The following is a 70,162-nucleotide window of genomic DNA, read 5'->3' as shown; positions in this document are numbered from 1 at the left end:
ATTACATCCATCAAGCATACAAATAAAAATCTCTATCTTGTCTGGAATGCAGCCTGCCTGGAAAATTACCCTAAGTCTGCTATTTTGAGTTGAGTGCTTTATTAGCAACAGTCTAGGCACATATCCATTTCTGTGAAATCAGATTTCCATAGCTGGACTCACACCTTATTTAGGGAAGTGGTCCCTTAAATTAGGAAGGTCATAGGCGTGGTGCCCTACCCCTCCGGGTTCATCAGCTCACCTAATCTCCCAAGTACTTGGGCCGAGTAGGGCAGACATAACTCTCCCATTTAAAAGCTGGGAAATTTTTGAGTAAAAGAACCGTAAAATAACAGGGCTCCCTAGTTTGTCCTCTGCCAGTGGGAGTGTGCAGAGCTCAAGGCAGCAGGGATTCCATCCCTTCTGGGTCCTGGGGAAGTGCAGCCCTTTGCCTCAGCTCCCATTGGCTGCCCCTCCCAGCTGGGTTATAAAGCTGGACGGGGCTGGGCGCCTGCAGCTCTGTCTGACCTGCTGCTGCTCTTCCTGGTCCTGGGTTGGCAATGGGTTCGCATCTTCACCTGCTGCTGGGCCTCTCCTTGTTTTGGGGCTTCCTGCAAGGTGAGCCCCCACAGGGCATCTGGGAGGTCCATGGGTACTGCCTCTTGGTGAGCAGACTCTCTGGGGGGCTACGGAAGTGAGATGAAGGACCATGAGGAAGTGAGTAAAAAGGTACAAGGACCGACCCATAACCTTAGGGGTGACCACAGCCTTCACCTCACCCCACTCTTTCTCGCTCCTCTGCCTCCTCTCCCCTTTGCTTCTTCCAATTTTGGCCTCACTCTGCCCCTGTTCCCTTTCTTCCTTTCCCTCTGCCCCCATTTTACTTAAGCCTTCACCTAACGCCCAGCTCACTTCTAACCCCTAGTACTCCCCAATTTCTCAATTTTTCTTGCTGAGAGCCCTAAACTGGAGTTGAAAGGGAGCAAAGAAAGTCTTTTGCCTGTGGGCAGTGAATGTGGGCTACTCCTGAGAGGCCCGGGAGGAATGCTCCCCGGCCTTACCAGTGGGGTCAGATCGACTACTGGGTAGGACTTGACCTTCCTCCAGCAGCACACTCCATCCCTGGGAGTGGAGGGAGAGCCCGTCCGCACTTGGGCACAAACCCTGCGCCCAGAGGCACGCACGCCTCCTCCCAGGTCCCCCTGAAATCACCTGCTCTCTGAATTCCTCAGGGGTGAGGACCTGTCATTGTCCAGACTGTGTCTGGGCCACTGGTCAAGCTCCCTGTCCTTACCGCCATCCCCAACTGGGTGGGAAGAGCCTTATTATGCCGGTCTTGGCTTTCACCTCTAAAATGTTTCAAATGCAATCTAGTCAACTCCACTGGGGTTTGCTTGAGCGAGGAAAGCTTCTGCCAGATGCAAGGCAGCCAGCAGTGCATTGTGAAGAAGGTCTGTAGGGGTGAGTGGGGCCTGAAGAGTCTCTGGGGTGGGGGGTGAACTTGCTGAATCCTGAGGGAGGTGGCTGTTTCAGGAGCCCTGGGGGCAGAAGGCAAGTGTGAATTTTTTTTTTAAGAACCTGGGAAAGGGCGTGGATCTGGTGATTAATATCCCTTTGTACCTTGGCAATCCATCTCCTCAAAAACAACGTGCAATGTCTCCACATTCACTGAACCACTTTTTTATAAAACAAATATTTATTTTTTTACCTCTTATGTGGAAAACACCTGAACTTGGAGGCTACAAATCAGGGTCCTCTTCTTTGGTCTTTCTTCCTCTCCAAGTGACAGGTTCCTGTATGGCTCCAGGTGCTGTAGGGACCCGTGCATCCCCATGCCTCTCTTCAGACAAGATACTCGAGTGGATTTTGTATGCTGCTGTGAGAAATCTTCTGTAACAGGCTTTAGAAACCTGGCCCTTCCTTGCCCTGGTCTGTTATTCCCTAGCCTCGGCCTCCCATTCAGCACCCCCCTTTTCTTTATTCATACTCCTGCAGCCTTTCGAAGTCCTGAAACCCACTCCTATGCAGCTATAGGTATTGACGTTTCAACAGCTTCACCCACCAGGTAGATGATTTCTCCTTCCCAACACCTTCCGTGCGCCCTCTCTCTCCCTCCCTCCCTTTCTTTCCCCACCTTTGGAACATAGCAATACCCATCCCCCTCTCTTCCACAGATATTTTCTGATTGCTAAACCCTGAATTCGGAGCTGATAGTACAGTAATGAATACGATCTGGTCCCTTCCCTCCACATGCCTTCAGTTTAGTGGCTCTTGTTCTACCAGGTTAAACCAGGATAATGGCTTCAGCATCTTGCCTCTCTCTTACTCATAGATCTTAGGGCTGAAGTTTTAAACACACACACACTATCGGACTCAGTCTTTCCTGCTTTCCACTGTTTAGCTTTTTTCCTAATAAATCCCATATATTATTTTGGTTGGTGTGGTTTGGAATTTTTGTTTTTATGTTTTAATTCTGTGAATAAATACATCATTAAGAAAAAGTTAAAAATATTGGCAAAAGTATGTTAGTGTAGGTACTGAATATTGATAAAGGAAGGAAGCAAAGGGAATCAGATATTACAAAGCCTAATCTACCAGAAAGCTACAGCTTCATGCACTCCCCAGAGGATGGCAGCAGTGCCCTGCCAAGGGCATTGCCATCATTGCCTCCCCTACAGAGATGAAGGACCAGCTTTTCCATCTCCCCAGTCTACTCACCCAGGCTGTGCAGGGAGGTAAGCACATGCAAAAAAGGAGCCAATGTGGCAATCATTAGGGCCTGTCGGTGTAGCCTGAGAAAAGGATTGTTGTGGACCTTTCTGCCTGGTTCCAGGAATTGTAACTACCTCCCATGGCTAAGAATGAGCAAGTGACCTCCTGAATGCGAGCCACAGGAGACAAAGCTTGTCTCTGGTAGCAATTGCTGCCTCAGTTTCCTCTCCCTGCCCCCAAAGCATGGTCTATGTTGTTGATGGGTAAGTCTCCTCAGAGGAGGGGCAACCTAAGCCCACATGATCACTTGGGAGGCCATCATGGAAGGACTGGGGCGGGGGGCTGCAACAAAGAACAAGCAATGGACTCGTGGCCCCGGCTATGTGACAAGCCTGAGTCCCCATGTCCTCTGGGAGAAGCACTTCCTGGCTCTAATCCACTTAAACCTGAAAACCTGATGGGGAGGGGTGCAGCTCCTTGCCTTGCTGGAGCAGATGTGGCGGGGGCACAGAAATTTGGCATCACAAAAAATTCCTGAAAAACCTGTGAAATCTGCTCTGCTAAGAGGGGTTCATTCATATGTTAAGGGTTTGAGCAGGAAATCCTAAAAGTTTCTGCAAAACCCTCTTCCTGACAGACTCTGACTCAGACTAAGCCCTCAGATTTCTTTGAAATGTTATCTACTGTTTGATCCTTGCTGCCCTGTATTCCTGTGCATTACAACCCGATAAAAGGCCCTGGAAGAAGGGGCTCAATGCCTTTTTCCCCTGAGAAACTGGCCACTGCTCACGGCCCTCCCCTTTTGGGGGATTGGCCACCTCTCCTCCCCAAGCAGATCATGTCATGTCTTGTTTACTTTCATCCGTGGTGGATGGGGGCACTTGTGGGAAAAGTTGCCCCCACAAAGGATCAGATTGGATAAGCGGCACAGAACCCCAAAAGATCTAGAAAATAGATTGATCAGGGGGAAGATCCAATGCAAGCCCACAGAAGATTGGGATGTTGCTTGGTTGTTTCAAAAAAGCATCTGGTCCTTCCCCAGCCCCAAACTATTTAATCCCTCTCCATTCTGGTAACACTCGCCCTGTTTGTGGGAGCCTTCTCTTTGTAGCAGCCCCGTGGCCCCAGGAGATACCTGTGACTCATGGCAGTCTGTGCCAGCCTGAGCACAGGGCCAGTGGGCACAGACTATGCTGGACCTGGACACAGGCATGCGTTGAACTAACGGCTCCAAGTGTCTGGACACTGGCCCTGTTCTGGACCTGATGAAGATGAGATTGGACTTCTTCCACAGTGGAGCGGATGGAGATGAGACACTGGGGCCTGGGGGCAGCCTTTCACTGCCACCCGAATAAATCTTACTAACAGACCTCATGCTCCCTTGTGGGCCCCTGAAAATGCTTTTCTCGTGACACCACAAGGGCCCCACTTCCACTGGCAACAAGCAGGCATCGAGAGCAATCCCATCCCATCGAGCAAGAGCTTCCCTTGTTTACATCTTCAGGTCTCTCTCCAAGGCCTTTTAAAGGGATGTGGGTTGTTGCCCTCTTAGACTGCGGGAACCTACAGAGAACATTCTGAATCTTGGTTATGCCTGAGCTGTGTCTTGCAAGGTTATCTTAAGCAAATCACACAATTGTCACTGGAATTTTGTCTCTCAACCCTTATTGTGATTGCAAAGTGTTTACCTGGTATTTAATGAGGTGCTACAGGTGTAAAGAAATACCGCGTAATTCAAAACCACTATTGATGTTGGGTAACAGATTGTACTGGTACCAGTAAGTCCCTTAGAATAATCTTAACTGTAGGTCTTCTGATTCTCGTTGCTGGAGGTCTTAAATCTTGGCAGGTGTCACAGATATTAAATGCCCAACATCCATTTACAGTTTCTTTAAAGTTGGAGCAGTTGTCTTTGTTGGAGCAGATGAAGTAAAAATAATAACCAAGGACAAAGCTGTGAGTGCCCAGAAGGGAAAACAGAACCAGCAGCCAGTCCGCCTTGTTGTAGGGGCCAGTGTTAAGAATCAGGGTCCTGAGATTACATGTGGCCATTTGGGTAAGCTCGTGAGACTGCAGTTCTGAATTTTTGGTTAAAAGTTTGGGCTGCTGTAAAAATGTCATTTTGAATATATTTTAAATTGTAAGAATAAAAGAATTTTCCGTTTTTTTTTCCCACTTAATTGGAGTGATTTTTCAAGAATCTGAAAGATTTTCAAGTTTCCAAAAATAGGGTAATTGTACATTTAAAGCATTAAGCATTTACTGGTGAAAAATGTATATATTCCCGTTCTAAGAGATATAGTGAGTGAGTTGAAATAAATGCTTTAAAGTTTACCGTTTTGCCAGTGGTTTCACAACCATTCTCTTGTATTTATTCATCCGTTAAGTCAAATAAAAGTGATTAAGACTAAAAAAAGTGAAGTAGGTTAGGATGTGTATCTGTGTGTATTCAGATATAAATATATATACATTCATATATATTAAAAATTACAACCCACTTTTTAATATAATGTGTCATGGCTATCTTTCCAACATACTTCTATAGATTTTATTGGTTGCTTTATATTGCATTATATGATCTACAAACTTCATTTAACACCTTCTGTTTAATCAGATTATTTTCAGTAATATCATGCTAAGTAAAATGTGTCAGTTACAAAAAACTAAGAGCCATAAGACTCCACTCATACGTGAGAATAAAACTGAACCTCATGGACACAGACAACAGTATGGCGGTTACTAGAAGAAGGGCGTAGCCGGGGGAGGTAAAGGGAACCCAGTACGTGGCGACAGCAGATGATTTGACTTTGAATGGTGGACCCGCAGTGCAATACATAGGTCCTATACCATAGGACTGCATAGTTGAAGCCTATGTAATCTTATCAACCAGGGTCACCTCAGTAAATTTAATTAAAATCCTATTAGGTCATCATTGACACACAGTGAGATTCATGCTTTTAACTGTACAGCTCCCTCAGATGTGGTCTCTCCCCTACAGGTCTGGGTTGTTGTCTGCATATGGATGTCCATTCATCCTCGCACCATTGGTTGAGAACACTAGCCTTTCTTCATCAATTAGCCTGGCACCTTCGTCTCCGATCAATTGACTGTCCTGGTGTAGGTTTATTTCAGGACTCTCCTTATTCTTCCTGGACCTACATGTCTATCCTTGTGACCGACAATACCGTGTTGCCTTGGTAACAAACAGTCTATTTATAGCGAACCTTGAAAAGAGGGAGTATGACTCCTCCTACTTTTTCTGTCTCCTAGTTGTTCTGAAGATGCTAGGTTTTTTGCAGTTCCATAAGGATTTTCAAATTGCTTTTAATGATTTCTAAAACAATGCTTGATGATATTTTGATTGGGATTAATGCTATAAATGTCCTCTAAGCACTGCTTTAGCTGTGCCTCACGGATTTTGATATATTGTAGTAGGGCAAAAGCTGCTTTCTCAGGCCCTCTTTTCCAGAGCTGGCTGGACCCCATAAAGCGTGACTGACCCTAACGGTTTTACCAGGTTATGTTATAATCTTTCAGTTAAGCTTGTTTGACAGCCTTCCCAAAGTTTAAATTTTAAAACCTGAGAAATGACTTTGGCCTACTCCAATGGGCACCTGGAATGCTTCAAGAATTTATATTCTCTCCTTATGAAAGAGAAGTTTTTTTAAAAAATACACCTATTTAATATGCTTGAAATTACATGGGAAGCTTTGCCAAACAGAATAATATTAGCTATTCTGTTTATTTTGTCATTCTGTAACTATTTTATCAAAATAGATGCTCTAGAAATTTCAACCTGCCTGGGAAGAAACTGGCACAAAGTTAAATCCAAGTTCAAACAGGAAATGTTCAAGGGTAACAGGTGTCCTGTCAGTGATATGACAGGGGACAAGCCAAGGGTGCTGGTTCCCTCTGGGGACATGAAGCAGTGGTACTCTGGGTATCTGTAATCCACACGTTGGGAATTTATGAATCATTTCCAATGTTCAACGCACACTTCTGGTAAGTACTGTACAGTGTTTTAAAATCTTACATAGTGTTGGGTCTTCACATAGTTTGAAATCATGTGATGAATCTAAAAATATGGGCTTTATATTATTCTTTTTCGTAGTATCATAGTAATTATTACTTACCCAGAAATTGTCATCTTGGAAGTTATATCTTACAAAGAAGCAAAGTTCTTTAACAATTGCATTATACTCAAATCTATAACCAGACCATTTGAAATGTTGTCACTGTTTTGACATTGTTTTATAAACAGTCATTGTGTTACTTGAATGTGCTTGCCAATGTGTCTTCGGAAAGGTTCATGAAAAGAACTCTGACTTACTTTAAGTTACAGGTATCTAAGCAGGTCTTACCTTTAATGTCAATGAAGGTTTATGGAACCCTAAGGACGAACTGGATGCATGGAAATACAGGCAAGTAATCAAGACAAACAAAAATTGATTCAAAATATTGCTAGTTATAATTCATTTTGTTTTCCAGATATGTTTTGTTTTTTTGTTTTTTCTCTCTAAAGCAATTTGTAAAGCATACTTTCATAAGCAAGCAATGTTGGAAGATTTATATTTTTCTCCCCACCTAATCCCTCCAGAGTTCAGCAACTCTTAATGAGTGGGAATTATTTTCATGGTAATACGTTTGTTTGCATAAAAAGAGTCTGTTCTCTTTGTAATAGCGCCAGTATTCAAATGTGGTTTTATTAACCAACTCTTTGTCTGGAATGTCATGATTGAAGAGTTATGCCTGGACTCTGCATGTCACCTGAAAGCCTGAAGGAATTAAGATGGATTTTTGAAGCCAATGAGAGCCTCTTGGAGAAATGGCCTGGTACCTTGCTTGGTCGCATGATTCATGACAGTCTTTCCAGGTGAGTAATAAAGGTTGCTTTCCCGAAGGATGGCAAGGAAGGATCCTGAAGACATTTCGGGGACCTCAAGAACTTGAGGAATCCACCCAAACTGATGGGTGTTTCAGGAAAAACCAGATAGCATCTGTGTGGCTTGCCTTCTTTGCCCTGAGAGTCTGACTAAAGCTCAGTCTGAAGGTTCCTTGTAAAATTCCAGCCAAGCAGATTTGAAAGAGCCTATCTGGTCAATCACTGTTCTTGCTGTGTTCAAGCAAATCATCAGGCCAAATCAAAACTGGACTTAATACACTTTATTTGATAAAGTGAGGGTGATTTTAGGGAAAGGAGTTGGTTTCAATGGAAATCACAATGTTGACCTACAAACTGAATTAAATCCTAATTTTTCTAGTTTTCTTCCAAGCTAATGTTTCATTTTTTCTCTTTCATCCCTTGACTTAGGATTCCTGGGAACTACTGATGCAGTGTCAACCATACAGAATTTATTTACTACTCTGCCTTTCCCTTCTGGGAATTTTAAGGCCAATATCTAGTCTTGGCTTTTCCTGGCTGACTCTTTTCCTAGGTCCTATTGCAGCTCTTCTCTTTATTAATGCTTTTGGGCCATGTCTCCTGAAATTTGTTATGTCTTTTATTCAACAAAGTAAGTGCCCAAGCTCTAGGAGACTCCTTTCGCAAATGACCCCCAACCAGGAACCCCCCAGTTCCATCCTCTCTGTCTTAATGACCTGTACCTAGATCCACAGGCAGGGCCAACTCTATGTTTATAATCAGCAGGAAGTAGTGCCAGGAGAAGAGATGCTTGTCCCTACTCCCCAGAACCAGAACAGGTCCAGGTCATTAAGAATAAATTTATCTCAAAAACCAGAGGGGAGAATAATAGGACAAAAACTACTTTCTCAAGCCCCTTTTCCCAGAGCTGGCTGGACCCCATAAAGCATAATTGACCCTAATTATTTTATGAGCCTCTATCCTCAGGGCTAGAAAATTACTGGAAGTGCCCCGAAGGCTCAGAGGCTCCAGGAATTCACGGAACAGGATATACCAGACCCTGTCCCCAAAGATAACATTGAAATAAGCTGTGGTCCACGCAAGACCAACTGAAACTTCCTGCCCTACAGCTGGCCCGTTACCCAGTAAAAAAAGTCCCAACCCCTCAGGGCAGGTGCTGGTGCACAGCTCAGCACCCAGCCCTTTCCCTCCCTTAGGAAAGTAAAATAAAACCTTTACTCTCGCACTTTCTTCTCTTTGTGAATTCTTTTCCAGCCCGTCTCACTCACCACCCTAATATTTAAAAAAAAAATTCTTGGTGATATTTTGATTGGGATTAATGTTATAAATGTCCTGTAAGCATTGCTTTTGCCGTGCCCCATAAATTTTGATATATTATGTTTTCATTTTCATTCCATTAAAAATATTAATTTTTTTTTTACCTTTGACTTTCTTCTTTCAGCTAGAACCATGTCCTTTAATTTATTTAATTTGGAGGTTTTCCAGTTATTTTTCTATTACTAGTTTAATTTTATTATAGTCAGGAAACATACTTTGTATTATTGATTTGAAATTTCTTGAGGTTTTGTGGTCCAAGGTATCCTATGTCTTTATGAATGTTCTTGAAAGCACTATAGAGTACTGTTGTGTATTCTACAGATGCAAATCAACAGAACAAGTGGTTTTCTGCCCACCTATTATATCCATTACTGACAGAAGGGTTTCAAAATTTGGAGCTATTATTATGAATCTATTTCTCCTTTCAATTCTATTAGTATTTGCTTTGTGCATTTTGAAATTCTGTTGTTAGTGCAGAAAACATTTAGTATTATTAAGTTTTCTTGGTGGATCGACCTTTTTAATAATTAACTAATGCCCCCGTTTGCCTATGATAATATTCATTTTCCTGGAATCCACTTTAATTGATAATAACACAGACACTTCAGCTTCCTTTGGATTAGTGTTTGCATGTATATCTTCTTCCATCCTTTTATTTTTAACTCATCCATGTGTCTGTTTTCTCAGCAAAATATCTATTTTTTCCTTGGGTTTTAATAAAAACTGACAACCTGGGCCATTAATTGAAAGGTGTTATACTGTTTGTGTTTAATATAATTATTAATGTGGTTGGATTAAAACAAAGGGAGCAGCAACATAAAATGGAGTAAAAATAGCCTCTTCAACAAATGGTGTTGGGAGAACTGGATGGCTATGTGCAAAAAAATGAAACTTGAGCACCAACTTACACCATACATGAAATAAATTCAAGGTTGATGAAAGACTTAAATATAAGCTATGACACCATTAAAGTCCTAGAGGAGAACATTGGCAGGAAAATCTCAGATATTTCACACAGCAACATTTTTACTGATATGTCCCCTAGAGCAAGGGACATAAAGGAAAGAATAAATAAATGGGATCTCAACAAAATAAAAAGCTTCTGCATGGCTAAAGAAAACAGTATTAAAATAAAAAGTGAACCAACTGTATGGGAAAACATATTTGCCAATGATAACTCAGATAAGGGTTTAGTTTCGAAAATATACAAAGAACTTACATGACTCCACTCTAAGAAGACAAGCAGCCCAATTAAAAAGTGGGCAAAGGACTTGAACAGACATTTCTCCAAGGAGGACATACAGAGGATCCAGAGACACATGAAAAGATGCTCAATATCATTAGCTATCAGAGAAATGCAAATTAAAACCCCAATGAGATACCACTTTATACCAGTCAGAATGACCATCATAAACAAAGCAACAAACAACAAATGTTGGAGAGGTTGTGGAGAAAAGGGGACCCTAGTTCGCTGTTGGTGGTATTGCAGACTGGTACAACTACTATGGAAAACAGCATGGAATTTTCTAAGAAAACTAAAAATGGATCTGTCTTTTGACCCAGCAATTTCACTGCTAGGATTATATCCTAAGAACCTTGAAACACCAATCTGAAAGAACCTGTGCACCACAATGTTCATAGCAGCACAATTTACAATAGCGAAGTGTTGGAAGCAACCTAGGTGCCCGTCAGTAAATGAATGGATCAAAAAACTATGGTACATTTACACAATGGAATTCTATGTAGCAGAAAAAAAGAAGGAGCTCCTATGCTTTGTGGCAGCATGGATGGAACTGGAAAGCATTATGCTAAGCGAAATAAGCCAGGTGGTAAAAGACAAATACCGTATAATCTCACCTTTAACAGGAACCTAAACAACAAAACAATCAAACAAGCAAAATATAACCAAGGACACTGAAATAGAGAACAGGCTGATAGTGTCTAGAAGGAAGAGAGAAGGGAATTTCAGGGGGAAAGAGGAAGGGTTTACACGAACAAGTATAAAAGACACGTGGACAAAAACTAGGGGGTGTGGAAATGGGAGGGGGGATGGGTGAGTGGGCTGGGATGGGAGTAAAAGACAGAAAACTGTACTAGAACAACAATTAAAATTTTTTAAAAACCTAACCTAATTGTAGTTTCAGCCTCTCACAGTATTAGTGTATGTAGCTAGATATTAATACAGGAAGGGAGCAAAGGGAATCAGACATCAAGAATAATAAACTAGGGAGTTGAATCAGGCAATAAGCCACACTCACTAGGAAGTTATGGCATTCACAGTCACCCCAGGGGATCCCTGCATGCTCTGCCCTCAGACCTAATCCCAAAGTGGGCAGGAAGGAGATTTACAGGTTATTATCCAGGATTACCAGGGGAGTGATAAAACGATAAAGGGGAAATTCCTCTGAAGTGAAGATGGTGCAGGGAGAGGTGCTTCTACTATGGGGCACGTGCAGTAGGAGCCAAATGGTAACCACAAGGGGCAGAGCCCAGCCTGGGGAAAGGATCAGATTGAACAAGGGACACAGAGCCCTAGGAAATCTAGGAAACGGATTGGTTAGGGCAGGGGCGTCAAACTCATTTTCACTGGAGGCCACATCAGCCTTGTGGTTGCCTTCAAAGGGCCAAAATAATTCTAGGACTGTATAAATGTGATTACACCTTGAGAGTTAAGAAATTGAAATTACATTCAGCCCTTTGAAGGCAACCAGGAGGCTGATGTGGCCCCTGGTGAAAATGATTTTGATGCCCCTGGGTTAGGAGATGAACTCCGTACAAACCCACAAAGGATTGAGTTGATTGGTTATTTTGAAAAAGCACCTGGTCCTTCCCAAGCCTGGGATAATATAATCCAAGCTTAACAGAGTGCCACCCCACTCTCTCTCTCTCTGTAACATGAGCTCTCCCCATTCATTCATGTCTTCTCTCTCCATTATAGCCATGCTGGCCCAGCAGCCGCCATGGGCTCATGGCAGACTCCGTGGAATCCTGGCATGGGCCTGGGCACAGTGCCAGCTGAAGCACAGCTGCAAACAAATTAAACTAGCTGGATGGGGACAAAGACTAAACTGAATTGAGCCTCGGCATGGCACAGAGTGTTTGGACACTGGCTTTGGTTCTGGGCCTGGTGCAGACAAAGTTGGATTTTTCTACAGCAGGACAGATGAAGATGAGACACAGAGGACCTGGGCATAGCCATTTATTTCAACCCCAATACATCTTACCACTAAACCTCACTCATGGGTCCCTGGAAACGCTTTTCTCACCATCCATGAAAGGGACCCCATTTCCACTGGCAGAAACAGGAGTGGAATTTTCAAATAATCAGTCTGGAGTTTCTGGTCAGCACTAGTGAGGTGATCTGCCTGGCAAGATCCCCTCCCTCAAACAATCCACTCTTACCTTTCTTGTTTCACCCTCATTTTGCCTATCGAAACCTTCTATGTTGTACACCGCTTCTAGTTGCTGGATGGGGTGCCGCCCGATTCATGAATCACTTAATAAAACCAATTAGATCTTCGAATTCACTCAGTTGAAGTTTATTTGTTAATAGTTATTTTCATGTCCCTGGTTGATAGTTTCAACATCTGGGCCATTGCTCAGTTTTTGGTATAATGACTTTATTTCTTGATAATACATTGTTTTCCCTTGCCTTTCTGTGTTTGTAATTTTTTTTTATCAAATGCTTGGCATGGTGGGTAGAAGAGTAGAGAATGAAACAAACAGTACTGATGCCTGGAAATGGACATGCCTCGTTTTATGTCAGGCTGTTAGAGTCAGGAGTCGTGATAGGTCACTTTTCATACTTGCTATCATTACTTTCCATGTGCCATGGGCTTCTAATTTCCTTAGCAACGGGCTGCTATTTTCTTGTGATTAGGGTCTTAGGGATGCTGGAAGGTTCTTCTGTGTGTTCATGCTCCCCACTCAGGGTTTACACATCCCTGCACCTCAGACAGCAGTAGAGGTCTCCAAGCGCATGCTCCTGCGGGGGAGGAAATACAATTTCCCTCTATCCCCCCAGGTTCTTGGCTGAGATAACCGCCTGCTCCCATAATAAAAGACAGGTTAACATCAGAAAAACTAACAAAAGTTTAATAACATGGATATTTCTTGTTTAAATGGTAGATACACAGGAAAACTGGGTTATATCCTGAACCACTTTAAATGCTATCTTCAGGGAAAGACAAAAGATATGGGAGCCATGAGGACAGAGGAAGCAGTTATAAAAGGTTACCAGGAAAAGCAGTAAGGTTGTTATACAGTGGGTTTTTTTTTTTTTTATCCTTAACCCAGGACATTTCTTCATTGCTTTTAGAGAGGGAAGAAGGGAGAGAAGAAGGGAGAGAGAGAGAAACATCAATGTGAGAGAGAAACACTGACCAGCTGCCTCCTGTGTGTGACTGGACCAGGGATCGTACTGTTAGGTAAGACAGGCAGTGAACCAAGGCAGAGAGGGAGGCAGACATGTCTCACCCACTGACTCAACAGTCCTGAGAATTGCAATCTGGGCTATGAGGCTGGTCCAGTTATACTGCCAGGTGTTCCAGCATCACAAGAAACGCCATGCTAACATGGAGGAGGGAAGTCTTTGAAATTCTATGCGTGGTTTCCACTGTCTGGGAAAGAAAGCCTTGAAACTGGGCTTTCATCTCAAGACCTGGAAGGGGGAAGGGGGTGGGTCCACAGTGCACAGAGAAGAAGCCCATTAAACAGCTGGTTAATTGCCTGGTCACTATCTATTTTAGGAGGGAGTCCCTAGTGCCTGTAGAAAGACCCCATAAGTAACGTTGGGTAACTGCCCCAATTTTAATTAACTGCCTCCTGTCATGTATCTGTTTTACAAACAAGATGAACAAATGGAGTCTGGGGCAAGGTAAGGATTCGGGCTAACAGACCCCCACACATACCCAAGTTTGGGTCGTCACATCCCCCCAGGAAAGCTGGCACCACCTTTATCTGTCAATCAATATGTAACTTCTTCGCCCCATCCTGCCAACTATATATGTCCTCAGGACAAAGGACCTGATGCTCTTGCCACCCTTGCCCCTTGCCTTTTTCTGCCCTTACCCTGCCCTGTCCCGAACCTCTGCCTTTCATCCCCACCCCAGCAAGGCCTGTTCTCCTGCATGAGGAGGCATCACCAATAAAACCTGCTTGTACGCTAATAGACTTGCTGATATGTAATTCTTTACTATGTCGGCAAGAAGAACCAAGTTTCTCCCATAACATACAAGCCTGGACGGGGGATTGAACCGTCAACCTAGGTATGTCCCCTGAGTGGGAATCAAACCCACAACACTTTGGTTACCTCCAACTGACTGAGCCACACCAGCCAGGGCAGTTGTTATGCAGTTTAACCTGTTGCTTTCTCTGTTGATAAATTTCTAGAGATTTAGTTGTCCTCTTCTTGGTACCATTACAGATGGTCTCTTATGGAAGGCAAACTTCTACTTGGTTTTTTGAAATCTTTCGTATATACTATTTCTTAAAAATAACCAGCCTAAAATAACCCTTATGCTAAAGGGCCTATTTTGGGGTGGTTTATTCTTTTTTTACTCCTCTCTCAATATGATTATGTGGCTACTTGTTATTGCTGCTCAAGTTGTGATGGCAACCCAGAGATGTGATTATCCTGGTCTAATTGCAGTCTTAGGCTGTTTCTGAATGCCTGGGCCTGAGGCAGAGCTTTTTCAACACCCCTGCTTTCTGTGGCTGTCTGAGGCTGGTCTGGGGTGATAGCTTTTACCTGCTCAAGGAAGTGAAGATTGTTGACTCCTGTCCTTATTGAAGCCACAGCAGGCCCTTGCCTGTGCCCCAGGGTTGGTAGGATTCTTCATCTGTCCCCCAGCAATTTAAGGCATTTTTCAGCAGAGGAAATGCGGGTCAAAGGGAGAAGATGAGGCTGTGCGCCGTTCTTCTAGCAGATGCTGATCTGGTCCTGCAGTTCTGCAAGTCCCTGGGGCGAGCTGGGTGGCGGTGTGGAGGGTGGGCTGTACCTGGTCTCCAGAGGAGCCCCAGCCTGGCTCCTTAGCACTTGGCGTGGAGGTAGACATGGAGGGGACTGAAAGTCCTGCTATTTGCAATATTGATTTTAGACAGGTTATTTTAAGAAAAAGGCTCCAAAAGAGCCTTTGTCCCTCCCCTCTTTCCTGGGTTTGAGATTCAGATGGAAAGTTGCTTCAGGGAGGGAAATGTAACTTAATCGCTGCAACATAAGAGAGAAGGACTCCAAGCTGGAACCTGTCTGGACCCCCAGCACCCGCCCCAGTGTCCCCTTGTTTCTGGGTGGCCCAGCAAATCCTCACTGGCCACGTTTGTCTGCTCTTCCTCAGTCACTTGCCAAGAGCTCACTCTCACTTTCGAAATCCAGGGCCCCTTTCCTTCCCTTCTCTTTCCCCAACAATAGCATATACACCCAATGTCACATTGCCATCTTTGGAATTTTTATGTTTTTGTGAGTTAAATGTTTTCTGTTTACCTGTTTTTGTAAATTTGATTATTATCCCAGGTAGAAGAACTTGGGAGGTAGGAGGGAAAGTACTACTTTTCTCAGCATCCTCACAGCTAAGTGTTGCTGGTGCCAATGGGGTCCTTCCACGGAGTTGCAGGATGAGCATTTCCAGGGGCCCACGCGGGGCAGGATGAGGTGTGGGGGTAAGATTTACTGGGGTAGAAATAAATGACAGCCCCCCAGGGGCCCGATGTCCATGTCTCAGCCACTGCCTGCTGGCTCAGCTCCACCCCACTGCGGAGGAAGGCCAGCCTTGTCTTCGTCAGGCCCAGAAGAAGGGCCAGGGTCCAGAAGTTGTGCTGTTGGTCCAGCTGCTTCCTCTCTGTCCCCGACTGTGCTCTGGCTGGCACGGCGTTGCTGCACCCAGGTCTGCACGTGTGGCCTGCCACGCCACTGCTCCGGAGAGAGGATGCACAAGCAAAGAGGCTCAAGCGCAGGTTACTGAGGGAAAGGACTTTGTTACACTTCGATGATACTGCCTCTGGCTTACAAACTGACCACGATCTCTTTTCAATTCCTTCCCGGGCTCGTGCTGGGCCCTCCCGCTAACCAATGCATTTTCAGAAGCTAACTTGGTCGATTTTTTCTTATTTCATTGATCCAATATTTAGCATTGAGAATAAGCCAGCTCATTTAAATTGTTAAGACTTACTTCAGGAGGCAGTGACTGTGTAGGTAAATATTGGACATTTAATACGAGGCGAGTCTATGAAAACAAAACAGAAAACAAAAGTTCATGGTCAGAGCTGCTTATAAGCCAAGCCAGTATTGCAGAGTCTGCAAGGCCGTCAGTTGAGATTTCTAGATGCAAGGCTCACAGCTTTAGTTTTGCTGGAAGGAAGGCAGGTGGTGGCGCTCTGACGGATTCGGTCTGCAGTTTGAATATTGAATATCTCCGATGACATCACCGGGTATTCAGGTAAACTCTTCGTGTGGCTAATACAGCACCAGTCACTGAGAACGTTCAGGCAGCAGCTGTTGTGATTTCTCTGAAGTTTATGTCATGTCCTCTAGTTGCAGTTTGTCAATGCCAGGCTCAGAAAACAAAACAAAACAAAACAAAACAAAGTTTTAGTTCTCCATAATTTAAAGGTAACTATGGGAGAAAATGAAAACATTAGTTTAGAGGGTTATAGCCCAGTATTTTCCCTAGAAATTATAGACATTCAGCAGTTCCTCATTCAGTTTCCCCTACTGCTAACAGCTGACATCACCTTGGTACTCTTGTCACAGCTGATGAAAAAACATTCATTCATTATCAACTAAACTCCATTATACTGGAATTTCCTTTACTTCGTGCCAAATATCTTTTTTCTCCCCCAGGGTACTGCATTTCTTTTACTCGTTGCATTTCTTTATCTCCCCTGGACTGCAACAGCTTCTCGGAATTTCCCCGGTGTTTTTTGTGCGCGTGCGTGATGTTGATAATTTTGAAGATTACTCTGCCGCTATTTTGCAGAACGCCCCTCCGTCTGGGTTTATCTGATGTTTCCTGATCAGGCTGGTGGATCTGAGGGGAGGGGGGGGCCACAGGGGACAAGCTCCCTTCTGATCACATCGTATCCGACTGACACACTACCCACCTGCCTTCTCGCTCTCGGTATTGTCCCAGGTCACCTGGCCAAGGGCCCGTGTGCCAGGTGACTCTCCCCCTTTCCATATTGTACTTTTTGAAAGCAAATCATTAAGTGGAGACCATGAAGTCTGTTTTTAATTTTTCTGTTAACTTATTAGCATTTTTAGGGTATTTTATAGTAGTTAGAATTTACATTGCTCATGAGAATATGGCTAGTAAGGCAGTTTTAAAAATAAAAGAGGCCTCTGCGTGGTCCTACTTCCATTGAAATGGCCTGCCCATGGCTCTCTTACTACAGGACCTGACTGGACAAGTATGATGTGGGCTGGGATACTCGAGGTGGGTGTCACCACAGTCGATGTTGGTGGCGTCATTCCTGGTGGTGCAGTTGAACAAGAAGGCCCTGCTTCAGACTGTGCCCCACCTGGCCAACCCACCAGCTTTACGCTTTATCACCTGTCTCCCCTCAGTTCTAGGTAGGGGAACCCATGACCAGTAATTACATATGACATTCTGAAAAGAAAAGTAGATATATAAAAGGTCTCTTGAGTTCCAAATAATATTAACTAAATAAAAACCACACAAAATGAATTTGTTGTTAGTTGCTACAAGAGAAACAAAACATTCCTCTTATTTTGTTTTAATTTATAAACAAGAAATGTAAGATTATATTTCATAAGTAATTTAACATCATCATAACATTCTCCATCTTTGTATCGTGACTGATAAGGGGAGCAGAATGAAAGAGGGGACGAGGACCACCACAGTGTACTTTAAAGAGAAAAAGAAAAAGAAGCCCAAAGAACAAGAGAGATGCTTTAAAACATATGTTGAGAAAGATGAGAAGATAGTGAAAGGTATTCTTGCAATCCTAATAAGAGAGGCATTTTACATTAAAGAGAAGACATAAAATTCTGCCTAAAAGCATATTAAACTCACTTTTCTTACAAAAAGTACTGTTTGACTTTCTCAGTTCTTCTCCACTTTCTTGGGAGAGATGCGCACGCTCACCACTTCCTCCTGCCCTGCTCCATCCATTCCTCAACTCACTGTCTCTCTGACCACCACTCACTGTTTATGCTGGTGGGCTCCAGTAGCCGTGACTCATTCACCCCTACTCCCTTCTCCTCCCATTGGACAGCCCCTCCGAGTCTTATGACTGTCCATGGGTCCTGAGTATGCACATAGCATCTAAGGCTGACATCCCATCTTTTTGCCTCAGGCCTTGGAACCTCCTTGCACTTTGAGGCCACCCTGCCCATCGGCCTGTTGCACACATTTTCCTGAGTTTTCCACTGACCCCTCACACTCCTGGTGTGGAGAATGGAACCCATTCCGTTTCCAGGCACATTCCAGTCCCTTCTGAGTGGGTGGGATTAGAAATGAGGCAGCCAGGCAGCCAGAGAGATGCGAGGTTGTGAGAGAGCAGGAAATGCGGGGTGAGAAGGCTGGGGGTGCTTTGCAGGTGTGTAGGACGCAGAGACCTGAAAGCAGGGGGAGCCGAGAGTGTCCGGTGTCCAGGGGGAAGGAGCCAGAGGCCGGGAGAAAGGCGAAGGGGGGAGTGTGGAGGACAGAGCGGGACTGTGCGTGCCCCTGAGGCGCACGTGGGGAGGGAGACAGGAGCAGAGGTGCCAGGGACAGGACGGGGCGCCACCCTGACAAAGGAGTCAGCAACTAGTGAGACGCCCATGTCCACCGTCGTGATTTTCCTCTATATATGTTGCAGAAATCTTGACCTTGACAGCAAAAGCTTGACACCTTCAGGTCTCCACGAAACAACTTCCAAGCCTTACACTCCTCCGAGCAGTCTAATTGAGTGTGGTTGTAGCGCCACCCATCTGCAAGAGAAGGAATTCATATTCAGTGCCACAGTGGTCTCCAGACTTCCTCCACAGGCACCTCTCAGCAAGGGCTTCCTGGGCTTGGAGAGCCCCCACAGTGTCTGAAGTCGGGGGGCGGCTCAGCAGCATTACCTCTGATGTTGAAAAAGGAGAGATCCCTGGTTCTGCATCCAGGGCCCTGCTCCGCGGTGCAGTTGCCATGGCCTTCCAAACATTTGCCCTTCTTGAAAATCTTGCAGACCATACACAGCGTGGCTGGAGCTGCGGACAAACAGACATGAAGGCTGAGCCTGGGGTGGAATGGGCGGAGACCAAGGTGGCCTAGGACACGTGAGCATTCTGGAGTCTAGGGACAAAGCGTGACTCCAGGTACCTGTCCCACACATACTTTGGGGCAGGACATATCCCCACTGGATGACTTCCATTAGGTATTTAGGGAAATGGAGTCTTTGATGGGGGGGGGGGAATCTCAAAACCCATTTAGGGATACATAACTGTGTACACTGTGTGGCTGAACTGTATGGTATGTGAACTTGTGTTTCATTAAAGCTGTTCGAAAGAAAACTTTGGACAAGAACATGAGATGTTACCACCAGGTGGCATGGGAGACACTGGGAGGTGAGATACAAGGGGAGCAGATGCAGGTTCTAACCAGGCAGGTGAAAGTTCCAGCCCCGTACCTAAGCAGCACTAGGAGATCATGTCTCCTTCACTGTTGCTCCCTAGGAGCCCGGCTGAACTCTCCCTGGGACCAGCCCTGTGCTCACAAGCACACAAAATATAGGGAGGTTCACCAAGGACATCGTCTCCCCTCAGCCGTAAGCCATGGCCAGGGTGCAGGGGACGTCTGTGGACAGCCCCTCTGGGCCCGGCCCTCTGGGAACAGATGGGGCGGAAGGCCTCTCTACACAGCTGGGAGGTGAGGAGGCAGATTTTAGTTTTCAAGATTTCTGAGCCAGCACAAAAGTCGTCCTAAGCACACACAGATTTAAGTGAAAGGAGTAATGTGAAAATATTTGTTCAAAATAAGCTACCCAATTGCCTCTTCCTGCTAACACACTGCCCCTAGGCTGCTGCTGCACAGAGTCTTGAGCAACCATTGGCCCTGCCTTGTAGGGCCGGCCATCCCAGACAGCCCCAAAGCCCCCAGCTCCAGACAGTCCCACAGGAGCAACAGACCCACTCTGACACCTCGGGCAGGGACCCGAACCCTTTCCCGGTAGTAGTGCGGATGGGACAGCACAGAGACAGACACCTCAAACCCCAACTGGCCAGGTCATCCCAGAACCTCACCCTTGACCTCACTCCCTCCCAAGCTGGTCAGACCATCATGCCCACGGTGCTCCCCCCACCTCCTCATCCTCACCCCCACCCAGCTAGCCCAGGGCCTCACCCACTCCCTGGAAGAACACAGCAGGGAAGACTCCCAGCAGGAGCAGCAGCAGCAGCAGGAGCTTGTCCATCTCAGTCCGGGTGACGGGAGGTGCGCACAGGCTGGAGCAGGGCAGCGAGTGCCCAGGAGGGCTGCACGGGCTGCTGTGTGTGTGGACAGGAGGGCTGGGGAGCGGCACTGAGCTGTTCTCGGGCTGTGGGCAGAAGCTTCCTCTTGCACAATTACCAGTGGGTGTTTCACTGCCACTCAGGCCCAGGAAACGTTCCCACGGGGCCAAGCACCCTGGATACTTCCGAGGATGGAGGCTGTGCCGGGTGCCTCCTGATGAGCAGAGACCTTGCCTGGCCAGATCAGCTGGACCACGTAGCAGTCCGACTCTTGACTCTCTGAATATCCCACTGCCCTAGGCCCCAGACCACGGACCCCCGTGCTAAAACGCCCACGTCCTCCAGGTCCAGTGTCCCCTACGACCACCTCTCCCGCAGTCCTCTGGCCCAAGGCCAACAGCCAGCAGGGCCGACACCCAGACTCAGGGCCCAGGATGTTGTATTGAGGGTTAGCAGCCCGGCCATCTCTGAACGTACTGAATCTGTGTCAATAACAGCGGGGTAGTCACAGCAGCAAGCGTTTACTCTGTATTCTGTCTAAGCCAGTGTCTCCATCTGCTATCATGCCTCGTACAATCAGGATGTATCTGCATCTGTCACACAGCAAACGTACAGCAGAAACTCCCCAAACACAGAACAAAAGCACCATAGAGGAAGAGCTTATTTTACAAGATACAAAACTATTCCTGCTCCATTACTTTTATTTCCATACCCTGAACTCACATCCTCCTGGAAACGTCCTGCCTGCAGACCCGTGCGGGCTGAAAAATGCCTGGAGCGCAGTGGCGGTCAGTGTCCGTGGCGGAGTGGCCTCAGAGGGTTAAGCGGGCGGGGCGGGTGGAGCCAGCCCGTTGGGAGAGTTGTAGAGGTGGGGATCCCTGGTTGATATATGTGGGTTTTATAAATGACGTTGCAGAATACGCTGCTCTTCCATCAGCGTACAGGTTGTGCATAATTGAAGAAAACTAAGCAAAACCCACAGGAGAACGTATGGTAAGAAGATGCGTAATCGTTGCGGTAATCTGGGAAGCGATGAAGCGATGGTGAGGGCAGCCTGTTGCGTTGCCACAGAAGGGGGCGCTCTCTCTCATGAGGGCGCCAGCTTGTTGCGGGCCTGGGTGAGGGCAGCGGCTCCCAGGACAGAACACGGAGGAGAGAGATGTACGGTGGAGGGGGACGGGGGCGGACAGGGACTGCGGCAAGGACCGACACTCCCTGTGTGATGTCTGGGGGAGGGGCACAAGGGTCTGCGGGAAAGGGTGTGTCTGTCCACATACACGCGTGGAGAGTGTGGTTAGGACTGCTGACTGGCCGCACTGCCCAGGTAGAGAAGAGCTGTCCCTGAACGTAAACCTCTGCTATTTCCTACTCTCCCTTTAAATTTCAAATTTCCTTAACGGAGATTCGTAATTGTTGACACTGAAACAGAAGAATAATGTGAATAATCAAACCAACACTTACTGCATCCTTACTCTATATTGGACATTGTGCCCCAAACCTGTCAGTATATGTATTTTCTTTCATCGCTGCCAACTATGACTGAAGTATAATCACTATCATCTCTCCTTACTAGAGGAAATTGAGACCTACAGAGAGGTCCCAAGTTGCCATGGCCTCAGAATTCTCAAACACTGGACCCAGGCTTCAAACCCAGATCTGCCGATACCCGAGGGCGTGCTCTGGCCAGGCCCTCCCTGGCGGGGTCTCAGCCCGGACACTTTGCCGGAGGATCCAGTGGGGCTGGGTGTGGGCCTGGAAGCTTGTGGCGGCCCTGGGCACCCACGGTCTGGGTGCTGCCGGGAAAGAGGCTCCCACGCTGGGAGACAGAGCGTGCCTAATGACTCTGTGTAAACGGACCGTATAATTCATTCTTTAGACCAGGGCATCTCGGGAGAAAAGAGGATAATTTAGTACGTAAGCTTGGACTAAAGTCATGAATTAGAAGCCACTTATCTCTCTCCCAGCTTTAGGAGTCTGGAGGGAGGCCTTCTTGGGCTCAGGATAAGTTTCATATATCATCTCTATCAAGCTCTCAATTCCTGGCGGGCCTCCTTAGCCTCTTCTCCTGTGAAGTCAGACAGTGTCCACAACGTATCATTCGGGGACATGCGTGTATCATCCAGCACAACTCTGTCATATGAAATGACAACTATTTCCCTGTGCAACCTGATGTCGAGATTCTACAGGATGGTTTTTAAGAAACTTTCCAAGGAAGAGTGGATGAAGGAAGGCTAACCAGGAATCTGGGGCACTGAGTCCTTTTGTGAGGTGACCTTGGCCTTTGCTGGTATAGATGTAACAGGTGACATCTCTAAATGACTCGTGTGGTGTCAGATACGCAAGCAGAGCCACTTCAGTCATACACCATCTCGACTTTATGTTGCAATGATTATCTCGTGGTCACAGACATTTCCTTCCTAGTGGGTCCACATCCCATAAGTCCGTCAAAGAGTTTTGCTTTTTGTTAGAAACCTAGGTGGGCCAGGTATGTGGTGCTTACGGAATCAGTAGCAAACACCGTGAGGATGTTCCTGCAGCACACACGGCCCCGGGAAGATTCGGCCTGATGGTCATTTTTGTTTCTTCACACTCTTTCTTCTTCAATTCCCCAGTGATAATATGTCCCTTTCCACTACCACGTTACCTGTTATTTTTTAAAGATTTATTTATTTATTTTTAGAGAGAGGGAAGGGAGGGAGAAGGAGAGGCAGAGAAACAACCCATGGTTGCCTCTTGCTCGCCCCCTACTGGGGACCTGGCCTGCAACCCAGGCATGTGCCTGACTGGGAATCAAACCAGTGACCCTTTGCTTTACACGTAGTCCAGTGCTCAATCCACTGAGCCACACCAGCCAGGGCTGTCCTGTTACGTGTTATGTATCATCAATATTATGACATTCTTCAAGTTTGCAGAGAACAGCGTATCTTCCGTAAATTAATGCTGTTGAAGAACAAAGTTGTTCCTTGGCAGCTCCAATAATTTGTCTGTATCTCGTTTGCCCCATTTTCTACTCCTCCTGCCCCCTTTTTTGCACACTGATGATGGGGTGATGGAGTCTCAGGGAACTGTGAGACCCCTGGAATTCAGCTGTCACTGTTGGGGGGGCACACTGAATGTAAAGGTGACTCTGGGTTACTCAGGAAAATTACTCAGCCTGGGGACCGGGTAATAAATGGAATTGTTTGTACATGCACCCATGGTTCTTCAGAATCTGCTGTGCATGGCCCTTGTCGTTGGGAGGTGGCTGTCACGTTATGCATGATAGCTCTGCTGCTGGGGCACCCGGCACAGCCTCCATCCTCGGAAGTATCCAGGGCGCTTGGCCCCGTGGGAACGTTTCCTGGGCCTGAGTGGCAGTGAAACACCCACTGGTAATTGTGCAAGAGGAAGCTTCTGCCCACAGCCCGAGAACAGCTCAGTGCCGCTCCCCAGCCCTCCTGTCCACACACACAGCAGCCCGTGCAGCCCTCCTGGGCACTCGCTGCCCTGCTCCAGCCTGTGCGCACCTCCCGTCACCCGGACTGAGATGGACAAGCTCCTGTTGCTGCTGCTGCTCCTGCTGGGAGTCTTCCCTGCTGTGTTCTTCCAGGGAGTGGGTGAGGCCCTGGGCTAGCTGGGTGGGGGTGAGGATGAGGAGGTGGGGGGAGCACCGTGGGCAATGATGGTCTGACCAGCTTGGGAGGGAGTGAGGTCAAGGGTGAGGTTCTGGGATGACCTGGCCAGTTGGGGTTTGAGGTGTCTGTCTCTGTGCTGTCCCATCCGCACTACTCTCAGGAAAGGGTTCGGGTCCCTGCCCGAGGTGTCAGAGTGGGTCCGTTGCTCCCGTGGGACTGTTTGGAGCTGGGGGCTTTGGGGCTGTCTGGGATGGCCGGCCCTACAAGGCAGGGCCAATGGTTGCTCAAGACTCTGTGGAGCAGCAGCCTAGGGGCAGCGCATGAGCAGGAACAGATCCCTGAAAGGCTCAGCTGGAACCAATATTTTCACAGCAAGCAAACTGCTGTTACTTAGGTAGGTCTGAATGTCCAGTGTCTCCCAGGGGGCAGGGGGTGTGGTAGGAACTTTGTGGGACTGTCTCCCCACTTTGGGAGCCAGGTCAGTCCTTACATCCCGTGATACTCTAACAGATTTCTAGCATCAGGTGGCTGGGAGCAGGTGCTCTCACTGTGACCTGCATTCTGGCACCAAGGTGAGGGGAGACCTTGCACTTTATTTTTAATGGAATTATGAACCTCTGTCAAAGTCCCACATGCTTAATGAATCAATGGACATATTCTGGTAGGAACATTTCCCAGCTTTCAGAGCGTGCAGGAGGAGGCTTGCAGGGTCACACTTCCCCTCAGAGTCCCCAGCCCTTTTGGTCCTAGCCCACCTTGGTCTCAGCCCATTCTCTCCTGGGATCAGCTGTTGGGTCTGCCTTCCACAGCCCCAGCCACAGTGTGCATGGTCTGCAGCAATTTTAAGAGAGGTCATTGTTTGAGGGGAAAGAGCAACTGCACCATGGAGCAGGGCCCTGGATGCAGAACCAGAGATTTCTTCATTTTCACCGACAGAGGTAATGCTGTTGAGCCGGTGGTGGGGCACTCCCCACTGAGGAGGGCCTGGCCGAGGGGTGCCTGTGTCTGGAGACAGGGCTTGGTGGATAGGGTTGGGGCAGGTTCTCTAGCGAGAGCTCCAGGCGTGGCCCTCTGGCACCGAACGTGATTTCCTTCTTTCCCAGATGGGTGGAGACTCAACCACACCGAACTGGACTGCTCAGACCGCTGTTTCCCTTCACAATGGCATTATGAGACCCTGAAGATTTCCACCTTTTGTTGTAAAGGTCAAGATTTCTGTAACAGATATCAAGGAAAGGGACAGGGATAGAAACTACTGACTCCTTTGTCAGGGTGGCGTCCCCTCGCCCCCTCCTGTCCCTGGCACCTCTGCTCCTGTCTCCCTCCCCACATGCACCTCAGGGGCACGCACAGTCCCCCTCTGTCCTCCACACTCCCCCCTTCGCCTTTCTCCCGGCCACTGGCTCCTTCCCCCTGGACACCGGACACTCTCAGCTGCCCCTGCTTTCAGGTCTCTGCGTCCTGCACACCTGCAAAGCACCCCCAGCCTCCTCACCCCGCATTTCCTGCTCTCTCACAACCTCGCATTTCTCTGGCTGCCTGGCTGCCTCATTTCTAATCCCACCCACTCAGAAGGGACTGGAATGTGCCTGGAAACGGAATGGGTTCCATTCTCCACACCAGGAGTGTGAGGGGTCAGTGGAAAACTCAAGAAAATGTGTGCAACAGGCCGATGGGCAGGGTGGCCTCAAAGTGCAAGGAGGTTCCAAGGCCTGAGGCAAAAAGATGGGATGTCAGCCTTAGATGCTACGTGCATAGTCAGGACCCACGGACAGTCACAAGACTCGGAGGGGCTGTCCAATGGGAGGAGAAGGGAGTAGGGGTGAATGAGTCACGGCTACTGGAGCCCACCAGCATAAACAGTGGGTAGTGGTCAGAGAGACAGTGAGTTGAGGAATGGATGGAGCAGGGCAGGAGGAAGTGGTGAGCATGCGCATCTCTCCCAAGAAAGTGGAGAAGAACTGAGAAAGTCAAACAGTACTTTTTGTAAGAAAAGTGAGTTTAATATGCTTTTAGACAGAGTTTTATGTCTTCTCTTTAATGTAAAATGCCTCTTTTATTAGGACTGCAAGAATACCTTTCACCATCTTCTCATCTTTCTCAACATATGTTTTAAAGCATCTCTCTTGTTCTTTGGGCTTCTTTTTCTTTTTCCCTTTAAAGTACACTGTGGTCCTCGTCCCCTCTTTCATTCTGTTCCCCTTATCAGTCACGATACAAAGATGGAGAATGTTATGATGATGTTAAATTACTTATGAAATATAACCTTACATTTCTTGTTTATAAATTAAAACAAAATAAGAGGAATTTCTTTCTCTTGTTGCAACTTGTTTTTAGCCTCAATTTTTCCTTTGCTGTGTACTGCAGGGGTGTGGAGATTATTTGTATTTTAATCATTTTTGATTACTTCCCACTCACAATTTAAAATAAACTAAATGGAGCATTTGACCTTTCTCTTGGAAAGACTAACAAAATAAATTCATTTTCTGTGTGTTTAATGTGGGTAACATTTTTCAAAGTCATAAGAAAAATCTTTGAAAAATCTTCAAAAAATCAACTTTCTTAGATATCAAATTTAAATATTTTTTATAGATTTCATCTATAAATTTGAACTGAGATAGGAGGTGGAAGGGAAACCAGGTGGGATTAGCCATTCTGGGAGACTTGTTATTAAATGCTAAAAAGTCAGCAACAGTCCCATCAAGATCAAAGCAAATAAAACCCAACCCGAATATTCCAGTGTGTATTAAGCTGGGTACACCTATAACGCCTGATCTCATCAGAAAGAACCACACCGATGGTGGCAGAACTAGTGAGAGGGCTTTTTATTATTAAAAAAAATACTTTGTATACCTTCACACCTATTAAGATGTCTAATATTTTTTTTAAAACCAGAAAACTAAAGTGTTGGCAAGAAAGTAGAGACATAAGAACGCTTGGTCCCTGTCGGTGGAAATGTGAAATGGAGCGGCCAACAGCATGATTGTTATAATGAGGGTTGTTGAAAGAAATTGAAGAAGACACAAAGAAATTAAAGGATATTTTTGTGTTCATAGATTGGAATAGCCAACATTGTTAAAATTGCGATATGACCTAAAGCAATCGACAGATTTAATGCAATCCTTCTCACAATCCTAGTGGCAACTTTCACAGAAATAGAACAAAAAGTTATGTATAGAACCACAGGAAACTCCAAGTAGCCAAAGCAACCTTGAGAAAAAAGACGAAAGCCAGAGATTTCATACTCCCTGACTTTAAACTATACTACCAAGCTATAGGAATCAAAACAGCATGGCACTGGCAGAAAAACAGACACACAGACCAATGAAACAGAGTTGAGAATCTAAAAATAAACCCACACACCTATAGGGAAAATTCATTTATGATAAAGGAGTAAAAAATATGCAATAAAAAAGACAGTCTCTTTAATAAATAATGTTGGTAAAACTGATCAACCACATGCAAAAAATAAATAAATAAAACTAGACCACTGTCTTACCTATACACAAAAATTAACTCAAAAAGGATTAAAGCCTTAAATATAAGGCTTGACACCATGAACTTCCTGGAAGAAAACATACACAGTAAGCCCCTTGGCATCAGTCTTAGCAATGTTTTCATGGGTCTGCCTTCAAAGACAAGGGAAACAAAAGCGAAAAATAAACAAAATGGACTCCATCAAACTGAAAAGCTTCCACACAGCAAATGAAACTATGACCAAGAAGACAAAAGGCAATCCACTAAATAGAAAAATACTTTTGCAATGATATATCCTGCAAGGGGTTAATATCCAAAATTTCCCCCCAAATTAGTAACAATGAACATGTTTCCATGGGCCTGCTGGCCATCTCCATGTCTTCTTTGGAAAAACATTATGCAGACCACCTGCCATCTTTTAAACTGAGTTGTTCTTTTCTGTTGTTGTTGAGTTGTGTGTGTTCTTTATATACTTCGGATATCAACCCCTTACCGAGAGTTACAGCTTTGTGAGGACCGAGTTTCTGTTTCAGATGATGAAAACACTGTGCACATGTATGGTGGGGAGGCTTCAACGACAGTGCGCGTGTGCTGAACGTTGCCGAACTGCACACTTAAAACGGGCACGGTGGTGAACTTCAGCATTTATTTCATCTTGCCACAATTTAATCAGTAATTGGCATTGTCTTGGTTTTCTGGTACTGTGACACAGAGTTCTCTTTGATTCAGGAGTTAAATTATAATATGATGGTGACTGTAATGTAGTTGCTTCCTATTGGGCAGTTAAGACGCGTGGTCACTACGTAGAGCAACATGTTTATCATTTAGTCTTCACCAAGGCCACGTGAGGAACCTTCCATCAGCCCAGTGTGCAGAGGAGAAAAGGAAGGCTCCAAAAGCAGAGAGAATGTTCCAAAGCTCTGTGTTGCTAGAAGCCCGGTGCTCTCTGGGTGTGAAGCCTGCGCCCTGCCCTCCTGCTCCGGTTTCCCTGTGGCTGAGCCGTGTCGTGCCGTCTGCTGGGACCCAGGACAGAACCTGGGCCAGGAGCCCAGGCAGGGAGGCTGTGGGGCCCAGGGACCAGAGGACTAGAGGGCAGTGGCTTGTAGGCTTCTCTCTCAGTTTAGCTCCCCCCAGTGACCTGACACTCGTGTGACCCCAGGTAGGCGATTTCACCTGAGTGTCAGATCCCCCAACTGTAAGCAGGACCATCACACAAATTAAAGTTTGCCTAGGAAGTAAGAAGAGTTGCAACAGCTTCCACTCATTCAGTCCCCACTGAATGTTCCAGGCTCTGTGTCAGGGAGTTCACGCTATATACCATCTTTTTTCCATTGTCCTGTGACAATATAAAGGAAGGATATTATTTCTATCATACAGAAGATGCTTGAGTGGTTGGGTGCCAGTGAGTGTTGGAGTGCTGACGTCTGCCTGCCTGGATCTGTTGGAAGCCGAAGCCGTGCCCTCCATGGAGTCTCCTACTGCAATAGGCCGCATAGCTGAGAGGACCCAGGGGAGAGGAAGACAAGGGGGAGCTGCACAGCAGAGCTCTGGACGGGGCCGGGGAAGGAGACTGGGGCCGTGTTAAGAGCCCGGGGCCGTTTGAATCAAGGAGATGAAGATGAGAAGGGCTCTGAGTGGACCAGGGTGACAGAGAAGAGGCGGTGCCTCCCCTGGGAGCCCTCCCCGGGCACTCACTGCTAGGCAGGCGCAGGGCCGCAGAGGGGGTGAGCACAGGCAGGTGCCTTTGTCTGCAGCCAGGCTCAGCCACTCAGCCGCTCTGCACCCTCTACAGAGTTCACGGACCTCCCTGACCCCAGCTTCTTCATTGCCATGATGGAAATAATCGCGCTGCATGGTGGGGGGTGTTTATGAGATGATGTGTATAGTGTCCTACCCTGTATCTGTCACATGGGTGTTAAGAAACGTCCAAAACCTGTGCTCACTACCCACCTGAAAGCTACAGACTCACTGAGCCTTCATGTCAACAGCTTAAAGCAGGAGGAGGCTGTGGCAGAGAGGAGGTGAGGGCCGGTAGGATGGAGTGGCGGGCTCCTTCCGAATGCGTGTTTTTTAATATCTGGGTTGTGCAATTTCCAGAAATGCTTGCTTCCCACTGCTCTCGTCACACATCCTGATCCCAGCCAGTCCCAGTGGAGTTTCGGATCCCATCCATGTGAGAAATTAAACCAGGAGGTGACCTTTGCTAGATGCTTCTCTGCCTGGTATCCTTTCCTTCTTACCAGTCACTGTGGAGACAGCCCAAGAGCTGCCCTGCACCTGGTCTGGTGGTTCATTAGAGTTGGCATTGCCATCCTTTCAGGGCCCCCAGATCCCAGCGCAGCCTCCCCCACTATCTCGCCCCACCTGGACTTGGGGTTTGGCCCCCAACCATAGTGGCAGAACCAGACGACCAGGCCTGGTGGGTCTGGCTCGGGCCCAGACTCATTTAAAAGTTGCACATAGTCCTTCCTCATCCACAGTTCATTTCTCTCTGACCTCTTGGCTCTCCAGAGACAGTGTAGGTGGCAGGTGGGAGCAAAGGCTGTCCCGGATATTGATGTTTGTTCAGAAAGGCCGGCAGGGTACAGTCAGGAGGAGGTCCCCACAAGTCAGTTAAATTCTAACTTCTCTAATTGGGTGGGATCAAAGGCAACCTCATTTTTTACTGACACGTTGTTGCAGTAGCTTTCGTTACAACAGGAGAATACATTTTTCTCCCTGTTGGTGATGCGTATATATTCCACACATCTTCTGGGGCAGCCCAGGATGGAATATTGGTAGATGTACTCTGAAGAGGGTAGGAAAATAACAGAGAAGTGCAAGTTAGACGTGGGATGGGACAGGAAATACAGCTGAGTGATCAGACTCTCCCTTCCCATCTGTCCCCTTAGGCAGAGCCTGAGACTTGAAGACCCTTCCACAAAAGGGCCAGGTCCTTCCAAAACAGCTCAGCCCCACCCCCAACGCTTGCAAGCATTTACAGCCAAGGAGCGGTAATAGCTGATCTTATCAGGGATTCAGTAGCTGGCTATCAGAGATGGGCGGGACTTGGAGATCATCCACAAAAACCCAGTCTTTGTGCAGATGAGAAATTCCAACTCAGAGAAGGAAAATAATGTGCCTGAGACCAACGCCTGACTTCCTGCCTGAGCTGGAGGGACTAAAACATTCTGACTCCAGATCTATGGCTCTTTTTTTTTTTTTTTTTTTGCCAAGCCAAGTCATGAAATTCAATCGCCCATCCCTCCTTCTCCTCCTCCCCTCCACTCACCTCCAGTGAAATGTCTAGCATATACTTCTTTGGTCTGGCACACGAAGTCCGGGTATTTGGAATAACAGGAACCTAAACTCTTTCTGCAGGTCTTGCCAACAAATTCATCGCAGGAGGTACAAAGTGGGAATCTCCTTGTGGGATCTGGACATTAGGTGAGAACCATGGGGTGAGACCAAAGGGTGTCACGTGTTTAGGGAGGAGGAGGGGGCTGCCCCGGCTGGTGCAGGGATGGAGGCCGGGACCCCGGACTTCCCAGGGTTCTCTTGTCTCTCTCCTGGGGACCCTCCCTGCACAGCCCAGATCTGTCTCAAGGAGCCTGGTTTTAGGAGTCATGAGGTTTCCAGGAAGCCCTCTCCCTTCTTTCTTTTTAGGCTCAGCCAGAATCTGTGGCTTTTAAAGGGGACACTGAAATAGGCATTTTATTGCTGGCAGAGCTAGGCAAGGTCAGCAGAGAAAGACCCAGGATGAGGGGCGGGGGCAGGCAGAAGGAAGAGGAGGATCTCTGTTCTGAGTTACTTATCGAGACCTGGGTCCCAGTGGAGAGAAAAGGTGATACTGCTCTCTAACTTGCCCAGGTATAGACCCCCAATGATTCTTTTAAAAAACTATTTATTTATTTATTTATTTATTTCGAGATAGAGAGGAAGGGAAGAAGAAAGATAGAGAAATATCAATTGGTTCCCTCTCCGTATGTGCCCCAACTGGGGACCCAACTCACAACCTAGGCATATACTGGGAATCAAACCTGCCATCTTTTGCTTTGGGGACTATGCCCGATTCACTGATCCACACAGGTCAGGGTGCCAGTGATTATCACCCCTTCCCCTCACATCGTCCCGGGATTAGGGTTCAGTGAGGCCACTGAGCAGCAGGCACAGCTGGTCCCCAGAAAGCGTTTCCATGGTGGGGAAGGGAATTTGCAGCGGCCACAGGGCTCAGGGGCCTAGATCAGCAAACGCTGTCCCTGCGGCTTCTGCTCCTCGTCGACCTTTCTAGTACATTACTCCCTGACCCCATCACGCTGCCCGCTTTGGCTCCCTGCTCCGGGACTCACCCTCTGTGGAAGGCCAGCACAAAACCAGGAGCACTCCTGAGAGCAGGAGGAACAGGAGCCGCTCCATGTACGTCAGGAAAAGGATGATGCGGCAGGAAACCAAGCTCCAGGAGGGGCCCGGGAATGGTGCCCTAGACAGGGTGTGGGATGGAGGCGAGGCTGCAGTTTCCTCCCGGCCTCCAGCTCTGGGACTTTGTGTCCTGAGTTCTGAAAGGCGCATTCCATTCACTTGTCCTGGGAGGCCCTGCCTCTGAGAGAGTGGGCGTTCTGCTCTCTCTCTCCATTGCAGAGCCAGGGCAGGGCCTGGACCCGGAAATCTGCGGAGGAAAGAGGTGACCAGAGGAAGACAGGATATCAGCAAGCTCATCCCAGAAAAGGCAGGGGATCTGAGTGAAGCAGAAATGGAGCCACCTTCAGATTCCACATTTTCTTTGCTGTTTCAGCCCACTCTGCATGGCGTTACCGACTGGCCCACTGAGCCTCGGTCTCAGGCCTTGCCCCGCAAGCACACGTGTGTTTGGCGCACCCACATCTTGTGTTACATTCCTTTAAAAAAAGATTTTATTTATTTATTTTTAGAGAGAGGGGAAGGGAGGGAGAGACGGAGAGAAACATTAATGTGTGGTTGCCTCTGGAGTGCCCCCTGCTGGGGACCTGGCCCGCAACCCAGGCATGTGCCCTGATTGGGAATTGAACCTGTGACCCTTTGGTTTGCAGGCTGGCACTCAGCCCACTGAGCCACACCGGCCAGGGCTGTGTTAGATTCCTTCACACAGCCAAATCACGTGACCCCAGGCTGGTAAAGAGAGTGACAATTCAGGGGAAGGTAAGGAACTACCTCACTTCGGGTTCTCAGAATGTCTGGAAAGAATGGAGTTGGAGACTACAAATTATTGTCATTCAAGAGCATGCGTCTAGCACCAGGACCAGAAACATAGCCAGATCAAATTGTTCCCAGTGGTGAGCCAGTTACAGGACAGGGGATGTAAGAGAGATAAACTGATTAGTCCTCAGCTGGGAGAAATGGGAGGCAGGAAAAATGAAGGAGCAATCGGCATTTACAATATTTTGCAACAATTCCATTTCACCCAAAGGCACAGATTATATGTTAAGGAAACCAGGGCTCCTATTTCGTAGGAAGGCAACCTGGTTTTCCTCTCTTTATCCCGCCCCCTTCTCCCTTCTGAGAACCTGTTAGTCCACTTGCTTTCCTTTCCCATGTCTCTTGACTGAGCTACATTTGGACTCCGCCCAAGTCTAAGCCTCCACCTCTCTAGCCTGGAGGCTAGAGCTGCTTCCGCTGGTCCTCCAGTTCGTTCCCTTGCTCTCTTTTCAAATATCTTCCCCTCCAGGAGGATGAATAAAAAACACCTCTCTGTGCCAGAAGCCTCTTCTGAAGTTCACCCTCTAGAAGCCAGCTGCTTTCAGATAGTTGCACAGAGCGAAATCTCTCCGAGGGCGGATCTGTCCTCGTGGACTAGAATCAGAGAACAAACAGCACTCTGGGGAGCGGTGCAGTGGAAGGACCCGCAGGCCCGGCTAGGCGGGGTCAAGGGCACCAGCGGTCCCTCGAGAGGGCAAGCACTTCGGGGTTCTGGACACGGAAAGCTGTGTCACAGATGCCTTTTCTCCTGGGGCCTCGACCTGTTTGTGGCCACAACCAGGGGAGCCACAACCTGACAGCTGGCTCCCTGTTCAGCTGGCTCCCTGACAGCAGTCAGGACAGGCGGGCTCCTCTTCATATTTCGGGAAGACTTTCCCGAGAATCAGTGCTCTTCCCCTCCGAGATGTTCGGGGGCGCTCGCCAGCAAAGCCACCTGAGCTTCCCCTGCGAGAAGGTTTTCAACTACAAAATGAGCATCTTTAAACATGTCTTTCTCCTTGAGTGTCGTTGGTGGCTGGAGTCCTTTGGAATGGCCCATTATCTGGCACAACAAGCGCACAGGACTTCAGGCCGCGGGTCCAGGCTGCGGTTGCGGTGGGGGAGGGGTGGGGCGGGGGCGGGGCCAAGGGTCTGGGAAGCACAGACTGGGCGTCAGAACACAGTGCAGGGGCGCAAAGCGCCGCACCGGGAATGCGGTCGACAACACTGTGACAGCTGAGTGAGGCGCCAGGCGGGTGCTGGAAGCAGACTTTCTAAGTGTGGGGTTGCTGCCCGCTAGGCCGCACACCTGAAACTGATATGCAATAGTATTTGACACAAAGTGCAATGGGAAAAAATCTCAGAAAAAGATAAAGTGTTTGCATTGTTTCTAACAGAGCAGGTGCTTAAGAAAATTATAGTCATTGTTATTGTTACCTCCTAAAGGGAAAAAGAACGGTCTCTGACTAAAATAAACAAACAAAACAAACAAACAAAAAAGAGGTCTCTAGGTTAATTTGTTCAAACATCTATGCTGTAGCATGACAGGAATTCAAAAGACCCAAATTCTAACACTTGGGAAGAATAAAAACTTCAACACGGAACCCCAGGGGCTTTCCATTGCACCCCTTTCCTCTTCTTTTGGTTAATATAATCTTTTAAGCAGCAAGCGAGCGTTTTTTTCTAAGACTGGCTCCGTGTCTCGCGTCTGGATACGGACACGCCTGGAGGTCCGTTTCTGCAGCGCCCGGGAGCAGCGGGCGACGGGCTGTCACGTCGGTGCCCTGCGTTCCCGTGAGCCCCTTCCGGTGCTTCTGTCACGGTCAACTAGGCCCTTTGATGGCAGCGGCAGGGCAAGTCACACTGTGTCCACCCACGTCTTCCCGTCCTGGATGGCCTGGGTGGCCGATTCCCCGGTGCCTTCGTCTTCGGATGGAGGGAAGACGCCCGCCTTGGAAGGAAACTCTGAGACATGGACCCCGGACCCGGTTCTCCCGGGGGCATCCATCTGCCCGCCTCACAGGTTTTGGGATGCCGGTGAAGGAAGGGTAAATGCTTTGCCAAGGTCAAAATGCTAGGAAGCAGAACTGGGATTTCAACGTGGGCCTGCCCCCAGGGCTCCTGTAGCCCTTAAGCAAAGTTCAACAATTGAGAGTTATAACTGACAAAATTGTAAGATGTTTAAAGTGAACCTCATGTGATTTGATATATGTTGTGACAGGATCTCCCCCCACCACATGCGTGGATCTAGTTAATTAACACATCCGTCTCTTTACCTTTTTAAAAATTTATTTATAGACAGAGGGGAAGAGAGGGAGAGAAACATCAGCGCGTGGTTGCCTCTCATGCGCCCCCTACTGGGGACCTGGCCCGCAACCCAGGCATGTGCCCTGACTGGGAATTGAACCCGTGACCCTTTGGTCCCAGGCTGGCACTCAGTCCACTGAGCCACACCAGCCCAGGCATCATTGCTTTACACTTTATTTTGGTGAGAACATTTAAGTTCTTCTCTCTCAGCAAATTTTAATTATTTAATACACTGTTACTGACTATAGTCCCCATGTTGTACATCATATCTTCAAACCTTCCATCCCCGGTCAGGGCGCCTGCCTGGGTTGCGGTTCCGTCCCTGGTCAGGGTGTGTATAGGAAGCAGCCGAACGGTGTTTCTCTCCCATTGATGTTTTTCTCCCTCTCTCCCCCTCCCTTCTCCCTCTCTAAACAACTCAATGAGCATGTCCACAGGTGACAAAAAAAAGAAAAAAGAAAATAACTTAAATGCACATTTATGTTCTTCACCCTTCTTTGTATGTGTATGATTTTCCACCAATACAGCAACCCCACCCCTGTACACACGGGAAAGAGTGAGGGGGACTCTGCTTCAGTGCTGCTTAGGGACAGTCTCTGAACACCGAGAGGTTCTTTTATATTCTGGCATTGCACAGTATTTTTATAATTATACCATGTAAAAATATGTCATGAGCTCAGCGATACAGAGGCTGGGTCCCACCTCTGGGTGCTGGCAGTGTGCGGACAGGTCTCTGAGCACGGCCTCCACGAGCTGCGAGTTCACCTCGCAGAGCAGATGAGGAGTCCCTAACTGGCCCTTAGCTGAGGTCACCCTTAGAAATGTTGCTGGAAAACGAAGCAACCAGACACCGAGGGTTTCTGGAGTACGAGGTTTATTAACGTGCACGGGCCCATAGGAGTCAATCTCCAAATTCTGAGCCTCGAACAAAGGGAAAGCAGCCGTTTTATAGAGGGCGGGGGGAAGGCCTGTCCTTCAGACCAAAGCGGGAGATAATTTACAGAAGCAGAAAGCAGAGCCCTTCACTATCTCTGGTATGTAGGCGATAGGCTAGAAGAAACAAGGTAAATCACTGGGCTGTTAAACATCTGGGCTGTAAAAAACAGTCCCCTAATTGCTGTGCTATATTTTAAAATAGCTATCAATTTCTCTTAACAGAAAGAGCGCTTCGGGGGATAGCTGGGTGTGCTGACAGCAGATCGCAGCACAGGGCATTTCCTGTGAGGGGTAAGCTGTGACAGGAGCGTCGGATAAGCTATTGGCTACTTATTCTCCCTTGAGAATAACCCTAGCCCCAGCTCCCTGGTCACCTCAGTGTCGGGTTACCTTCTCCACACCTCAGAATCACAGGAAGAGACCCTCCAGGGACCTGTGGACGTTTTGAACAATTCTGAGATTCTCAGAAAATCCTCAGGGGTGGCGAGCCTCACGGTAGAAAAGAACCCACCCATGCTCCGCAGAGACACTTCATCTGTGTTCTTGACTGGATCTGCAGGTATTGCCAGAAAATGTTCTGCCTTCGTGTCCTTTGAGGGGGCAGAACTTCCCTGGCTTCCACAGGTCCCAGTCACCCAGAACTGTGCTACTTACTCACTTGCATCAGGGGCTGCTCTGACCTGACTGTTCTGTCTAGCCCTGATCTGGAAGAAACTGTTCTTTCTCTGCTGGGTCACCCACGTATGTCCCACGGGTACTGGGAGGACCCAGGAGCCCAAGGCTATTGGTGCCTCATAGGAAGAGTGACTGAGGGTCTTGTCCTGCTGACTCACCTTAGCACCTGAGGGGCTTTCCTGAGCTGAGAGCTCCTTCCCCAAGTCCTGGTCCCCACCCCTGGCCCCATCGCCCGATTCAAAAAGGTCACCAGGAGAAACTGTCTCCATTAGCAATACGTGGCAGGGTATTTTGCTGTATTTTCCCTGCGGAGAGTAGATGTTTCTTTCGAAAGTGACGATAATGAGAAAGCAAATCTCCATGCAAGAAACATCATTTTTATTATTTTGCCTGTCCTAGTCCACAATCTAAATGGCTTCTGATCACACACCCACACAGACCTAACTGGAGACCTGCTAGTCACCCTGGGCTGGGCTAAACCTTGGGCTGTACTTTGGGTTTGCGTGCACCCGGGCACCTTGTGCTGGGGAGAAGGGGGCATCGTGCAAGTACAGGGGCCACACAGCCTTAAATGAAGTCTAGAGCCTTCGGCAACAGGGATTCATTCCTGAACACTTTCAAGTCACGGGTCTGAGATTTATGGCATGAAAATAATTATTTGGGGGTGCCCCAGGAGGGTAAGAACAGGATTAGAGGTGCTGAGACGAGGAACAGAGGGGGGCCCAGTAAGAACATCAGGTATTATGAGATCCTAAGGCTGAGAGTACGACATAAGGAGATTTTAATAGAAAAGTAAGTCAGTAGCATGGGTTCAAACCTAAGCAAGGTGTCCAGGTGGGTCAGTAGTACTGGGAGAGGGGCATTTCCTCCGTGGCAGTGGTAAAAATACCATAGGAGTGTGACCTGGCAGGCATGGAAAGAGGACCTTCCCTCCTTTCTTGTGGGTTGCCATCAGCAAAAGACTTAAATAGGAAGGAAGCAGTTTCCTCCTGAACTCTCATCTCCTACCCAGCGGGTCTGCTCTACCCCAGGATGACCGACAGTGGGGAACTGCCCTGCCCCCCCCACCAGTGTCTCTGAGCCTAACCTCCCCCACCCCCACCCCGTCTTCCCCATTCCCCGGGGGCAGATCTTTTCAAGGTTCCCCATTCGGCCTTCTTCGGCCTTTCTGCGTCCCAGTTGTTTGCACTCAGATATTCTCTCTGCTTCAATGGCCACCCTGGTGAGGATGGATGACTGGACCCGACCCGCCCGGCCCTGGCTCACCCTGTACTCTCCCACGGCGTGGTTTAATGGAAAGGCCGCAGAACATGACATCAAAAATCCCGAGCGGTGGGACTGGAGTAAACCAGGCCCAGGATTTACCTAGCCGGTCCCTCTCCCCTGACTGGCCAGAAAGAGAAATGACGGAGTCCCTTGGTTTCCCTAGGAGCGGAGCAGTGTCCGCCGTGTCCCCGCCCCTAGACCGCCCTGGGGAAGCCCAGCCTGGCGGGTGTATAAATAGGCACCTCGCAGCTTCCTGCCCTAACCCATTCCTCTCTCCCTTCGAAATGGACAAGTCCCTCCTTCTGGGGCTCCCCATCCTGCTCTGCAGCTTCAGAGGTGAGTCCTGGGGGTTGACAGGTGGAGGGATGTGTGAAGGGTCCCCGAATGCGTCAGGGTTTCCATGGCACAGGTCCTATTGCAGGAACCCTGTGGGGACAGAAGAGGTCCTCCTAACGCCATGTCTTCCACCACAGTGTCCCTGGGACGTGCACCCAAGCTGCTCTCCTCCCCTTTCAGGAAAACATTGGTGGATTATAGGAATCGAGAGGATTTTCACAGAAGCTGGGGGTGGGGAGGTTGTTAAAATGAGATCTGCAGAGACTGTGTTGTTTTTTTTTCCCCAACAGTACTCTCTGGGTCCTTTTTAGACAAAGTGCAGGCACAGTGAGTAGAAATGGACCAGTGGGGTGGGAGAGGGAAATGGGGGGGGAGTGGTTTGGGGGGCGGGGGCAGGGGCGGGGGAGATGGGCAGGGCCAGCACTCGGGATTGAAAGGAATCCAGAGATAGACCCTGAAATTCAACACTCAGCAACCTCTTCCAGCAGCACGGGGCTGAGCTGGGAGCTGATGTTAAGTTTGATAAGGTAACAGGAACAGCAGCAGTTAACACACCTTAGGGCCAGTTAATAAAGCACAAGAGAAAGGGCAGGTAGAAAGGAGAATGTTGCCTGTACAGATGAAATCCAAAGCGTAACTCATGAATTTCAGATGCAATTTCTCCCCTTGTCAGCTTCCGGGCACATGTTGGTAAGAAAGCCACATGGGGTCAATTGAAAATAGAATGAGGTTTTTACAAAAGTGTTTTTATCTTTTTCCTTCTGGTCTGTGACTCTCCCTAGAAGAATGGGCAGGGGTGTGAGAGGCCACAGAGAGGTGAAGAGTAAGGAAAGGAGGGAAGGGGTGCAGAGGTGCCACTGTCACGGGTGGGCACAGGTAACCAGGTTCTTGGTGATCGGGACAAAGAACTGAACCGAACACCCAGAGTTTATAGCAGAGAACGTGGGAGCAAGCCAACTCCAAGCAGAGATTGACCTTATGGGCTGGAGGGACTCTATTCTTATAGGGCGGATCCCTCCTGGCTAGTTTTGGTGGGCTTTCACTGTGCATATACAAGTAGTTGTATTACTTTAAAACTACTGCACATGTGGTCTTCCATGGTTTTCCCAGATTGGCCACCAGAGAGGGGGGTCCCACAATGTTACCTAGTCGACTCCCCCTTCTCCTGGGGTCCCCCTGTACTAGGTTCGCCTTTCCCTTTGCCAGAGAATTATAGCTCTCCATGTTAGAGATTGGTGAAAAGGAAAGAAATTATTTATTCAAGTTATACAGACTTAAGAGTAATGACTTAATGACTTCATCAAAATCCCAAAGTCCCTTAAAACACCCACAAACACACACAGTCCTTCTTTCCCCCTTTGCCCTGTCTGGGGTACTGTATCTTAGGAAAAGAAGTAGAAAGCTGCGTGGTGGTTCTCTGTTAAAGTTGTGCTGGTGGTTCTCTGCTAAAGCCAAGGGGGTCTTCTCCTTCTGCGGGGGTCGGGGGAGGGTCCCTCCACTCTGGCCAAAGCTGCATGGTTCTCTTTGCTAAAGCTACATGGTGATTCTCTCTCACAGGGCTGCGGGAGTACTCATTTTGGCCAAAAGCACATGGTTCTCTCTTTAATGGCTGCTGCATCTGTGTTTAAATCCCCACGCCAGTCTTTCCCTGCAGCCCCATTTCCAACTCCTCCCACAATTGGCTACACTTGCCAGGACTCCCGTATCCTTCCAGCTTTACTGGGCTGCCATAGTGAGTCTGGGCAGGTGTGGCCCCATGATGTGGAGCCAATCAACTCCAAGCTGTCATTCGGGTGCTGTAATGGGGCCTGGGGAGTTGCCTCCCAGTTACATCTTGGGTGGAAGTCACTCTATTCTCCCTGGCTCAAAGCAAGGCCACAGCTATTTAACATATCTATGAAACCAGTGAAAGGTTATAGATATGTTAAATGACAATTCTAGAGGTTATCTGCAAAACTGTTGCTATGCAAAACAACTCAATGGCCTTGCTCCATGTGTCCCATCCCTTAGCTCAGACTTGTGGCAGTGAGAACATCCCATACTTTTAATATTTCCTGGATACTCCAAGTTCTTTACCCCACTACAAATCCTTCTTTTGGGGGGCCCCTGGCTGCACCCTCCTACAAATCCCCCTTTAAGATATATTGCCTCTTTATAATCATATAAAGGGACAATGGGTGAAGGCCTCATCTTCTTGTTGCTACTTCCAGCTGGACATGGATGTCATCTTACCTACCCTTGGGTCAGGGGTTCCCTGAAAGAGTGGAGGGGGCCAGCATACAGGGCATCCTTCCTGTGAGGAGAAGGACCTTACAGAATCCAGGTCATTGGGCTGTCACCAGGAACTTGCAGGCTCGATGTCCAAAGGCTGGCATTACTGGACAGTTGGCATCCTCATCGTATTCTGGAGGTGACATATATGGCAAGACAGTTGGAAGGCACAATTAAATCATGACCACTAAATGACAAAGACAGGGACTTAGGCAAAGAACGGCTTGTCTGGAGGAAGGTGCATCTCTCCAAAGCCCGTGTGGCCCACTCTAGTTAGCTCAGGCTGCGGGGAATATTTTAGGATTTCCCCCTTTCAGATATCTGGGCCCTTTCTATCCAAGCCATCAAGACAGAAAAGGGAAAATCAGCTCAAGGTGAAGCCCACAGACTGCCTGAACCCTTCACCAACCTAACCACTTAGTTCAGCCAAACCATTAAGTCTTGAGGGGCAATGATGGAGATGGGCTCCTTAAATGAGGTCTATATTGTAAGCAATCGCTCAGGTAGTGAGGTCACAGGCATAGGCCCTATGAAAACAGAAGGAAGAGCACACATGTCAGTCCACACAACAATTCCCAAGCCAATCTCTGTGACACTGTCTTTTGGGAAGACATCCAGTTGCAAGGCCTCTGCTTCAATGACATCTAATAGTGGCAATTAGACAGGTCCTTCATGCCTGTAGATTGAACATCTTTGGTGATATTACAAACCCAGTTTCAACTTCCAAATGAAAACAAACTTTCAAGTCAGTTAGCCACACCATTCTGACATCCAGTACTGAGCATTGTGATTTTCCTGAATACAATTTTTCTCCTTAAGATCACCCTCACTGTTATTACAGGGACTACTTTGGGTCCCACTTTTGATTTTGACTGTTTATTTGTATAACGCACCAAGAACAGCCTGGATCATCTATGATCTTTAAGTCTGCTTTGCTGGAACTCACACAGGGAACCCTTAGATTGACTTCTTAGTCCACCCCTGGGGGCACAGAAGCAGAGCCACACATCTGCCATCTGGCTTTGCCTGTACCAGTTGTTTCACTAAAATCCTTGAGGCTTCCATTGTGCCTATAGGTTCCTTTTTCGCCATCTTTCAGGAAAGCAACCTTTGTTCCTTCCGTGGAAAGACTGCCACGAACTGCACAGCCAACCAAAGTACCAGGCTTTTCTCGTGGGCTTTTGTTAGCTTCACAAGTCAATCACAGTTCCTCAGGGCTTTCTGGTAACAACCAGAACCCAGATATGCCTCCTTCAGGCATGACATTCCAGTTAAAATCTTGGTTAATAAAATCACTATTAACGACTGGTCTTACTGGATTTATGCAAAGAAACCTTATGTCATCACTCATTCCTTCAGAATGCCAAACTCTGGAGGGATCAGGTAAGGAGAAAAATACAAAGCTTGAAGGAAAATCCTTTTCCTTCCGATACCCACCAAAATGCATCTCCATGCCTTATTCCTTCCATTACTAACACCACATAATTTCTTTCCAAAACTTTCCCATTTCCATTTATCTTTACAGCTTCCCACAAACGTTCTGCAGCATTCACAAACCTTCTATAGCCTTTTTAACCCATCGGATTTATCCATAATTTACTTTTAATCCCTGTTCCTTTCCCACACTGGGAAGGACTATACTTCAACTCAGTACTTAAACTCAGTATCTGGCAGCTAAAAGTCCCTAGCACTACAGGCATCTCCTAATCGATCAACACTTGGGTCTATAGGTTCTGTCAGGGTGGGGCTGGAGCAAAACGAGGGATCTCAGTACAGAGCCATAAATGCCTTCACGGAAGGAGTTTCAGACCATTTGCCTTCTCTTCGGCAGAACATCTCCAACTGTAGGGTAGTCTTATAATTCCTGCTCCCATTCTCAGGCCATATCTCTCTGCCCCCTAATTTATATTGGCTCCAGTGTTACAAAAAAAAAACTAATCTCTTCTTTTAAAAAAATTTTGGGTCAAATTTATCTCAATTGCTAAGAATGCAACCCAATGGTGATTTAAAAGGGATGGAAGGTGTGGTTCCCATCTCAACTGCAGTGAGCCGAAAGAGAAGGAAAAAAAATCCCACAAAGACACTCCTTTGCAATCTAGAGGTATCCCTCTTTTCTTGCCTCAGGAGCTTTCCTAGTGGGCACAGGGCACCCCAGGATCCCACCGACCTACCACACGTCTCTGGCAAAAGAAATCCTAGTTGAGTGTCGGCCGACAGAAATCTAAAAGACTTGAGAGAATCGCCACAGTCTATGTCTGTTTCTTTCTCTTTGTTTAATTCAGAGGTTCTGAGTTCCCTGGAGGATTTGCAGGATTCCATGGTCCTATACTGAGTGTCCAGGCTGCAAAGAACTGTTGGGAAGGAACCAGTCCAGCATTCTTGAGCAATTGCCTATAATCCTGACAACCCCAGACTCACTGCTCTACCCTTGTGGCCCGAGTACATTTCCATTTCTGTATTCTCCATCTATGGAGACCCTCATTTTCCTGTAAGCTTTCAGGTCTGGGGCAAAGGAAGTGTCTTACTAGAAAAAGTTTCTGGCCCTGAAAACCATCAAGAGGGGCACCCAAGACGATCTTATTATAAAATGACTCTTTTCCAAATCACGAAGAAAACCCTCAAGTATTCTATCTAATTTTCCAGAGCTTTAAGAAATTGTACCTGAGTCTGAAATTTCCCCAGAAAGTGCCTCAGTGTCTAAAGCACCACCCTTCATACCAGACATCTCATAGAGGGATGTTGGACTGAGAGGGGAAATTAAAATACCCTTATAGGGATAAGTAAACCATATTAGAATTCAAAATTCAATTAAGTAGGTAAGAGTGGCTCCACATGGCCATTCTAGTAACAGATGACCAGCAGGCACCTGTTAAGCGGTTCTGGGCAATGTTGCTCCCTGTAATGATAGTATATACATCCTGAGGATGTACACAAAAGGCAAGTGGGGTACGAACGCAGGTATAAAGGCCAAAAGTCAGTCGGGGAGGACAAGCATAAAAGACTATCTGTGAGCCTGATGAGGAGACTGCAAAAGGAAGTCATAGTGCAGGCCAGGTGGTGACTGATATCCGGTATGGAAGGTCCAACCATGCCTAGTAGCCAACCTTCCATCGGGGAACATCAGACTCACCGAAACGGAATAGATGGCAACGGAAAGGGGCAACCTGGGTGTCAGAGCAGCGAAGGGGGCTTACCACTCGGGCGTCTTCTCCTGGCTGGGTCACCAAAACCGCGAGGTAGGTAACCAGGTTTCCGAGAGACAGAAGCGGCCTGGGGTGGCTCCCGGTTGAGAGCACAGCACAGACCCCCTGCCTTCCAAGGGTTAAGAGGGCCTCATGCAGGGGTGAGGAAGTTGAGGGGGGTAAATCTCAGGAAAAATTGCAAATTTGTTTTATGTATTATTTCTCTTTGTCAGTGCAATCCACCACCTATCTTTTGATAAACAGGCTTTTCCTGGTGAGTATGAAGGGGACCTGATCTGATCTTCTTGGTCTTGAATTTGTTCCTCTTTTCCTTTCTTTCCCCTCCCATTTCTTTCAGGCTAAAACTCTTGAGAACATAAACTCCAGTCCCTCTCTTGGCTTAGCCTATTTTATTATTATTTTTAAAAATACTTTATTTATTTTCAGAAAAAGGGGAAGGGAGGGAGACAGAGAGGGGGAGAAACATCAATGTGTGGTTGCCTCTCATGCGCCCCCTACTGGGGACCTGGCCCTCAGCCCAGCATGTGCCCTGACTGGGAATCAAACCCATGACCCTTTGGTTCACAGGCAGGCGCTCAATCCACTGAGGCACTTCAGCCAGGGAGGCTTAGCCCATTTGAATAGAGGCAGGTGCCCTTGCTGAATGGACCTCTGGCAAAGCCGCCCAGGCTCCAAGCAGAACCTCGGCCTGAAAAGAAGGATGGGTGCTTTCACAGCACGTGACTCCTGCTCTCACTTCTGTCCCCCTACTCTCCGGCCCCCCGCTAAAGAAATTGTCCAGTGTAGGATGTGCCACATCCAGTTTCCAGGGGACAGCTGCTTCAAAGGCCGGGGAGTGTGCACTGTGACAGAGGAAGAGGCTTGCACAACCGGGAAGATTTTCAAAAGTAAGTTGCGGGCTGGGGGGAGAAATAAGGGGCCGAAGAAGCAGACTGGGACAAGCCAGCCAGAGGGGCCACACCGTACCTCCGGCAGTCATCCCCGGGAGTGGCTGGCGTCTTCACCCCCATCACACACCTTTCTGGAAGAACAGTGGAATGGCAATAGGGGATCACCGAGGGAGGCCGAGAACAGTATTCTGAGAAACTAGAAGGAAAAAAAAAAGGAAAGGAAACTGGTTGGGGAACAACTGGGCCTAGGAGCCCGGAAGTCGGCTCCTTGACCCCGCCAGGAATTCCTCGTGGGTGGTTTTCAACCTTCGCAATAGAGGGCTGGGGGCGGGGGTGGAGTTGGGGACCAGCAAGAGAGACTGGCTTCAATAACTGGCTGAGTGAGACTATAAACATCGAGATTTCTCTGTTCTCCTACCCTCTATGCTAAGTGACTCCTTGGCATTTATAACCCTCGCTTAAGCCCGTGCTGATTCTCAGGGGAAACGTCTGGGTTTCCCAGAATTGCTGCTGTCAGGGTCCCCCTGGCACCCCCATTCCTTCCAGCTGCTTGACTGCTGCCTTTCATTTGCAAAGCTCCCCACTCCCCTCCCCCACACCCCCTCCCCTTGGTGACCCCTTCCAACTCTTCACATTGGAATCACAGAGCCTGCGATGACACAAGGTGGCTTTTAGCTACAGGGTCCAGCACAAATAACATTCCCCCCCCTTTTAGTACAAAATCATAACCATGTCATTCTGTAACATAACAACATCACACTCAAGCACACCATAGGACATTTTAGGGGAAACATTCAAATTAAAACTACAGAGTATCACCCCCATATTAGTGCTCTACCAACCACTAGGATGCTGTGTTCCTTCCCCTGGACCTGCCCTGTACTGGGGCGGGGTGGGGGAAGGCCCTCTGCGGCTCTGTCTGTCTGTCTTCCCTCCCAACAGATGATGGTTTTCTCTGGCTGACCTTCATGGGCTGCCTGAAGAACTGCGCGAACGTGAACAGCATACGATGGGGCGTCTTCATGGTGAACTTCAGGTGCTGCCGGAGCCACGACATGTGTAATGAGTCTCTGGACGATGTTAGGCTGACCGAGCCTCCATTCGTTATGTACGATGGTGCCGCGATTTCCTAAATAAGCACACTTCCAACTGAGAACCCGTCCTCACCAACACTTGCCATTTTCTGCTTTTGTGATCGTGTAGTGGAATCTCACTGTGGTTTCTACATGATGTCGGGCCCTGTGTATGTCTTCTTTGGAGAAATGTCTATTCAAGGCCTCTGTGCATTTTTAAATCAGCAGGTTGCTCTTGCTGCTGTGCTGGGGGAGCCCTTTCCGCGCCCCGAGGACTTACCTGCTGTGTGGTTTTTCTCTCCACGAGTGGCCTGTTCACTGTTGATCCCATCATTTGGTAGACAGAAACTTTTGATTTTGATGGAACTCAATTTATCTGTGCTTTTGATGTCAGAGCCAAGAAATCATTGCCAAATCAAATGCTGTGAAGTTTTTCCTTGCTTCTTTTCAGAGTTTTATAGTTTTATGTCTTCCGTTTAAGTCTTTCATCAACATTGGGTTTATTTTTTCTTACTTATAGGCTTTTAAAAAACTCAGTTGTATTGGGGTAACATTGGTTCACAACATCATGGAACTTCCAGGTGTGCAAAGTGGTAATTGAGCACCTGCGCGCCCGCACCTGCAGGCCACGTCCCTTTAGTTGCCAGGCACCGGCCTTCTTTGCCCCCTGCCCCTCCCCCACCTCTCTCCCCCTCTTCAGCCCCATCCTCTCTGTATCTTTGCGTTTGTTTTTGTTTATTTTCTTAGTTTGTTTGTTACTTTTCGTTGCATAGCCCACATGGGAGTAAAATGGTAAGGTCTTTATTCTCCATTTCGCGAAGCGGGAATGCCGTCAAGCCCCACCCACGCCGCCACCCTCGGCAGTATTTTGTCTTTTTATGGCCGCGCGGTGCTCCGTTGTATGTCAGACCACATCCTCTTTACCCAGTCTGTCAGTAGACACTTCATTTGTGTCCTGCGTATTGTAAATAATGTTGCATTGTACCTAGGGACACATTTATTCTCAAGAACAATTGCTTTTCCTGTTTTTCTGGTAGGTAGAGGGTTATTGGCCTGAAGAGCATGCTGGACCTGAGTCTAGAACAAGGGCACTTGCTCAGGGTCTGGACTCCCTTACGATTCCTGCCGCTTCTCGTTTGCTCTATATAAATATATTTTCGTAAGATGTAAAGAACAGGGACGAGCTTGCATTGGACCAAGAAAATCAGGGGGTGCGGGGTACTGTAACGAGGGCAACCTGGGGGTCAGAATCTCCTGGAAATCTGAGCTAGGAAGCATAATAGGGCAGGCTCAGGGAGATTGGGCCTGGAGACCCGTGTGGATATGACAAAATCTGGGGGCCTGGCCACAGTGGTTTGCCAATCTTCGCTTGAAGCTTAGTTGTAAATGCGTATTGGTCAGTCTCTCCCTGCCTGTATCGCTCACTGCAGCCAGGGGCCTCCTTGCCACCTACCTTGTGTCTGTCTCTAATCTGAAGCTTCCTTAGTGTTTAATTTTGACTTGCTTGAGTCACTAACTGTACATCACTGTAATCCTTCCATGAATGATTTCATTATTGGAACCCACGGCCAGTACCCTTGGTCTACCCACGTAAATTAATTAACCAGCCCTGAATGGAAGAGTCTACCCCATTTTCTACCTGGAGAGGCTAAAGTAGTTAAAGTATTTTCAGGATGCTAAAGTATAGTATAATGTTTATCCTAACAATACACAATTTAGGGGGAAATACTAGCCTACACATTATGCCAATGTTTTACAATTAAAACATTGAATATTCAAGTATTTTATCCTGTTTGTGCAAATACAATGTGGTAGAAACTAACAAGCAAGTATAAGCCTGGATGTCCGCAGGGATACTACTAGACCAGGGATAATATTCTACAGCTAAAAATGCACATAATGGTGTATGTAGATTCTAACCCATAGAGAGGTTAACATGGTAAAAATAATTAAACCTAAACGAAGTGAGGAATAAATCAGGGATTAATTTGTTTCATTCCATGGCCCAATCGTTTGCTCGAAAAACAGCAGCGAAGCCCTGTCACGGATCTCTCCTTGATGTCGTCAGTCACGGGGCTGCCCAGTGGATCGGGAACACCCAGCGTCCTACCAGTGGGTGCATTCAGAGCAAAGTGGTAGTTAAATGTCTTTGAGGTCTGGGGGAGTGAAGACCTACAGCAAGCCAGGCGACGAAGTGATTGGCCGACACTCAGCCAAGCGCCCATCCTGTCAGACCGTACGTCACTGTGTATAACGGCAGCCACGCTGTGTGCACTTTAAACACGGGATTATGTAACCATATACTATATAATTATTACACCCACATGTAATACACATCTTTATTTTTCCCTCAGAGGTTTGGGCAAAAATTGCACAGTACACGCCATGAAATACAGTACTGGGCTCTGGCCATGAGAGCAAGATGAAATGATCGGAAACACGGTGATCAGGCACGTGTGGACAGGAGTAGGTGTCATTAAAACAGTTTCTTAAAACGGGCAGGACCGAGCCTCGCGCGTCCGGTGCACCCACCGCAGCCTCCACGGAAGTCAGCGTTTCCTAATCTCCCGTTGGCTTCCTCAGGGCGCTGCTTCCACAGGCCCTCGCCAGCCCCCATCAGGGACCTCCTCCACTGTCCTCCCAAATAGTTCTAAAGTCTCCTCTGGTTTCTTGTCCGAATTTCTATCTAGTCTGCTTTCTTCTGACCCTCCCTCATGAGCTCTCCCAGAAGAAAAGACTTTGTTCCCTTTGCCAGAAATGTTAGAACCCCGACTTCAGCCCAGGTGCGGGGTCAGAGCTCGGTTACCGGGGAGGCAAGGAGAGGTTGTCAGATGGAAAAGATTGAGGGGAACTTCCAGGGATTCTTGGGAGACGATCCATGCCCCACCTGAGTCTAAGTCCAGCAAAACTCCCCAAGTGTTAACACTCTGTGATAGGAACTTATTATTTCCTGAAGACCCCAGGTCACGTGAGCTCACCTGTTGGCCTCTATTGGTTGGAAAGTCAAAACCTCCTCCTTCATACTGCAGGTAGTGAGGGGAACCAGGAACCCCACGAAAGGGAGTAGAGAGCTTCACTCTTCGAGGGACAGAAGAAAAGGCAGGGTCCCCTATGGAGAAGTTTCTGGATACTGCTCCTAACCTGCCATCCAGATTTCTACACCTCAGCCGTCTCTGCCTTGCCCTTCTCGCCCTCTCTTCCTGGCCGTGCCTTTGCGCTCTCATTCAATGACATACATTTCCACATTCACTTTGATGGGGGGTCCACAGATCTGGCTAAGAATAGTTCCTTTCTCTCTACACGGTAGCCAGGTGTGAAGGCTCTGACTACTGGGAACAGCATGTTTACCCTAGATTACCTGGCTTCTGTCTTCATTTGCATAGAGGCCATTTAAGATGACCAGCATCTTATTCGGACAAGCTACTTACGTGCAGGTAAAGCGGGAACTTCTTGGAAGGTTTCCAGCGCACCAGATGCACCAGATGAAAGAAAGACATAGAAGCCATATACTGTTTCACAAAGTTTATGTATCTGTGTTAACAGGCTGAAGGGGTGCGTTCACCTGCACACATCAAAGCCCCGTAAGACATGGACAGGGGCTATCGGGACTAATCTAAAAAAAAAAAAATCCCAACCCGGGGATGAGGATAAAGTATGGTCACAGAATTCTCAGTAGTATTTGGGATTATTTTGGCCCAAGTCTTTGCATTCCCATATAGAAGATATTTAGGGAAAAAAGTCACACCCAACCCTGTTCATGGCATCACCAGCGTAAGGAAACCAATCCCCCCCTGGTGTGAGCAACAGAGATTTGCAAAAATGCAGCCTCATGCTCCACCATCCCCGAGACTCAGCCACCCTCCACCACCACCTCCTCTGACTGCCACTCTCTCCACTGCCCTCTGGCTCGCTCACGCCCCAGCATTGTTAGGACAGGAGAGCAAAATACAGGTTTGGGGAAAGATGGGAAGGGGACGCTGAGAGAAAGAATGAATGACGCAAAACCCAGGAGAGCGGTGGAACTAGGATCCCACGGGGAGGTTGCAATAGTTACTATGTTTGCAACAGATCAGCTCTGTCCTCGTCTCAAACCCCAAGATGTTGAAGTCCTCACAGTTGGTCATGCACAACAGTTTTGAATAATAGTATACACTCCGCCCTGAGGAGGGAAAAGAGTGGGAATCCAGCTGGGATGACTGTCTCCCCCACTTGTTTTCAGAGCCTCACTAATTTGCCTCTGGGCCCTTCGGAGCCGCAGAGCTGCATGACCTGGAGGATGGACTTTGTCCCCCGACCAGCGAGGCACCTCAGCCTCCCCTTCCCTCGATATCGCCTTCAGGAAAATATTGCCAGGCCCTCTGGAGGGCCACCCCGTCCTTGCCCAGCCCACTCACACACTCTCTGGGCACAGGGGCGGCCTTGTCCCTGAGGGAAGGAGGGCACCTGTCTCGGCCCTCTGTTCGCCACGCTACCTTTTCTCAGGAGGATGTAGACATTCTCGATGGCGCAGGACTGCTGGTACTGCAGGATGCAGGACGTCATGCTGTCGTAGCACAGCCCCAGGTGGTATTTCTCACACTTATAGCACAATATTGCAGTCTCTGCCAACACAGACAGAGGCGCTTCACGCGTGTGCTCTGGGGACGCTTCCGCACCACACACACGTCCCGCAGAAGCCACAGCCTGCTTTACGCAGTTTGTGTGTGTCTGTGGGACGGGGCTACAGGCCATGAGCTCCTCCCAGCAGTTTCCTCTTGCCTACTGGCTCCTAATCTTTCTCCTTGGTTGATCTTTGTGAAAAACAACATGTACCGGCATAAATCAAAGGTTGTGAATGGCTTCCCAAGGCTGGAGTTCCTGCAAAACTTATCTACGGACCCCCAAGTTGCTAGCCCCTTGTCTGCCCAAAATCTAGATGGTTTTTGGTCAGTAGTTGGGAAAGGGGAATAACAGAGGGGATTTTCACTTCCTTACTACAAGCAATGGACTTCTTGGGGCTGGGCGAAGACAACACTTCTAGGATTCTGCAGGAAAGACAGAGGCTGGCCTTCCCTGAAGCTGGAGGGGAGGTTTACCAAGCACTTTAGACTAGGCATGGTCGTACCTGGCAAGTGTTCATGAAAGTCCCCTGTGAAAAGAAGAAAAACATCGTTCTTATCATGATCCCTCATTTATCTGCCAGAGCCCCGAATCCCCAAAGCCAATTTGGGAAATTTCTCCTCCTCCAGCATCTGCCCATCTCCTAACCAACAGGCAGCTCCTCCTCTGCTTCTAAGACTTACCGTTACTTGTCCAAACCAGAGAGACGATACCCAGCAGAAACAGAGCGAACATCCTGGGACCGGGGCGTGTGCAGTTTCCTGAGGAAGAAGCTGGTCAGCTTTCCAGGGATCTGTCTCGGGTTATTCAGCTAAACTATGAAATCATAAAATTTCAGGGACAGACAGTTCCTTAGTGTTCCCAGAACCAAACCGCCCACCGGAAGCTCAATACCTCTAGGTGACTACATGTAAAATTCTCTCCAGGGATGAGCCAATATATACGTAGATTCGCTGTTGCGTAGCTAAGCATTGAGCTCTGCAAGGAAAGTCGACTTTCGCTTTCCCATTTTAATCTTTCAGGTAGATCAGGACAGGGTTTGGACACCTGAGTTGCCTTTAGCTCTTTTCACTAACCTAGTCACTGTCTTCAGAATAACGTCTGATTTTTTCGGGTTCTAGGGAAAAGGTGAGCGGAGGTGAAATGTGTCTGCTTTTCCTTCACGTGACTGATTTTGTCATTAAAATAATTACCAAACACATACCAAGTGCCAGTATCTCAGGAAGGGAAGATGAGCAAACCGGGACACAAACAGGTGGTCTCCCCGGCGTCAGAGCCTCATGTTAGAGACCAGGGCCGTGGGTGAGGGCCGAGAGGAGGGGCACTCCAGTGTGCCTGCCTAACCCAGACGCTTCTGTGCAAAGGTGGGGGTGGGGGAGGGCGTTGGATGCGACTTTTGTCTTTTTATCCTCACCCGAGGACATTTTTATTTTCATTGTTTCTATAGAGAGAGGAAGGGAGAGAGAGAGACAGAGAGAGAGAAAGGAGAGGGAGAGGGGACAGAGAGAAAATATCGATTGGTCGGTTTTGTTCTCTTTTCCTGCTCTTCCCACCAGCATTCAGAGGTGTGGGGGGCTCTCTGTGAACTCCAGGTGACCTCCTTGGCCCCCACCAGAAGGTACCACCCATCACATTTTTTAAAGGACCCTTATCTCTCACTCTAGGCTCTCCACACACACACACCTACACACAACACACACACTCTGGGAAGCCATCCGTGCCCACTGGGAACCCAGGAACAAAGCGACCCGACCCTGACTTGATGCCAAGGTCCATTTCCCCAAGACAAAGGGCAGAATTTAGAACCTCAAGGTAAGAGGTTGCTCATCTGCGCTATCACTAAGATCTCAGTCACCCACCCCGAGCCGAGAGACCAGGGTCACGAGGACACAATGTTCTGCTTTCATCTCTGCAGAGCAGGACAAATGGCGTCTCAGTCTAGTGGCAGCCTTCTGGCCGTGGGGGTGCATTAATGAGGGTGCTGTGCCCCCCAGACTCTGTGTCTGTGGGGCCGTGGAGGGGGATCTCATCAGAGCAACACTTTTATTAGTTCATGTCTTCATTCAGCTGTCACGTGTTCAGCCCAGCACCGTGTGCTAGGCAGTGCTAGGCGAGCGTCACAGAACTCGGTAGCCATCCTCATGATGTACATCATAGACCCGTAGGATGTCAAAGTTCTAAGGGATCATAAAAACGGTCAAACACTCACCTCACAGATACATGGCTTGGCAAGGATGCCATGGGTTGCCTAGCAATCAAGCACAGGTCTGCAAACGCTGGGGGAAATGCGATTTCTAGTACACCACACTGCCTCTATGAGCAGGCTCCTATTCTCTCCTACTCCATGCTAAATGAAGAAATTGTTCTTACAAGTAACTTGAGTAGATGTGTTTCTATAGGAGAATGGTGAGTAGGTCAGAGGACCCCAATGTTTGGGTGGAGTTACAGAATTCCATGCTCTTAGTGGAAAATAATCCAGTCGAAAAGAGATCCAGAACTCAATGGGCCCTTCCGAAAGTACCTGCCACGGGGGACTGGATGGAAGAAGAGAAATTGTGCAAACCTGTTGCAGTTCCCCCTAGAATGTCTGCTTCTTGGGCTATGATTCTAGAGTCGCTGTCTTTAAACAGACAAAGCAGAGAAAACCTGATAATCTTGGAAACCCAAGCACCCAAGGTTCAGGGGGTTGCCTTCTTGATAGGCCTTTGGGAAGTCCTGGAAAATTCCATGCTGATTGTAACACCCTCACTGCAAATACGGCAGAGGACGGAACAGACTTCACAGTCTTGCTCTCCAAGTCGAGAATCAACTGGCTTCAGAACCAATCCCCTCATGTCTACAGCGTTTGGCTCTCTTCCTAGGCAAGGATGTCTGTCAATTTTCTGGCATTTGACCCAAGACTTTATTTCATGTGATCTATATCCCATATCTCCAAAGGTCAGACTTGGCATGTTTTATGCAAGGTATTATTCCTACAGCTAAAGAGCATGTGGCTGAATCTGTTCGGTATGGCTAGAACAGGCCCCACCAGCCCACCGCCAGGCGCAGGAGGTTTAGATGCCAGCGCTGGCCACAGTTTCCCGGAACCTCACCCAGGGTGAACCTTAACTGAGTTCCCCTTTGTGCGGAATGCTTACCTACATCATAGACAAAACTGGCCAGGTCCACAACATAAATTTGCTGGAGGTCAGGTTGTGTGATAATTCTAGGGGCTTTTCACAGCCTTACAAAGTGAATAGTCCCTGATCTCGGAGGCTGGATTTCTGGTCAAGTGAAAGAGCTCTGGGCTGGGAATCAGGAGCCCTGGGTGCAGGCCCTGTTGGGTCATAGATTATAGGTCTCGTCATCTCTTTCACCTTCCTGTTCCTCACCCACAAGGTAAGGAGCTAGGGGAGCTGGTCTGAGCTGTTCATCGCCCTGCTCTCACGCAGAGACCTGCATCTGGCCGTGCAGCCCGAAGTGCGTGTTTGTTGAGTGTGGGGATGAATCCCCGAGAGGCACGGACTCAGGGTGGTGAGAGCACAGCCCCTCCAGGCCGAAGGTCTTGCTCCGAGCACTGGCACCGTCGGTCACCAGCGGTGTGTTGTGGGTGAGATGCGAAACCTCTCCAAGACCCACTTTCCTCCTGTGGGAAATTTGAACAAGAATTGTAATATCATGGCTATAATACTAATAATAACCGCTATGATGACAAACAAAGTTTAGCCTAGTGTAAACGCTAGCATTTATTTCTCAGTCACCATTATTCTCTGCCGCGGATGGAGAGAAATGAACTTGAGCTCCCAGGGAAAGCCGTGTGTGATTGGATCACTCCCTCACGCATGAATAACCCCTGCCCCGCCACGAAGAAGGTCTCCCGCCTGTTGCCTAACGACTGGGGCTTGCTGACCCTGGCTTCTCTCCTCCCTGGTCAAGCAAGTTCTGCATCAGGATGGACAAGCACGTCCTGTTGGTCTTCTCCCTCTTCTGCTGCTTTGAGGGTGAGTCACAGAGCCGAGGAGTGGGCTCCAGAGATTGGGTTCAGAGAGCCCAGGGAATCTCCACCTGTGTAACAGGGACCGGTGCAGGGCTAAGCCGGGACTACATTTATAAGGGAGAGGAAGCCAGCCTTCAAAACAGGCCCTTTTCCACATTCTGCCGACACTCCCAGCAGGGGTGCCGGCCTCTCCAGCTGTCCCTCCTCGCTGCCTCCCCCACCCTTTCCCTACCATTCCCTATGATCCAAAATCCTGACAGGGTTTTCCCTGGGACGAGCTTTCCATTTGGAAGTCTGTATACATATCTTCGGGGAGCTAGTCACTCTCTAAGAACTAATTTTGCTGGACAATGGCCTCTCATATCCTTGTCAGGGACTTTATATTAAAATTCAAAGAAGTGATTTCAGGAGAGCAAATAACTGCATGCTCTGGGATCAGGCAGGTAAAAACCCACGGTTCCGTCACTGTCTTTAATTCTCTGCTCTTTTGGTCGCTCACCTGAGAACCAGGAAACACCCACTCACAAGGCTTCTGTGGCTCGATGGCTGCAGATTGAGAGAATGTGGCCCCGATGAGATGCTCAGTGAACACGACTGGCTCTTCTCATGTAGGTGCACTCAGAGAGAGGTGTTTAAAAAGAATTAAGCCTATCTTGGTGAGCTCCCCCCAGTGTCACGGAAAGTGTCACGGGCTGTGCTGTCGTTCACGAGGCCTTCGCAAAGGTTCAGGCTGAATTTCAGGAGTGGAGTGTATCACTAAATGGCCTCTAAGCAGCAAAGGTCCGAAACCCCATGGTGGGAACACTGGCTCGGGCAAACTGCTTTATAGCACTCGTTCCCGGGCTCACACTCCTGCCGGCCTGTCTACAGTGCTGCTGAACAGGCCAGGGCAGAGTTAATAAAACTGTGGTTACACTGGAAAACCAATGCCACAAAGGCTAGGTCTTTGCTCAGTAACCCAGGTTAAATGGCTTAAGTCGGGGCCAGAATCCTTTTACTCTCCTGAAAGCACTTCTCTGGGGTGTGGAGTCGGCGAGGGCTCCAACTGCTTACGGCCCGACCCCCGCCACCAGGTCCTCCTCCACTGCCAACCACCCTGCTCCGCCCACCCCCTTCCCCCGGACCCGGGTCTGTGCAGCCCCTCCCAGCCCTCGCGCCCCGGGCCTCACACCAGCTCTGTGCTATCCAGCAGGGTCAGCTCTCATGTGTATAACCTGCCACCTTCACCTGACTTCAGATCGCTGTAGAAGAGGCTTTGGTGTTTGTGTTGCTCAGGAGGAAGAGAAATGCATGACCTTAAAGATCTACGACTACAGTAAGCTGGGGGGCCAGGGTGGGGGTGCTGTGAGATCCTTAGAAAATTTTTAGGAGAGTACTTCAGCAATTTGACACCTCAGACTAAGGCCTGTCCAGGAGAGGGACCGAGGTGCAGAATGCACCCAGCACAGGTCCCCGAGCATGCAGACAGAAGGGGATCAGGGCAAATGTGACGGGGAGAGAAGGTGGGCATTCTACATTCCCAAGAAAACGGACCAATCCAATCGGACTGCAGCTCTGCAGACATGAAAGTGCTAGCTGCTGATCTCCTGGCAGGGAAAGGAATGAAGCCGCTGGGCAGAGAGCGGACGGTTGTCAGGGACCTCAGGCAAACTGCTGCTGCCGTGGCCAGTGGTGTGGGCCCCACCTGTTGGGGGCTCGAGGGGAAGTCTAAGCCAGACACAGTCCTGAACCCCGCCCTGCTGTTACCAAACAAGAGGTCCGAGGGAGGGGCAATACAATATTTGGCCCACCTAGGGATGCCAAAAACTGCTATACAACAGGGGCCCCTCCCAAGGAGAAAATACTAAAATCTACTGGGCTCTTCTGTCCGCCGCCAATTGGAAAGGCATCTCTCAATGCCAGAGATTTGTGAAAAGGAAACGAAATGTTTATTTAATGCTATTCAGGCCTAATGCCACCACTAAAATAGCAAAGTCCTTTAGGGTATACACCTATACCCACACAGCTCTCCCTTCTCCCACTGTCCCAACTCCGGGTACCATAAATCAGGAAAAGAGCACATGTCTGTGTTGCAGGCCGCTGGCACCGTCAGCTGTGTCACTGTGCAGGATCTCGAGTTAATCCAAAGTACTGTGGTACCCTCTCATGGTCCACTGGCAAGAGTTCTTTGTACCCAGTTCCAGTCAAAGTCTCTCCTGCTTTCCAGGCCACACGGCCAAAGGGGGCACCCCAAAGCTGAGTGGGCCTCTTCTACCAAAGCTGCAGGGGTTCACACTCCACCAAAAGCATGTGGCTTTCTTCTTCACCTGGCTGCAGGGATCTCCATTCTGCCCCAAATGGCATGGCCCTCTCCTCACCTGGGCAGTTATCCCCTCATGTCCTGGAGCCCATCTTTTCCAAGCTCTCACACCTGGGCTCCTCACTCAGGGGCACAGCCCCTAGTTACCTCTCCTGGGTCCCAGCCACTCCCTTCTCTCTTGTTCAATACTTGGCCACAGCTATTTAACATATCTATGAAGCCAGTTAAGGGTTATAGATATGTTAAATAATCATTCCAGAGGTTAGCTGCAAAACTGTTGCTATGCAAAACAGCTCTCAATGGCCCTGCTCCATGCGCCCCTCCCCCCGGGGTGGGTGGGTGAGGACATCTTATATGTCTCTCCAATATTCCTATACACTTTGAATTCTGGACACCATTCCAAATCTTTTTTTTGGGGGGGCCCCCTCTTGGCTGCACCCTGTATCACTGCCCGGTGCCTGGCTACATTCTCACCGGCGGGTGGGGTGGGGGGTGGGGGTGGGGCAGGCGCCAGGTTTGACTTGTCTTCAGAGAACTGGGTCACTGACTCACTGCTACGGCCCCTCCTTCTCCCAGCCTGGAACCACCTGCTGTCCTACATGGTGTGCCAGAAGTTCTGTAGAGACCTGACGTTCCAACGCCACGGTCACTTTCTCGTCCACGAGTGCTGTGACTACAATTACTGCAACCTCAAACTGTGAGGTGCGTGCCATCCCGAGGGCTCGCTCCAGAATGTCACCGACGCTTCTCCTTCGCTCTCTGCCTGCCCCTGGTCCCTGCCGGGCCCACCCTGGAAGTAGTCCCGCTCTCTTGTTAATTCCTTCCTGGTGCCCCGCCCACCTCCGCTTGGCTGCTGTGTTGGTCAGAGGGCAATGATTCTCAACAGCGGGTCCCCCGTTATAGGAACTGGCGCGTCCACACCCCAAGAAGGCGACCCCAAGAAGCTCAGTGCAGCAACATTTACAACAAGACTATTCTAGAACCTTGTGATTCACTTAGATCATTGAGGTAAAGTAGAACTCCCTTAGCTGAAAATTCACAAGTATTTATTTTCATGTAAAGCATGTATTTATCTTTACTAGAGAGAAGCAGAAATAGGAACCCATTGGATGGTGGACCCTCACAGTTTTCCTCTATGGTCACGAAATTATTTTTCCCAGCGGGTATTGTCCACTTCAGACTCAGTCATGATTTTCTCAGCATTGACAAAGGATACCCACACCTAGTGTTAGTGGGAAACGGCTAATTAGGGATTTACTGCTTCTGTAACAGTTCTTGCTTACACATGGCCATGGGGAGAAGAACCAGTAAAAATCCCTTGGTTCGATCAAGGCAGCATAAAGTATATAAAACAAAGTGGAGTCACTTATGCCAACTAAAATGGCTGTCAGTCAGCCATGTCACTTTGGTTCAAGAGGAAAATGACCTACGTCAGAGCAAACATGTCTGGCAAGGAGACATACCTGCCCATGTGGTCAGAACATTTCTGCAGAATGGGACTGTAACAGGGCACAGCCAAGTGGGGGGGCCCAGAGAGGAATTTAGAGCAGGGTCCAGAGCTTAGGGTGTCCAGGAAATATTAAGATGTCCTCAACCCCACCCCCCGCCCCCAGGGGGAGGGGACAAATGGAGCAGAGCCATTGAGAGCTGTTTTGCATAGCAACAGTTTTGAAGCTAACCTCTGAGATGGTCATTTAACATATCTATAACCCTTAACTGGTTTCATAGATATGTTAAATAGCTGTGGCCTTGCTTTGAGCCAGAGAAAAGGGCGTGGCTTCTACCCAGGGTGTAACTGGGGGCTGGTCCCCTGAGTTACAGGGCCTGCGTGAGAGCTTGGAGTTGATTGGCTCCACGACATGAGGCCATACCTGCCCAGACTAACTATGGCAGCCCAGTAAACTTGCAATAATGTGGGAGTCCTGGCAGGTGTAACTGATTGTAGGAGGAGTCGGAAATGGGACTGCAAAGGAGGATGGGTGCGGAGATTTAAACCCAAACGCGGCAGCCATTCGAAGGAGAGAACCATGCACGGCGGTTCTCTGGATTAACTGGAGATCATACCTGCACGGCAACATAGCTGACGGTACCAGCGGCCTGAAACACAGACATGTGCTTCTTTTCTTGAGATATGGTACCCCGAATTAGGGCAGGGGGGGACGAAATGCTATGGGCATCTGTGGTTATCTTAACTTTGATATTTTAATGGGGACATTGGGTCACTACTTTTAATTCTGTAAAGCTCTAAATAAACCTTTCCTTTTCACAAATCCCTGGCACTGAGAGATGTCTTTCCAATTGGCAGCGTACAGAAGAGCCCAGTAGATATTAGTATTTCATCCTTGGGAGGGGCCGCTATTGTTCTGTAGCAGTTTTTGGCGTCCCTAGGTGGGCCAAATATTGCCCCCCTCCTCAGACCTCTGTTCATTAACAGGACCACCCATAGACAGGCTCCTAGGGAAATTCCCCACCTGTCAGCAGGGGTGTCAAGCAGAACAACCATGTTCCATCCATAGGCTCCTGGGCAAATTCCACCCCTGGCATCATGGGTGTCAAGGCATTTATTGAAAGGGCCCAGAAGGGTGGAGTTCACCACTTTCAAGGTATAACTGAGGCAGGCTCCAGGCCACTGCTGAGACGGCTGGGCTGCACACCCCAGGTGCTGCCCCACACCACGCTGATGATCCCCCTTGGCATCAGCCCCTCGGAGGCTCTGCCCTGCAGGACTGAGGACGCCACCCGCCCCACAACCCACCTGGCTCCAGAGATCCTTCTTTGCAAGATGCTGATGACTCCCTCATCAGTCCACCGTGCTGTCTCACAGACCTGCAGACGGAGACTCTGGGACTCGGGTTCATCATCCCCCTACTGATTGCTCTGTGTGTGTGTGATAGTTCTCTTCGACTGTTAGAATGTGAGTAGGATATTCATGTGTGTTGATGTTCTGCTTTGAGTGAACCTGCATTCAATGGAAGCTGAGTGAATGGTGTAGTTACTGTGTGTGACTCTTGTCTATTCCTCAGTATCGGGCTGCTCAGCAGGCAGTGAGCTGAGCAGTTGCCTGGTTGATTTGTAGGAAAGAGGACATCAGGAACAAGATGCTCGTGACAAGGGCCCCTGCTAGGCCTGTCAGGACGCACACCACAGATACGTCACTCCTCTCCTTTCTCCCTCTTCCTCTCCTTATCTTTCTCAATTCCACTTTTTCTTGACATCCACGTCCACTGTCACTTCCCCAGTACCCCCACCATTGCTGTACAAATTCTCCCTCTTCTGAATGCCCTAGCTCTTTATTGATATTTTAAAAAATAATCCTGGCCCCAGTTTATGTTTATTGATTTTAGAGAGAGTAAGGGAGAGGGAAACGTTGATGTGGGAGAGAAACATTGACTGGTGTCTCCTGGAGGCACCCCAGCTGGGGATAGAACATGCAACCAAGGCTTATGCCCCAACTGGGAATCAAACCTGTGACTGTCTGGTGCACAGGACGGTGCTCCAACCAACTGAGCTGCCTGGCCAAAGCTGGATGCTTTTATTGACACTCTCTTTTAATGGTCTGTCTAATTTGCCCCGGCAGGTTATACACCACAGCAAGAGCAGAGACCAGGTCTTACTCTCCCCTGCCGTTTAATTGGACAACCAGTGAAACTGATGGAGTTTTTCTCTTTCGTCTGTTTAGTCCACAGCACTAAGGAGGCCTTGGTGCTTTTTCTGGCTGCATCCACTTTGTTCAGTGTACCGGGAATGGTACCCTCTACTTTCTACCCGGGGAAGAATGTTCACTCCGGCTACCAATACACCATGTGTTTTCCTCAGGGTTGTGGAGTGAAGGACATTTCTTGTTTAAGGGACCCTCCAGTATTTAAATAGCTTAACTAAGAATTGGTTTTGATGGGATTCTTCAAAAACTCATTAGCTAATTCACTTCAGAATTCATCATTGATAGCATCATCATGCCAAGGTCTTAGAAAGGAAACCTGCTCATTTGGGAAGGGTAATCTGACACCGTTGGAAATGGCTGAAGGCTCGTGCTCCCCGGTTTTAATGATGTCAAGAAGGATCGCCTGGGTTTGTTCTCAGATTCAACTTTACCATGGAAACTCTCCCTCCAATCTCTTGCCCCACAGGGTTGGTCTCCATTGATCATTATAAGCTAGGCCCGTTATTTATTATGAGTTGAGATATAATAACTTCACCTTCTTGATTGAAGTCCAAATCACATACAATAGAATCATATATTTCAAGTATGCGATTTGACCTGATTTGACAAATGTGTAAACCTGTAGAACCACCATTCTAATTAAAACAGAACATTTGCATTGGCCCTGGAAGTTGCTTCAGGCATCCATCCGCTCCCAAAGGTGTTATTTCAACTTCTATCACCATTGGCCAATTTCGCACGCTCCTAAACTTATTATGAATGAGATGATACAGAAAGTACTCTCTTGAGATTGATTTCTATTATTCACCATTAACATTTTAAAAATTCATGCAGGTTTTTGTGTATACCATAAGTTTGATCTTTTTTCCACTGTATACATATACTACAATTTATGAAATTAATTTGCTTATTGAGGGACATCAAGCTCTGTTCAGGTTTGGGCTATAGTGAATAAAGCTACAATAGAATTCTTATATAAACTTTTGGTGGACATACACACCCCTTTCTCTTGGATAGGTAATTGAAAGTCAAGTTTATGAGTCGTAAGGTAAGCATATGCACACCTCTCAACAAAACTGTCAGGCTGTTTGCCGAACTGGCGGTGCTGATTTGTGGCCACCCTGTGTTCTACGGGGGTTCCATTTACCACATCCCTTTCCAGTGCCAGTTCTATTAGTCATCGAAATTTGAGCTGTTGTAGTGAATGTAAAGGGGCTATTGCATTTTCCAAATAATTAATGAAGTTTAGCCACTTTTTATGTCCTGAGTTAGAAAGTCATTCAGCCATGACTTCTAATATGTATATAGATTAAAATTACCATTTAGAATTCATCTTTGTAAGAAATTGACGTGATTCAATCTATTCCTTTATGGCTACTGGATTAGCCCAACATTTATTGAGAAGTTTATATTTTTCTCAACTAATTTGAGATGGCTCTTTCATAATACACTGAATTGTCATTAGCACTTAACTCCAATTCTGGGTTCTCTTACTCAGTTAAAATTTTCTACCCATTACCTCTACTTAACACACACACACACACACACACACACACACACACACACACAAATGAATTCAACGGGGACTGTAGGCTTAATGTGAAAATTAATACAGTAACCTTTCTAAAAGGAAGCACAGTATACTTTTATAACTTTGGAATAGGCAAAGGTTAGTTACCTGTGATGTACAAGCAAAATCATTTTTAAAAATTCATAAATTTTATGTCATTCAGTTAACGCTGTCTGCTCTTAGAATGCATGATTAAGAGAGTGAAAACCAAGGTAAAGACTTAGAGAAGATATTTATAATACTTATGCTTTACATAGAACTTGTTGCCAGAAGATAAATATCATTTTTTCACCCTTCCTAGACAAACAAAAATGGAAGGAATTTGTCACCAGTAGAACTGCCTTGCAAGAAATGTTGAAAGGAGGTATTCAAGCTGAAATGGAATAATATAATCAGTGACATGAAAACAGACAAACATACGTAACAGACCCAGACAGGCCAATATCCCGCCAGACTGGAGAACTAATAGGATGGCGTGTTTGTCACTTAACTCCAGATCCCAGGAGACAGCACTACATATAATAGTAGCTACCATAATTTGTTCATAAATAAACAATAGAAAAAAGGCACACAATGACATCAAACTATAAAAAGGGGAGTAATAAAAGGGTGAGGCTTTTGTAGATGGTCAAAGTTTTGTTACAGACAGCTCAAACTGGACCATTTTATCTGTGAGACATCTTATGTAAGACTCCTGGTGCCCACAAAGTGAAAACCCGGAGGAGATGCACAGAACATAGAGGGAGGGGAAGCTGAGCCAGCCACCATGGAAAACCACCGGTGTACCAAAGTAGGCAGAAACACAGGGTGAAAGAAACAATAGAAATGTGAAACAACTGGAAAGCCATTAATGAGATGGCCTGAGTCCTTACATCAATAGGATCTCTACATGTAAGTGGGTTGAAATCGCCAGTCGAGTGTCAGACTGGCTAAAACAAAGGACACAATGTGTGCCGCCTGCGAGAGGTTCACTTCAGTCTCACAGACACACGGAGGTGAAGATTTGGAGAAAGACATTCTGTGCAAGTGGAGGCCAAAATGGACTTCGAGTCACAAACTGTAACAACAGACAAGGAGGTCAATATGTAATGATAAGGGGGCCTATTTATCAAGAAGATATAACAAGCATTCTGACCACAGTGGTATGAAACCAGAAATCAGTAAGAGAAGAAAATGGAAATCTGAAAATATGTGGAAATTAAAAACACACCAAAACACTCCAGAATAACCAGTGGCTCAAAGAAGGCATCAAAAAATATATATATCTTTTTTCTTTTTTAAAAATTATAGTTGGGGTACAATATTCTGTTAGTTTCAGGTATATAACACTGTAGTCAGACATTTATATCTTTATGAGGTAATCATCCCAGTAAAGCTAGTACCCATCTGACACCCTACATGGTTATTACAATATTATCGACTATATTCCCTATTTGGTACTTTACATCCCTGTCAATACTTTGTAACTGCCAATCTGTCCTTCCACCTCCCTTTACCTGTTTTACCCCCGCCCCTCAACACTCTCCCATCTGGCAACTGTGAAAAGCTTCTTTGTATCTATGAGTCTGTTTCTGTTCTGCTTGTTTGTTTATTTCGCTTTTGAAATTCCACATATAAGTAAAATCATCTGGCATTAAACAAACAAATATGTTGAATAAACCAAAATGAAAGCACAATGTAAAGAGGAAACTAATGACATCAAAAATACCAAAACCTCTGGGTTGCTGCAAATGTGGTCCTGTCAGGGGAGTTCATAGCGATAAAGGCATATATTGAGAAACAGAGGGATCTCAAAAACCAACCTTGTTTTGCACCTCAATAAATTAGAAAAAAAACTGAGCCCAAAGTTAGCAGAAGCAAGGAAATAACAAAGATCAGAGTGAAAATAAATAGAAACAATAAAAACAATTATAAAAATGCATGAAACTGAATGCTGGTTTTTCAAATACATAAACAAAATGGACAAATATCAGCTAGACTAGGAAAAAAAGAGAAGACTAAAATCAAGGAATCAAATGTAAAAGAGGTGAGAGACATTACAACTGATAACAAAAATAATAAGGATCACAAGAGACTACCAAGAACAATTAGATGCCAACCTATTGGTTAACCTAGAAGAAATAGATCAATTCCTAGAAACACACATCCTACCAAGACTGAGTCAGGAAGAAAAAGAAAATCTGAACAGACCAATAATGGGTAAGGGCATTAAATTAGTAATCAAAAACTTCCCAACACAGAAAACCCCAGGACCACCAAATGGCTTCACTGGTAAAGTTTACCAAACATTTAAAGAATTCATGCCAATCCTTCTCATGCTCTTCCAAAAACTTAAAGAGGAAGGAACACTTTCAAACTCAGTTTGTAAGACTGACTCAAAGCCAGACAAGAGCACTACAAGAACGGAACACTGGGGACTGATACCCCTGATAAATACAGAGGCAAAAATTCCCAACAGAATGTTGGGAATGTTGGGAATGTTTGCAGAATGTTAGCAAACCAGATTCAACAACACACTGAAATGATGATGCATCGGGACCAAATTGCACTTATCTCCCCAGAGACAAGGGTGGTTAAGCCGCTGCACATCCATAATGATATATATGACATCAACACCATGAAAGATAAAAATCATATAATCATCACATGAGATGCTGAAAAAGCATTTCACAAAATATAACGTCTTTCATGATAAAAATTTGGCGGAGAAAAATACCTCAACATAATAAAGACCGTATATAGCAAACCCACAGGAACATTGAACATACGGTGAAAACTGGAAAACTTTTCCTCTAAGATTAGGAACAAGACAAGGGTGCCTGCTCTCACCTCTCTTACTTAACATACACCGAAAGGCCTAGTCAGAGCAATAAGGCAAGAATAATCAATGAAAGTCATACAAATAGAAAAGAAAGAAGTACAATTGTCATTATTTGCAGATGGCCTGATCTGAGGTGTACAAGACCCTAAAGGGTCAACCAAAACACTGCTGGAACTAACCAGCAAATTTAGCAGAGTTGTGGCGTTGGCGGATAGTTCTCTCATTCAGTGGGTTGTTTGTTCATGTTGATGGTTTCCTTTCGTGTGCTAAAACTTTGTATTTGATGTATCCCTCTTGTTTATTTTTTTCCTTTGTTTCCCTTGCTCAAGGAGAGCTCTTAGAAAAAATATCGCTCCAAGAAATTCCTGAGACTTTACTGCCCATGTTTTCTTCTAGGGTTTTTATGGTTTCCAGTCTTGCATTTTATCTTTAAACTATTTAGAGTTTATTCTAGTGCATAGTGTAAGAAGGTGGTCTAGTTTCACTTTTTTATCTGATTTTCCCAACACCATTTATTGAACAGATTGTCTTTATTCCATTGAATGTTCTTGCCTCCTTTGTCAAACATTAATGGACCATAAAGGCATAGGTTTAATTTTGGGCTTTCAATTCTATTTCATTGATCTATGTGTCTGTTTTAATGGTTGCACCATGCTGATTTGATTACTATGGCCTTGTAGTGTAGTTTGATATCAGAAAGTGTGTTTTCTCCAACTTTATTCTTCTTTCTCAAGATTGGTGTGGCTATTTTGGGTATTTTGTGGCTCCATATAATTTTCAGAATATTTGTTCTAGTTCTGTGGAATATGCCACTGGTACCTTAACAAAAGTTGTGTTGAATCCATAGATTGCTTTGGATAGTATGGGCATTTTAATCTTCTACTATTATATTATTAGCTGTAGAGATACTGAACTTGTCTTATCCCTTATTTTAGCATGAAGTGCTATATATACTGGCTTTTAAATATATACTGGCTTTTTGAACTAAGCTATACATCATTTTATTATGTTAAATACCTGTTTATCAATTTTACCTCTATTTGTTTTTTAGATGAATGGATGTTGAAATTTGTCACATAACTTCTTGTTTTCTGTAGGATGATGACTGCTTTTTCTAAATTATTATAATTGACATTTTAAACATTGAACCAATCTTACATCTTTAGAATAAGACTCACTTGGCCACAAGGTATAGAGTACTGACTGCACCATCTGGCTCCAATTCTTCACCCTTCCTTTTGTCTACATCCTCCCACCTACAATTTTTCAATGTCCTGCCATTGAAGGTGAGAAGACCCGCCCAGGGTCCTCACTCTAAGCTTGGTCACATCACTTGCTTTGACCCCTGTGTTGTTAGCAAACCTAATGTAAGCACGGGTGGGGTACGAGCCTGGGTCTTGCTCTGTGCTTCTGCCATTGCTGTGAGGGAGACATGTCCAGTCCAGTCCTTTGGTCCCAGGAAGAGATAAGCATGCAGAGCAGAGCTGAGTCACTCCACTCCGGCCGGTCTACCCAACCAGTCTCCAGGTGCCCACCAGCTGGATGAGTGATGGGCTGAGATGAGCAGAGCAGCCCAGCTGGGCACCTCGAGAGCATCTGAATTCTTCCGACGCAGAACAATAATTGGTGATTATTTTAAGCCATGAAGTTTTGCCATGATTTTTGACTCAACAAACATTAGTGATTCGTACTTTATCCTTTTATCTGCTAACAGAGTAACTGGCCAACACTCAGCCAAGTGTCCAGCCCGATAGATTTGACTTTGGCCATGAGAGCAAGATGAAATGATCGGAAACACGGTGATCAGGCACGTGTGGACAGGAGTAGGTGTCATTAAAACAGTTTCTTAAAACGGGCAAGACCGAGCCTCGCGCGTCCGGTGCACCCACCGCAGCCTCCACGGAAGTCAGCGTTTCCTAATCTCCCGTTGGCTTCCTCAGGGCGCTGCTTCCACAGGCCCTCGCCAGCCCCCATCAGAGACCTCCTCCACTGTCCTCCCAAATAGTTCTGAAGTCTCCTCTGGTTTCTTGTCCCAATTTCTATCTAGTCTGCTTTCTTCTGACCCTCCCTCATGAGCTCTCCCAGAAGAAAAGACTTTGTTCCCCTTGCCAGAAATGTTAGAACCCCGGCTTCAGCCCAGGTGCGGGGTCAGAGCTTCGGGGCCAGGAAGGATGGCCAGGAGGAGCCAGGTGGCAGAGAGCGCAGGGTCCGCAGGGCAGCAGAGACGGGCTTTTGTGGCCCATGGTTTTACACTTTCCTGTGAACGGAAGGGCTGGCGTGGGAGAGACACTGCTTCCATGGGTGGTGGATCTGCGGGCGTAGAGCAGAGAGGCGTCTGGGTGCTGAGAAAACAGGAGCAGGTGTTGCAGTCGGGTGGGGGAAGGGCAGAGGCGACTGAGCCACGTGGTTTTAAACACTCTGTATTTTGCTGTATATAATGTACACTCACGTTTTTGGGCCAGACTTTCAGGAAAAAAAAGAAACCCTTTCATTTTAACTAGTTAATTAATGTTTAGAAACAAAACTGATTACCTTATTCCAGGGTATTATTTTGCATGCATTTATTGTTATTGCTTTGTGGAATTACACTTTTAACACATGAGCATAAATAAGAGAATTAAAAGCGTTTACCAGTATATAGATACCGAATCAGTACTATTCATGCGTAATGCACATCCTCATTTTTCCCTAAAAAATTTGGGCACAAAACTGTGCATACACACAGCAAAATATGGTAATTATTTTATTTTTGGTCAAGTGTATCTGTTTTGGTCAGGTGATACATACTCCTTTACAATGTACATTGTTTCATCAGGGTCGTTACACCTGTCGTTGTGAGTGCAGCAAAAGGTTTCTCTCAGGACATCATGGAACACCTGGAACATCCCCTCTTCACAGGCTTCACAAGAGAGTGTCGAATAGCGGTACAGATACGTCCCTAAAGCAAGAAAAGCAAGTGCGATCACTTTGTTTCCTCTCACTGTTCTCCCAGCAATGACCTCTGCCCGGAATCTGACCATTCTCTGTGGTCTGGAATGAACCCGAGGCTGTGCCCAAATCTCATCTCCGTCTCTGCAGACAGGACTGGGCAAAAGACACCTGCCTCCCACACAGCCCCCACCCCAAGCCTGGGCGTGGAGAGTCCCGGTCTCCCCCTCTCTCCCAGGGACCCAGGTTGCACGCACACCTTGACCCCATGAACTGGGGCCAGCAGCGGTAACATTTTGTTCTGTCTCTAACCCCCATGCACCTGTATGGCGACTACTGAAGTAAAAGTGGTCTGTGCGACAGCTCCTGTTTTCCACCATCGTGTTGAACTTCCAGCAATTCTTCATGTGATTGGTGCAGTGGGAGCCATTATAGAAGCTACATTTGTTGCAAAATCGAACCCCTACAGAAAGACAGTGAAGCTTCAGCCTGTCCCCTGCCTGTGAACGCTGACACGGATGTGGTGTAGACCTCGCAAAAAGGAGTCGACACCCTCCCCAGCATCTCCTGGGGTCCTGACTCCCCTGAGTGGAGAACAGCCACGACCCTCCCTGGAGTCAGGACAGTGCCCCCGCCCAAGGCTGGGGGTAGAAAGGAGGCACATGAGCATGGGGAGGGGAGAGTGGGTGGAGTCGGGGAGGGGAGGGAGGCACAGGTGTGAAGAACGCAAGACCGTCCTCCCTTGTTGTAGCATTATTTATCCAAGAATGGCCAAGCATACATTTCGTGGGGAGGACTCTGTCTCCTGTGAAGAAAAGAAGGAAAGTTCTCTGTGAGCCATTTTATAGCAGCCCCAGAGTCAAGCTGAGAGACCTTCCTCCCCACACGTCCTCCCCCAGCCCTCACACCCTCCCTCCCCGGCCTCACCCTCGTCCATGAAGAGCACTACGAATGTGCCCAGCAGAAGCCACTGGAGCAGCTGGGGGCCCATGGCTGACAAGGTCCCCGTGGGAGGCTCCAGCTCTATTTATGCCCATCCCCTGCCCTCAGGCCTCTCACTAGAGTCGCAGAATCATAAATTTCAGATCAAACCACCTTCAGTCTCTCTGAAATGTTCCCAGGAGAGGGTACATGCTGTCTGCATTGGCATTATTCCGCTCGCTTGGAACTCAGGCAACCAGACACCGCAGTCCGTTTTATTGAATCTGCCGTAAGATGGTCATCAGTCTTGCTATAGACCCTTCCTCCCTGGCACCTCTTCACTTTGGTTGTGTGTCTCTTTGTCGGTCTGCCCAGACCATGGCTCCCTTCCCATTCCAGTGACATTCTTTCCCATGTGGCAAAGCTGGTGTCACCAAGCGTCTGTGGGTTGCTCAGTCCCTTTCAGGAGCAGCGACCTCCACCTCCAGCAGCACTATGTCCCTCCCGCAGTAGGTCAGAGCCCTGTTGCCCAGTGACGGGCTGCCCACCCACTGCAGTTCCATCCCTGAGCACGGCCGAGACAGCCCAGGACACGGGCGAGGGGACGAGGAGGAGGGCCTCAACTTCAAGTGTCTTCATTCCTGTTTTCAGGGGAGACAAAGACCATAAGTCATCACAGTGGGAAAGAACCTCTAGTCTTTTGAGAGGAAAGAGGAAGAGACATTTGGACTAGTCCCTAGAAAGGGGTAAGAGGAATGGGAAGAGGGGCTGTAAACGAGTTTTCCCATCGGTTCCCTGCCTTTACCTTACTTCTGCCGGAGGGTGCTGTATATTTATGCCGCATCCATCTTTCAACTAGTGAGTGACAACTTACCAGTGAAGCTTTTCCTATGTACAGGGTCCGGCAGAGGTGACGCCACTGAGTGTGGTCCGCGTGGATGTTTCACATGCAGTGGACGGCAATTTGAACATTTCACCTAAAATGTCACATGGTGTGCTGGAGTGTGATATTGTTATGTTATGGGACTTTGTAATAAAATTTTTTATGGAATAAAACAGGGGTGTTATTTGTGCCACGCCTTGTAGATAATGCTATACCCTCTGGCCACACTCTCCATGTCTCTTTCCTATTTGTTTTTTCTCCAGAGTCCTTCACTCAATGTTCCTTTTATAGCTTTTCCTTATTGATGTTTAGTTTGTCTCTCTCCCTTGATAAGAACAGCAGCTCCAAAAATCAAGAGATTGGGGTGTCGCATTCACTGCTTCCCCTTGGCACCTAGAATAACGCCTTGCATGTATCAGGTGATCAAAAACATCTGATGAAAAAATGAATGGCGTGGTTGGTACGGTTCCCTGAGAAACACAAGGAAACAGTGCCTCTATGTTGCCAGCCCGATTCCAAGTTTGCAGCCCGACATGCCTGGCCTTCAACTTGCGGTTAGGAGTCGTCACTGAGGGGAGGAGGGGCAGCCGTGAAGCAGATTCTTCTGTCTGGGGACACAGTGAGTTTGGAGCTGGTTAGCTGGATGGGTTCATTCCCAGAGCCAGCCCCTCGCTGCACCCGGGTGCGCTGCCTGCCTGCCGTGACTGCAGACAAGCCACTGAACTTTTCTAGGTAAACGCGGGGACCATCAGCGGTCTATCAGATACCGTTGTCAGGGCTCCTAAACTCACGCACAGGGTGTGGCGAAGGGAACGACCGTTAAGACCCTATTTGGCATCAAACAGCCTTGGGCATGTTACACACTTGTTCTCTCTGAAGTCTCTGAACAACCTCATAGGTATAAATAATTGGCCTTGTTTATAGTTGAAGGCTAGGGATGCATAG

The 70,162-nt window shown here is 47.6% G+C and overlaps 3 protein-coding genes and 1 long non-coding RNA gene across 6 annotated transcripts; 3 read left to right on the top strand and 1 right to left on the bottom strand.

Moving 5' to 3' along the window:
• The first annotated feature begins 23,631 nt into the window (after positions 1 to 23,631).
• LOC128626561 (uncharacterized) lies at positions 23,632 to 26,392 on the top strand. Its single transcript, XR_008390508.1, has 3 exons — positions 23,632 to 23,917; positions 24,745 to 24,873; positions 25,039 to 26,392. It is a non-coding gene; the product is annotated as an uncharacterized LOC128626561 (long non-coding RNA).
• An 11,644-nt stretch (positions 26,393 to 38,036) lies between these two features.
• PATE1 (prostate and testis expressed 1) lies at positions 38,037 to 45,961 on the top strand. Of its 3 annotated transcripts, XM_037134231.2 has the most exons (5): positions 38,037 to 38,122; positions 38,413 to 38,449; positions 43,809 to 43,849; positions 44,367 to 44,483; positions 45,429 to 45,961. In XM_037134231.2, the coding sequence occupies exons 1-5, from the start codon at positions 38,071 to 38,073 to the stop codon at positions 45,617 to 45,619; spliced, it is 438 nt and encodes a 145-aa protein (XP_036990126.2). In that variant the 5' UTR covers positions 38,037 to 38,070; the 3' UTR covers positions 45,620 to 45,961. The 3 variants fall into 3 exon arrangements, with proteins under 3 accessions (XP_036990126.2, XP_036990129.2, XP_036990128.2); XM_037134234.2 differs by lacking the exon at positions 38,413 to 38,449 and having other exon boundaries at positions 38,108 to 38,122; positions 44,164 to 44,483; XM_037134233.2 differs by lacking the exon at positions 38,037 to 38,122 and having other exon boundaries at positions 38,411 to 38,449; positions 44,164 to 44,483.
• Positions 45,962 to 49,581: 3,620 nt separating this feature from the next.
• PATE2 (prostate and testis expressed 2) lies at positions 49,582 to 50,893 on the bottom strand. Its single transcript, XM_037134179.2, has 3 exons — positions 50,842 to 50,893; positions 50,032 to 50,160; positions 49,582 to 49,718 (listed from the first exon to the last, which is right to left on the bottom strand). Exons 1-3 carry the CDS (start codon positions 50,891 to 50,893, stop codon positions 49,582 to 49,584), a joined length of 318 nt encoding a protein of 105 aa, XP_036990074.2.
• A 3,196-nt stretch (positions 50,894 to 54,089) lies between these two features.
• LOC119041054 (prostate and testis expressed protein 3-like) lies at positions 54,090 to 57,134 on the top strand. The gene is made up of 3 exons (XM_037134178.1): positions 54,090 to 54,138; positions 55,327 to 55,449; positions 57,010 to 57,134. The coding sequence occupies exons 1-3, from the start codon at positions 54,090 to 54,092 to the stop codon at positions 57,132 to 57,134; spliced, it is 297 nt and encodes a 98-aa protein (XP_036990073.1).
• Positions 57,135 to 70,162: the final 13,028 nt, after the last annotated feature.

Source organism: Artibeus jamaicensis, unplaced genomic scaffold, assembly GCF_021234435.1.
Source record: "Artibeus jamaicensis isolate MK-2021 breed Jamaican fruit bat unplaced genomic scaffold, CSHL_Jam_final scaffold_660, whole genome shotgun sequence".
NCBI lineage: Eukaryota > Metazoa > Chordata > Mammalia > Chiroptera > Phyllostomidae > Artibeus > Artibeus jamaicensis.
Note: the sequence above shows the minus strand (reverse complement) of the source record. Positions and strands in the feature narration are given on the sequence as shown.

What these genes read in the sequence shown, in the direction of transcription:
- PATE1 (XM_037134231.2), top strand. Translation starts at nt 38,071, where the DNA reads ATGGACAAGTCCCTCCTTCTGGGGCTCCCCATCCTGCTCTGCAGCTTC. An exon ending in TTAGACAAAGTGCAGGCACA is followed by an intron (nt 38,450 to 43,808) that starts GTGAGTAGAAAT and finishes TCTCTTTGTCAG; the next exon opens with TGCAATCCACCACCTATCTT. An exon ending in AACCGGGAAGATTTTCAAAA is followed by an intron (nt 44,484 to 45,428) that starts GTAAGTTGCGGG and finishes CCCTCCCAACAG; the next exon opens with ATGATGGTTTTCTCTGGCTG.
- PATE2 (XM_037134179.2), bottom strand. Translation starts at nt 50,893, where the DNA reads ATGTTCGCTCTGTTTCTGCTGGGTATCGTCTCTCTGGTTTGGACAAGT. An exon ending in TCTGGTTTGGACAAGTAACG is followed by an intron (nt 50,161 to 50,841) that starts GTAAGTCTTAGA and finishes CTGTGTTGGCAG; the next exon opens with AGACTGCAATATTGTGCTAT. An exon ending in CTACATCCTCCTGAGAAAAG is followed by an intron (nt 49,719 to 50,031) that starts GTAGCGTGGCGA and finishes TTCCCTCCTCAG; the next exon opens with GGCGGAGTGTATACTATTAT.
- LOC119041054 (XM_037134178.1), top strand. Translation starts at nt 54,090, where the DNA reads ATGGACAAGCACGTCCTGTTGGTCTTCTCCCTCTTCTGCTGCTTTGAG. An exon ending in CCTCTTCTGCTGCTTTGAGG is followed by an intron (nt 54,139 to 55,326) that starts GTGAGTCACAGA and finishes GCTATCCAGCAG; the next exon opens with GGTCAGCTCTCATGTGTATA. An exon ending in CTTAAAGATCTACGACTACA is followed by an intron (nt 55,450 to 57,009) that starts GTAAGCTGGGGG and finishes TCCTTCTCCCAG; the next exon opens with CCTGGAACCACCTGCTGTCC.